Consider the following 72,089-nt stretch of genomic DNA (forward strand, 5'->3'; position numbering starts at 1 on the left):
AAGATTTTGAACAGCTGTGTTTTCATTTTCTTTTGTTTCCATGAATTTTTAAAATTCTCGTTTAATTTCCTGGTTGACCCATTCATTCTTTAGTAGGATGCTCTTTAGCCTCCATGTATTTGACTTCTCTCCGACTTTCCTCTTGTGATTGAGTTCTAGTTTCAAAGCCTTGTGGTCCGAAAATATGAAGGGAATGATGTCAAACTTTTGGTACTGTTTGAGACCTGATTTGTGACCTATGATGTGATCTACTCTGGAGAATGTTCCATAGGCACTGAAGAACAATGTTTATTCTGTTACTTTGGGATGGAATGTTCTGAATATATCTTTGAATTCCATTTGGTCGTGTGTCATTTAAAGTCTTTATTTCCTTGATCTTTTGCCTCATGATCTGTCCATTTCAGTGAAGGGGTTGTTAAAGTTCCCTACTATTATTTTATTGTTGTTGATGTGTTTCTTTGATTTTGTTATTAATTGGCTTATATAATTGGCTGCTCTTATGTTAGGGGCATAGATATTTACAGTTGTTAAATCTTCTTGTTAGATGGGCCCTTTAAGTACGATATAGTGTCCTTCCTCATCTCTTATATTCTTTGGTTTAAAATCCAACTTGTCTGGTATAAGGATTTTCACCCAAGATTCTTTTGATGTCCATTCGCATGGTAAATGGTTTTCCACCCCCTCACTTTCAATCTTGGGGTGTCTAAAATGAGTCTCTTGCAGACAGCATATCGATAGGTCTTGGTTTTTTTTTTTTATCCAATCTGATACCCTGTGTCTTTTGATTGGGGCCTTTAGCCCATTTACATTCAAAGTAACTATGGAAAGATATGAATTTTGTGCCATTGTATTGCCTATAAGGTGACTGCTATTGTAAATTGTCTCTGTTCCTTTCTGCTCTATATTACTTTTAGGCTCTCTCTTTGCTTAGAGGCCCCCTTTCAATATTTCTTGTAGGGCTGGTTTTATGTTTGCAAATTCTTTTAGTTTTTGTTTGTCCTGGAACATTTTTATTTCTCCTTCTATTTTCAATGACAGCCTGGCTGGATATAGTGTTCTTGGCTGAATGTTTTTCTCGTTTAGTTCTCTGAATATATCATGTCAATCCTTTCTGGCCTGCCAGGTATCTGTGGATAGGTCTGTTGCCAGTCTAATGTTTCTTCCATTGTAGGTTACAGACCTCTTATCCCAAACTGCTTTCAGGATTTTCTCTTTGTCTCTGAGACTCGTAAGTTTTATTATTAGATGTTGGGGTGTTGACCTATTTTTATTGATTTTGAGAGGGGTTCTCTGTGCTTCCTGGATTTTGATGCCTGTTTCCTTCCCCAAATCAGGAACCTTCTCTGCTATAATTTGTTCCAAGATACCTTCTGCCCCTCTCTCTTTCTTCTTCTTCTGGGATCCCAATTATTTTAATATTATTTCGTCTTATGGCATCACTTATCTCTCAAATTCTGCCCTCATGATCCAGTAGCTGCTTATCTCTCTTTTTCTCAGCTTCTTTTTTCTCCATCATCTGGTCTTCCATATCAATAATTCTCTCTTCTGCCTCATTTATCCTCGCAGTTAGAACCTCCATTTTTTATTGCACCTCATTAATAGCCTTTATATTTTGACCTGGTTAGATTTTAGTTCTTTTATTTCGGCAGAAAGCGTTTCTCTAGTATATTCCATGCTTTTTTCAAGCCCAGGTAGTGTCTTTATAATCTTCATTTTGAACTCTATTTCCAACATCTCACTAATGTCCATATTGATTAAGTCCTCAGTAGTCAGTACTGCCTCTTGTTCTTTTTTTTTGAAGTGAGCTTTTCCATCTTGTCATTTTGTCCAGAGGAGAACAGATGAATGAGAGAACAAAATGCTAACAGTGTTACAATGATCACAGAAAAATATACACTAAACAAATCAGAAGAGACCTGAAAGTGGGGGAAAAGAAAGGGAAAGAAAGGAAAAAAAATAGAAAAAAAAGAATATGATGAAATATAATCAGGCTGATGAATAGATCAGTGCCACACACTAGATTTTGGGTGTATTTTGGTCTGTTAGAAGAAACTGCCTCCCAAAAGTTTAAAGAAAGAAAAACTTATATATGTACAAAAATAAGCGTAAATATGATGAAGTGACGGAATATGACTCTAAAGATGAAAATTATAAAAGATATTTTAAAAGGAATTGATAAGAAGATGGTTGAAAAAAGAAAGAAGAGAAATTTAAAAAAAAAAAGGGGAGAAAATGTGATCAGGCAGGAGACTAGAAGAAAGCCATACACTAGAGATTTAAGTATATTTTGGTCTGCTAGAAGAAATTGTATCCCAAAATTTTAAAGTGGGAACAACTTATATATATACTAAAAATAAGGTTAACTACAATGAAGGGATAGAATATAACTCTAAAAATGAAAAATAAAAAAGGATTTTTTAAAAAAGCAACTGATAACATATTGTTTTAAAAAAGGAAAAAGAAAAATTTAAAAAAATAGCACAAAGAAAAAAAGAAAATTTCAAAAATTAACTTTGGAAAACTAATGAATCAGGGGGAAAAAAGCCATGAATTCTATGTGCTGTATTCCGCTAGTGCTGGAGTACTGCATTTCTCATTGATTGGTAAACTTGGTCTTGGCTGGCTGTTCTTGCTGATCTTCTGGGGGAGGGGCCTGTTGCTGTGGTTCTGAAATGTCTTGCCTGAGGTGAAATTGCCCCACTCTTGCTGGAGGCCATGCTAAGTAATCTGCTAGGGTTTGGTCTTGGTAGCTTTTGTTCCCTGCCAGCTTTCTGTACAGCTTTGGAGGAGGAGAGTGAAAATGGCAGCCTCCCAATCTCCGCTCCAGAGAAGGCAACAACTCAAGGCCCCAGCCCTCAGTGCACTCCCAGATAAAAGCAGTCAATCACTTCCATCTCCCCGGTATCTGGCTGCAGTCTGTACTCAGCCAGCCTGTGACTGAGCGTTTCTATCTCTGGCACTCAACCCTGTTTGGAGTCTCCAAACCCAGCTGATTCCTGTGGGGTGATCCCCCATCACTTCTCCTGGGGAAGGAAAGGGAGTCTTCCTGGGTCTTCCGCTTGTTGGGTTCCTGCTGGAAGCGCAGTGGCCCGACTGTGCCGAGGATCACAGTTTATGGAATCCCGAGCTGAAAGCCCACTCCTCGGCTCCGTCTTTGGTGCTGGCTTCCCTGCTCTGATACCTGGGAGCTCTGCCGCACTCAGGCACCCCTGGACTTTCTGTGACCCTGAGGGTCCTGAGACCACACTGTCCCAGCGAGTGTTCCACCCCCTGCTTAGCCACTGGAGTGACATCCCTCAGCAGAGCCGATTTCTTTTTTTTTTTTAAGATTTTTATTTATTTATTGAGAGAGAGAGAATGGTAGAGAGAGAGCATGAGAGGGAAGAAGGTCAGAGGGAGAAGCAGACTCCCCGCTGAGCAGGGAGCCCGATGCGGGACTCGATCCTGGGACTCCAGGATCGTGACCTGAGCCGAAGGCAGTCGCTTAACCAACTGAGCCACCCAGGCGCCCAGCAGAGCCGATTTCTAAAAGTTCCGATTTTGTGCTCCCCTGCTCTATCACTTTCCGGGAATGGCTGATGGAAGTTCCCTCCCCGCGTCGTCTATCTTCCCATATATCGCCTCAGATTCACCTCTCCGCATGTCATACCTTCCAGAAAGTGGTCACTTTTCTTTCATAGAGTTGCTGCTATTCTTTTCTTCGATCTCCTGTTGAGTTCGTAGGTGTTCCAAATGGTTTGATACCTATCTAGCTGAATTCCTGGGACCAGACGATATTTAGGTCTCCTACTCCTCCGCCATCTTGCTCTGAAGGCCCTTTACCAATTTTTTAATTGGATTATATTGGGGGGTGTTGAATTTTATTAATTCTTTATATATTTGTGATAGTAACCCTTTTTCAGTTATATCATTTACAAGTATCTTCTCCTATTTCATAGGCTTTGCCTTTTAGTTTTTTGACTGTTTCCTTTGCTTTCCAGAATTTTTTATCTTGATATAGCCCAAATAGTTTACTTTTTTTATGTTCAATTAGCCAGCATACAGTACATCATTAGTTTTTGATGTAGTGTTCAATGATTTATTGGTTGCGTATATTTGATTTTGTTTCTGTTGCCGGGGAAGACATAGGTAGAAAAAAATTGCTATGGCTTATGTCAAATAAGTTATTGCCTTTGTTCTCTTCTAGGATTTTTATGTTATCAGGTATCACATTTAGGTCTTTCATCCATTTGAATTTGTTTTGTGTATGTTGTAAAATGTGGCCCAGTTTCATTCTTTTATATGCTGCTGTCCAGTTTTTCCAGCACATTCTTTCAAGAGAATGTCTTTTTTCCTTTTCCATTTTCTTTCCTGCTTTGTTGTAGATTAATTGGACCTTATAACTGTGGGTTTATTTTTGGATTTTCTCTTCTCTTCTATTGATCTGTATGTCTATTTTTGTGCCAGTACATTTTTTTTGTATTAATATGTCTTTCTAATATCACTTGATGTAGTGAATTGTGATGCCTTCAGCTTTGCTTTTCTTTTTAAAGATTGCTCTGGCTATTTGGGGTCTTTTGTATTTCCATAAATATTTTAGGATTATCTGTTCTAGTTCTGTGAAAAAAGCTGTTGGTATTTTGATAAGGATTGCATTAAATGTGTATATTCTTTGGGTAGTATAAGCATTTTACCAATATTTGTTCTTCTAATACAAAAGCATGGTATGTCTTTTCATTGCTTTGTGTCTTCTTCAAGTTCTTTCATCAGTGTTTTAAAATGTTCTGGGTAAAATTGTTTTATTTCTTTTGTGAAGTTTATTCCTAGGTATCTTATTATTTTGGGTGCAATTTTAAATGGGATTGTTTTCTTTATTTCTCTTTCTGCTGCTTCATTATGGGTATATAATAATGGAACAAATTTGTGTACATTGTTTTTCTATCCGGTGACTTTTCTGAGTTTGTTTATCCCTTCTAGCAGTTTTTTGGTGGAGTCTTTCAAGTTTTCTATATATTTTACCATTCCATCTGCAACTAATGAGTTTTTCTTCTTACTTTCCAATTTGTGTGCCATTTATTTCTTTTTGTTGTCTGATTGCTGTGGCTTGGACTTCCAGTACTGTGCTCAATATAAGTGGTGAGAGTAGACATTCTTGTGTTTTTCCCGACCTTAGGTGAAAAGGTCTCAGTTTTTCCCTATTAAGGATGATATTAACTGTGTTTTTATATATATGGTTTTGCGATGTTGAGGTATGTTCTCTCTAAACTTACCTTGTTGAGGTTTTTTTTTTTTTATCAAGAATGGATGTTGTTCTGTGTCAAATGTTTTTTCTGAGTCTATTGAAATGATCATATAGTTCTTATCCTTTCTCCTATTGATGTGATGTATCATGTGGACTGATTTGCAAATATTGCACTACCGTTGCAACACAGGAACTAATCCCACATGATTTTGGTGAATGATTTGTTTAATATATTATTTGACTTTGTAAGCTAGTACTTTGTTGAGAATTTTTGCATCTATCTTCATCAGGGATATTAGCCTGTAGTTTTCTTTTTCAGTGTTGTCTTTATCTGATTTTGGTATCAGTTTAGTGGTATCCTCATTGAATGAATTTGGAAGTTTTCCTTCCTTTACTAGTTTTTAGAATACTTTGAGAAGAATAGGTAATAAATTTCTTTAAATGTTTCTTCACCAGTGAAGCCATCTTATTGTTGGCTTTTCTTTGTGGGGAGTTTTTTGATTAGTGACTCAATTCCATTGTTGGTTTATGGTCTGTTGAAGTTTCTTTTTCTTCCTGTTTCAGTTTTGGGATTTTATATATTTCTAGGAATTCATCCATTTCTTGTAGGTTGTCCAATTTTTTGGCGTATAATATTTGATAATATTCTCTTATTGTTTGCATATCTGTTGTGTTGATTGTTATTTCTCCTCTTTCATTTGCTTTTATTTATTTGAGTCCTTTCTCTGTTTTACTTGATAAGCCTGGTTAGAGATTTATCGATTTTATTGATTTTTTTCAAGGAATGAGCTCCTGGTTTCATTGATCTCTTCTATTGTGTTTTTAGTTTCTACACCATTTTTCCCTGCTTTAATCTTTATTATTCCTTTCCTTTTCCTGGTTTTAAGTTATGTTTGTTGTTCTTTGTCTAGCTTCTTTATGTGCATTGTTAGGTTTTTTTTATTTGAGAGACTTCTTTCTTTTTGAGATAGTCTTATATTTCTATAAACTTCCCTTTTAAAAGCACTTTTGCTACATCTTAAAGGTTTTAGACCATTGCGTTTTCATTTTCATTTGCTTTAATGTACTTTTTGTTTCCTCTTTTATTTACTGTTTGACTCATTCACTGTTTAGTAGCAGGCTATTTAATTTCCATGTGTTTATGGTCTTTCCCAATTTTTTCTTGTGGTTGATTTCTGGTTTCATATGGTTGTGGTCAGAAAATAGGCATGATATGATTTCAATCTTCTTGAATTTTATGAGGTTTGTTTTGTGAGTTAGTGTGTGATATAGTGTGGACAGTATTCTGTGTGCACTTAAACAGAATGTGTATTCTATATTAGGATGGAATGTTCTAAATATATCTGTTAAATCCATCTATTCCAGTGTGTCATTCATAGTCATTGTTTCCTTGCTTATTTCATGCCTAAATGATCTGTCCATTTAAGTAAGTGTGGTGTTAAAGTGTCCTACTATTAACTTATTATTATAGATCAGTTACTTTATGTTTGTTATTAATTGTTTTATGTATTTGTGTGCTTTTATATTCGGTTTGTAAATATTTACAATTATTCTATTGCTGGATTTTCCCCTTTATGAATATATAATTTCCTTTTTTTTGTATCTTGCTACAGTGTTTCTTTTATATTCTATTATTTTCTAGATAAGAATTGCTAGTCCATCTTTCTTTTCACATCCATTTGCATGATAGATATTTCTCCATTCTCTCACTTTTCATTTATAGGTGTATTTAGATCTAAAATGAGTCTCTTTTAGGCAGCATATAGATGGGTCTTGTTTTTGTTATATTTTCAGTCACTTATGCCTTTTGATTTTAGTGTTTAGTCTATTTACATTTAGGGTAATTATTGATAGATTTATTTATTGCCATTTTATTACTTGGGTTTTTGTTGTTGTTTGTGAACATTTTTTCTGATCCTTTCCTGTCTTTCTCTCTAACATGATTTGTTGATTTCCTTCAGTGATATTTGGATTCTTTTCTCTTTAATCTTTGTATATTTATTAGTGGAATTTGATATAAGTTTACCATTAGGTTTGTATATAATCTTTTCTGAATATACCACTCTGTATTAAGTTGATGGTCATTTAAGTGAACCCCTTATTTTCTCCTCTCCTCCTCACATTTTAGGTATATGCTTTTATATTTCATAAACTTGTTGTGAGTTTCTTGACTGATTTTTACAGAAATATTCATTTTTTTCTGCTTTTGAGTTTCCTAACTCTATACTGTCACTTTTGTTCTCTCTTTTCCACGCAAAGTGTCACTTTTAACATTTCTTGCAGAGCTGGTTTACTGGTCTTGAACACCTTCATTTTTTCTTTGTCTGAGAAACTCTTCATTTCTCCTTGTATTTTAACCATAACTTTGCTGGATAGAGTATTCTAGGCTGCAGGTTTTTCCAATTCAGCATTTTGAACATATAATGTTACTCCCTTCTGCTTGCAACATTTCTGTTCAAAAATATCCTGCTAACCTTATGGTTTTCCCTTGTAAGCTGCTGACATCTTTTATTTTGCTGCTTTTAAGATTTTTTTTCTTCATCACTCTAGTTTTCCAATTAAGTTAAAATATGTCTTGGTGTGGATCTGCCTGGTTGATTTTGATGGGACTTCTTTGTGCCTCCTGGGTCTGGATATCTGTGTCCTTTCCCATACTAGGGAAGTTTTTAGCTGTTATTTCTTCAAATAAATTTTCTACCCCCTTTCCTCTCTCCTTTTCTTCAGGGATTCCAATAATAAAATGTTATTACATTAGTTGGAGTTACTGAGTTCCCAATTTCTATTCACATATTGTGTTATTCCTTTTTTCTCTTGTTCAACTTGATTACTTTCCTTTAGTCTGTCTTTAAGTCACTAAGTCATTCCTTTGCTTCTTCCATCCCACTGTTCATTACATCAAGCATGTTTCTCATTTTGTTTATTGAGCCCTTTATCTTTGGTATGCTATTCATTATCTCTGTGTTAAGGATCTCACTCATGTCTTCCACTCTTCTCAAATCTACTGAGTATCCTTCTTATCATTGTTTTAAATTCTCTATCAGGCATGCTATTTATATTTGTTTCATTTAGATATCTTTCTGTGGTCTTTTTCTGTTCTTCATTTGGGATAAATTTCTGTGTCCCCTCCTTTCACCTGTCTCTCTCTTTCTGTTTCTCTGTCTTAAGAAAGTCAGCTGCGTGTCCTGCTCTTCAAATTAGTGACTTTATGAAGAGGATTTCTTGTCGTCCCCTGCAGTGCAGTGCCCCCTGTTCACCAGAACCTGGCATTTTGGGATAGTATCTTATGCACTTTGCTTATGCCCTGTTGTTGTGTCTGTGTCACTTTTACTGTCAGTGCTGTTGTGTGCTCTGACTCTCTGCCTTTTGTTAGCTGTGCTTACTCTCTGTGGTGTTAGTGGGATCCAGACAGAACTGCTTTGAGGGTGCATGTCTGCTGAGGAACTTGGGAGTGGGACAGTGGTGTTAACAAATTTTCTTTGAACCATTAGTTCTTTCCTGGATTCCCCAAAGTGTTGTGGCATATTAGGGCTGTGTGTTGGGGCAACTGGAGACATGAAGCTGGGTGTGGGTCAAAATGGTGGCTGGGGCCACATGGTTGGGCATGGGTGTGGCACTCAACAGGTGTTGTTCATCTCGTGGCTGGGCTTTAATAAAATCTGCTCTGAGCCCAGAGCCTAGGTTAGCAGGCTTAGAGTGGGTGAGTAGTTGAGAGAATTTGTGGACAGGGCCCACTACTGGCAGGTTAGGTAGCAAGTGTCTGTGGAGCTTTGCCTCCCTTAGGTGTTTCTGTGTTTATGCTAGGGAATGGGGGAGGAAAATGACACCTGACAACTCCCTCACTTTCAGAGAAGTCCACCAACACACTCTGAAATCAGTATGAACAGATCTGTCTCCCATTCACCCTTGTGTTCTGTAAACTGCCATTTTTATGTTGCCTCTCCATGCAGGATGCTGTCTCTTTAAGGGTGGTGACCCAGCTATCACTAACCCTCCTGACTTGCCCAGTGCTGAGTCAGCTAACTTTTAAAGCTCCAGGCTTTAAGTCCCACTGGTTTTACAAATTCATGGAAATTAGTCCTTCTGATGTTTAAAGCCAAACATTATGGGATTAGTCTTCCCTGTGTGACTTCACTAGTGTGAGGGCCCATTCTCTGCCCTCTCTGTGTGCTCATCTCCCTCCCTGCTGTAGGCAGCCTCCTTCTGCCTTTCTGACTTTCCTAAACTTTCAGATGCAACTTCTTCTCTATATTTAATCGTGAAGTTTGTACTGTCTTTGGATCACTCTCTAGCTTTTCCACTTGGATGTATATGATATCAAGTTGTAAATGTGGGACAGGGTGAGCTCAGGATCCTCCTCTGCCATCTTCCCAAGCTCCTTCTTGTTTTATTTCTGATTTTATTTGAGTTCTCTGTCCTGCTTTTCTTGGTGAGTCTAGGCAAAGGTTTGTTAATTTTATGTTTTCAAAAATTCAGCTCTTAATTTCATTATTTCAATCAATTGTGTTTATAGTTCTATTTCATTTATTTCTGTTCTTGTCTTTTTTTTTTTTTTACCAAATTTGGGTTTATTTATTCTTCTTTTTCAAGTTCCATAAGTGTGAAAATAGTTTATTTGAGATGTTTCTTGTTTATTTATGTAGGCATTTATTGCTCTGAACTTCCTTGTTTGAACTGATCTTGCTGCATCCCAGAAGTTTTCATATGTTGTATTTCCATTTTCATTTGCATCAAAATATTTAAAAATATTTTCTTTATTAAAATTTCTTCCTTGACCTACTGGTTATTCAGTGCCATGTTGTTTAATCTCCACTCATTTGTGAAGTTTTCAGTTTTCTTCTTGTAACTTACTTTTTGTTTCATACAATTGTGGTCATACATGATTCTTGATATAATATCAATATTCTTAACTTTAATAATACTTTCTTTATGGCCTAAAATAAGATACATTCTGAAGAATGTTTCATATGTACATTAGAAGAATGTATATATACTTGCTTTTGAATGACATGTTCTATATATTTTATTGAGTCCATCTGCTCTAATGTGATTTATGGTCAATGTTTCCCTAGTAATTTTCTGTCTGTTTGATATATCCATTGATGAAAGTGTAGTACTAAAGTTCTCTATTATTGTATTGCTATTTCTCCCTTTACTTCTGTTAATATTTGCTTTGTGTATAAAGTGCTTCTATGTTGATTGCATAATGTTTACAAAGGTTATATCACCTTGTTGTATCAACCCCTTTATCATTATGTTATGACCTTCTTTGTCTCATCACATTCTTTTTCTTAAAGTCCATTTTGTCTGATATAAGTATAGTTACCCTAGCTTTCTTTTGGCTTCCATTTGCATAGAATATCTTTTTCCATCCTTTCAACTTGACTCTGTGTGTGTCCTTACATCTGAAGTGAGTCATTTGCAGATAGTATATAGATGGGTCTTGTTTTTTAATCCATTCAGCACTCAATATCTTTTGATCAGATAATTTAGTCCATTTACATTTAAAGTAATTATTGATATGTATGTATGTATTGCATTTTTTTCATTGTTTTCTGGCTGTTTTGTAATTCCTTTGTTTCTTTCTTCTCTTGTTTTCTTTCTTTGTGATTTGATGATTTTCTGTACTTGTATGCTCAAATTAATTTCTCTTTTATGTATCTACTATATTTTTTGTTTTGTGTTTATCATTAGGCTTACATCAAACAAGAGATATATGTCAATCTAAGTTGATAACAATTTGAGTTTGATTGTATTACAAAGCTCTACAGTTTTACTCTCCACTATAATTTGTTTTTGGTCACCATTTACATCTTTTTATCTTTTGTATACCTTAAGGTATTACTGCATTTACTGTTATTTTTACTACTTTGTCCTTTACCTTCATCTAGCTCTAAAGTTATCCCACCACCTTTTTAACAATATATTTTCTGAATTTTACTATATATTTATTTTTGCCAGTGAGATTTATACTTTCATTTCTTTTCCTGTTACTAATAAGCTTCTTTCACAGAATGACCGGACACTTTAGTCTGTTGCCTCTCTGCTGTGCCTCTCTACTGTGGGTAGCAGTTGGTTAAGAACTTTTTCTCTGTTACAATCTTATGGAACCTGCAATCATAAGCCCAACTGGCCCCTAGAGCCATGTGATCTAGAGGTGTCCTCTGGTTTCCAGCCACAATAATTGGGGTTTATGACCATTATACAATCTACTCTCCAGAGGATACTGGTGACCTGGAACAAGGAACAGGAAGAGTGAAAATATGGTACCTGCTGGCTCTGTCTTTCTAGAATATTTTGGTAGACCCCTAGATATGTGTTAAATTATGTGTCTGCCTCATGGAAAATGATTTAAATAAGTAAATTAACCTCTTTCATAGAAAGTATTGGAGCTTTTCAGTCAGCTGCCTCTGCGTTGGGCCCCAGGGTGGGTGGACCCACAAGCATGGGCCCTTTAAAATCATTTATCAGCCTCAAGAGTCTTGCGGATGCAAGCCCCACTGGTTTTCAAAGATAGATGTTTTTTCGCAGACTCATCTCTCAGGTATAGGACTTAAAAGTTGGAGTGCCAGATGTGGAATTCAGGCCTTTTGCTCCTCAGGGAGAAGCTTGGAATTTTGAGTTTACTACCAATTGTTGGCCCCTGCTGTGTGGGTGGGATTAATGGTAAGATTGTGTCTCAACTTCTACTTGTTTTGGTGTTTTTATTTTTTTCCCTCATTCAACAACTGTGTAGGAGTTAGTCACTCAATTAATTTTATTTTTTTAAAGAAGAAATTGTACTGTATACAGCTATAGATGGAGTATGTGTGGAAAGAGATGAATTCAGGATTCTCCTTCATTGCCATCTTGAACTAGAATCTCCAAATCAATTTTTTTAACACATCAAAGAGCTGAGGTTACAAGTCAACAAACGAGCAAAGGCGGGGAAATAGAAAGAAGGGCAAACCAAGAAACAAACTCTTAACTATAGAGAACAAACTGATAGTTACCAGAACAAAGATGGGGGGGGGGATGGGTTAAATAGGTAATGGGGATTAAGGAGTGCACTTGTTATGAGCACCCAGTGAGTATGGAATTGTTGAATCACCATATTGTACCCAATGAAACTAATATTACATTGTATGTTAACTAATGGGAATTTAAATAAAAACTGAAAAAACTGAAAAAAAATTAAAAGGGACCTGAATGCCAAATGATTTCAAGCCCCTTCAAGGAGAGGTGAGAGACATGAAATTCTCCATCTTTGATAAAGCATAAAGAGGAAAAGGTAAGTATCATAGAAGTGGGAAATAATTGATCAGTTAAAAGTTTAATTCCTAAAGACCTAATATGGGTTTGTGTATCAGTTTAGAATAAATAAAGGGAGTCCCTTGATACAAAGCAAGTTTAAAATATTTCACAAACTTTTCCCCAGGGGTATTCATAAAATAATCATGAAAAAGTTTGGGGACTGGGAAAGAAGAGACAAAGAGAAAGAGGTAAAGAAAATGATTTTGACCCTTCTTTTATACAAAGTATAAACTTTAAGTTGCTTGAAGGGGTATAGAAGGAAAAGCCATTGAATTTTGAAAGACTGGAAATCTTTCTTCCCACCCCCAGGAATTAAGCAAAGATTCACTGTGCTAGGGGGAAGGGTAGAATCAAAAGCCATCCTGAGCCTGGAGGAAAGACAGGAAAACATCCCAAGCTCAGAATACTCTACCATTGCTGTCATGGGAAAATTAAGAAAATTCTTTTCTACCAAATACCTACCATAGATACAAGGCATTATAGACTATCATGAGAGGGGACGCCTGGATTAAGAGAAATCCTCATCCTGAAGTTCAAGAACACAAGCCCTGCCCAAGACTTAGACTAGGCCAGGAGAATAAGGAACCCCTATTGAGTCCACCAAGAACAGAGTTCCAAGTAACAAGCATCCAATGTCTTCTACTTGGAGAGGGTCAAGACCATGGAGAGAGACTTCCTTCATAAAATAAACATGCAGGTAGTAATGAAAGCTGGAAAGGGAACAGGAATAATGAAAAAAAACTTTCTGGAGCCACAGATACACACTAAGTAAAAAGTTAGGACAGCCCATTGCTTGGGTAATTTGAAACCTATGGTGCAGTGAAGATAATGGTAATAGTCACAAAACCCAAATACAGATTAACTACTGACTTGATTGTCTCAAACTCTAAAGGCAATGACCTAAGAGAAGTGGGCCCATTTCTTTGTGCAAATGGTATTTACTTCAATCTCTACTATTCTTATATACCTTTCAGCAAGCAGTCTATTAAAAACTACAATACAGAGGAAGAAGTAAAAACAAACCAATATTTAAGAGACAAATCCAGAGAACCAGATACACAGATGATCCAGATGTTGAAATTATAAGTAGAGCACTGTAAAATAAATTTTAATTTAGTGATATCAGGAGGAATGATGGTGTAAGAATCTCCAAAATTTCTCTCCTCCACAAAGCAATGAGGTGAAAGACAAAATATGTCAGAATTAACATTTTCAGATCTATGGAAATTAATTTTTTTCCAGAAATCCAGAGAGTACTTTGAAAAGAAAACAATAAATCTTGGTAATAACAGTGAATTCTGTGGCATTTTAACTTAAACTACTCCCGTCTTCTCTTCAAATTTCCTCAGTAGCCTTGAAACACTACTACCTGCAGCTGGGGTGAAAACAAGTACCTTGGCAGCTGCTTTAAGAAACAGATTAAGGGGATGCCTGGGTGGCTCAGTTGGTTAAGCGGCTGCCTTCAGCTCAGATCATGATCCCAGAGTCCCGGGATCGAGTCCCACATCGGGCTCCTTGCTCAGCAGGGAGCCTGCTTCTCCCTCTCTCCCTCCCTCTCTCTCTCTCTCTCTCTCTCTCTCTGCTTGTGCTCTCTCTGTCAAATAAATAAAATCTTAAAAAAAAAAGAAACAGATTAGGTTTGGAGAGCCTTCAGTGTCATTCCAAGTGAACCATCATTTGACTGGTGTTTCCTTGGAATTGCCACTCATACAGTTTGTCTTTATTTGGCCTGACTAGGAGTTTGCTTCCTGCAAAGAAATTTTTCCATGGGGTCATTTGGTAAAAAAACAAAAGATGGTCACAGTTTTTTACCACAGCAAGAAAGAACTTGTTATGTACATATAATTCTCAATATGATTACCAATAATTCTCAATATAATTAACATCAGAAATCATGGAGGCCCAAAAGTATTGGGATAACATATTAAAAGTGCTGAAAGAAAACAACAAAAACTATGAACTGAAAATTCTTTTATTTTAAAGATTTTGTTTATTTATTTGAGAAAGAATGAGTGGGGAAAGGAGCAGAGGGGGAGAGAGAGCGACAAGCAGACCCGACACTGAGATCATGACCTGAGCTGAAATCAAAAGTCAGACGCTTAATTTTCTGAGCCACCAAAACATCCCTGAACTGAAAATTCTGTGTCTGGCAAAACTATCATTCAAAAATGGAGAAATTAAGGCATCTCTAGATTAGCAAAAACAGAGAAAGTTTGTCACTAGTATAACTGCTCTACAAAAAACGCTAAAGGGAGTCCTTAGTCTGAAATGAAAGGACACCAAACAGTAACTCAAATACACACACACACACACACACACACACACACAAACAGTACTAGTAAAAGTACCTACATGGGTAAATATAAGTCAGTTTAAATTTATTTTTTTATTATTGTTTCCTAAATGATTTAAAAACAATTACATAAAATAATAATTTTTACTCTATGTTGATAGCACACAATATATAAAAATATAATTTGTGACAATGCTAACATAAAAGTTGGGGGAATGAAGTAAAGCAGAAACAACATTTTTTTAAAGATTTTTTTATTTGACAGAGAGAGACACAGTGAGAGAAGGAAGAGAAGCAGGGGGAATGGAAGAGGGAGAAGCAGGCTCCCTACTGAGCAGGGAGGCCGATGCGGGGCTCAATCCCAAGACCCTGGGACCATGACCTGAGCCGAGGGCAGATGCCTAATGACTGAGCCACCCAGGCGCCCCAGAAACAAATTTTTTGTATACTATTGAAACCAGGTTGGTATTGATTTAAACTAGATATAAATTCACAAGTTAATTGTAATTTCTAGGACAAATATATTATAAATGTAACAAGTATATAGTAGAGAAATAAAGCATTAAAATGGTAGCCTAGATAATATGTATGAAACAAAAAAAAGAGCAGTAATGGATGAATAGTTGAATAAAAAAATCCATCAAACATAAAAAACAGCAAATTGACAAATGAAAATTCTACATTATCATTAATTACATTAAAAATAAATATATTAGACTTCTGGGTAAAATAGTGGAATAGGAGGAGCCTAAGCACACCTTATTCCATAGATACACATAGACAACACTCACATCAGTGTAAATAATCCAGAAAATGACCCAGAGACTGGCAGAACAGACTCTCCACAGCTAAACTTGGAGAAGAGGCCACATCAAAAACAGTAGGAAGGACAGAGATAAGGTCAGGAACCAAAATGAGATTGTAGATGGGAGGGAGTGATACCACAAGAACAGAATAAAGAGAAGAGCAGACTCCAACATAGGCATCCTAGTTATGATGGATCTGCAAGCACTGGGAAGATGAATCGCTATAACATTTGACTTTGAAAATAAGAGAAATTTAACTTCCTGAGTTCTTTCAATCAGTGGGGCTTAATACCTGGAACTTCAAATGTCAACAGGCTCAGCTCTGGGAGAGCTGGGGGGCAATAGGAAACTGTGCCCCCACCCTTAAACAGTAAGCATAACAAAAAAAAAAAACCTTGGAGATACAGCATAGAAGCAGCAGTTTGAAAAATGCCTCAGGTATATGGGAAGAAAATTTATTTACTAATCTCAGAACATGTGCTGGAGAGGCAAGGATCTTTTTATTTTTAATTTTATTTTATTATGGTATGTTAGTCACCATACAATACATCATTAGTTTTTGATGTGGTGATCCACGATTCATTGTTTTTGTATAACAACCAGTGCTCCATGGAGTACGTGCCCTCCTTAATACCCATCACTGGGCTAACCCATCCCCCCACCCCCTCCCCTCTAAAACCCTCAGTTTGTTTCTCAGAGTCCATAGTCTCTCATGGTTCATCTCTCCCTCCGATTTCCCCCTCTTCATTTTTCCCTCCCTTCTCCTAATGTCTTCCATGCTATTCCTTATGTTCCACAAATAAGTGAAACCATATGATAATTGACTTTCTCTGTTTGACTTATTTCACTTAGCATAATCTCCTCCAGTCCCATCCATGTTGATGTAAAAGTTGGGTATTCATCCTTTCTGGTGGCTGAGTAATATTCCATTGTATATATGGACCCCATCTTCTTTATCCATTCATCTGTTGAAGGGCATCTCGGGTCTTTCCACAGTTTGGCTATTGTGGACATTGCTATTAGGAACATTGGGGTGCATATGGCCCTTCTTTTCACTACATCTGTGTCTTTGGGGTAAATACCCAGTAATGCAATTGTTGGGTCATAGGGCAGCTCTATTTAATTTTTTGAGGCACCTCCACACTGTTTTCCAAAGTGGCTGTACCAACTTGCATTCCCACCAACAGCGTAAGAGGGTTCCCCTTTCTCCACAGCTTCTCCAACAATTGTTGTTTCTTTCCCTGTCCATTTTTATCATTCTAACTGGTGTAAGGTGGTATCTCAATGTGTTTTGATTTGAATTTCCCTGATGGTTAATGATGATGAACATTTTTTCATGTGTCTGTTAGCCATTTGTATGTTTTCTTCAGAGAAATGTCTTTCCATGTTTTCTGCCCATTTTTTGACTTGATTATTTGTTGTTTGGGTGTTGAGTTTGAGAAGTTCTTTAGAGATCTGGATACCTGCCCTTTATCTGTAGTGTCATTTGCAAATATCTTCTCCCATTCCGTGGGTTGCCTCTTTGTTTTGTTGACTGTTTCCCTTGCTGTGCAGAAACTTTTTATCTTGATGAATTCCCAAAAGTTCATTTTTGCTTTTGTTTCACTAGCCTTTGGAGATGTATCTTGAAAGAAGTTGCTGTGGCCAATGTCAAAGAGTTTATTGCCTATGTTCTCCTCTAAGATTTTGATGGATAACTGTCTCACATTGAGGTCTTTCGTCCATTTTGAGTTTATCTTTGTGTATGGTGTTAGAGAATGGTTGAGTTTCATTCTTCTGCATGTGGCAGTCCAATTTTCCCAGCACCATTTATTGAAGAGATTGTCTTTTTTCCATTGCATGTTTTTTCCTGCTTTGTCAAAGATTATTTGACCATAGAGTTGAGGGTCCATATCTGGGTTCTCTATTCTGTTCCATTGGTCTCTATGTCTGTTTTTGTGCCAGTACCATGCTGTCTTGGTGATCACTGCTTTGTAATATAATGGCTTAAAATCGGGCAATGTGATGCCCCCAGCTTTGTTTTTCTTTTTCAACATTTCCTTGGCGATTTGGAGTCTTTTCTGATTCCATACATATTTTAGGATTGTTTGTTCCAGCACTTTGAAAAATGTCATTGGAATTTTGATCGGGATGGCATTGAAGGTATAGATTGTTTTGGGTAGCATAGACATTTTAACAACGTTTATTCTTCCAATCCATGAGCATGTAAAGTTTTTCCATCTTTTTGTGTCTTCTTCAATTTCTTTCATGACTGTTCTGTAGTTCCTAGAGTGTAAATCATTTGCCATTTTGGTTAGGTTTATTCCAAGGTATCTACTGGTTTTTGGTGCTATTGTAAATGGAATCAATTCTCTATATTTCTCTTTCTACAGTTACATCGTTAGTGTATAAAAAAGCAACTGATTTCTGTGCATTGATTTTGTATCCTGTCACATTACCGAATTGCTATATAAGTCCTAGTAATTTGGGTGTGGAGTCTTTTGGGTTCTCCATATAAAGTATCACATCATCTGTGAAAAGAGAGGGTTTGACTTCTTCTATGCCAATTTGAATACCTTTTATTTCTTTTTGTTGACTGATTGCTGTTGCTAGGACTTCTAGTACTATGTTTAACAATAGTGGTGAGAGTGGGCATCCTTGGCGTGTTCCTGATCTGAAGGGAAAGGCTCTCAGTTTTTCCCCATTGAGGATGATATTTGCTGTGGGTTTTTCATAGATGGATTATATGAACTTGAGGAATGCTCCCTCTATCCCTATACTCTGAAGAGTTTTAATCAGGAAAGGATGCTGTATTGTGTCAAATGCTTTTTCTGCATCAATTGAGAGGACCACATGGTTCTTCTCTCTCCTCTTATTAATGTGTTCTATCACACTGATTGATTTGCAAGTGATGAACCACCCTTGCATCCCAGGGATAAATCCCACTTGGTCGTGGTGGATGACCCTTTTAATGTATTGTTGGATCCTATTAGCTAGAATTTTGTTGAGGATTTTGGAATCCATATTCATCAGGGATATTGGTCTGAAATTCTCCTTTTTGATGGGGTATTTGCCTGGTTTGGGGTTTAAGGTAATGGTGGTCTCATAGAATGAGTCTGGAAGCTTTCCTTCTGTTTCTATTTTTTGAAACAGCTTCAGTAGAATAGGTATTATTTCTCCTTTGAATGTTTGGTAGAATTCCGCAGGGAATCCATCAGGCCCTGGACTCTTGTTTTTTGGGAGGTTTATAATCACTGTTTCAATCTCGTTACTGGTTATTGGCCTATTCAGGTTGTCAATTTCTTCCTGTTTCAGGCTTGGCAGCTTATAGGTTTCCAGGAAGGCATCCAGTTCATCCAGATTGCCCAGTTTATTGGCATATACTTGTTGCTAATAATTTCTAATAATTGTTTCTATTTCTCTGGTGTTATTCGTGACCTCTCCCCTTTCGTTCATAATTTTATTAATTTGGGTCCTTTCTCTTTTCTTTTGGATAAGTCTGGCCGGTGCTTTATCAATCTTATTAATTCTTTCAAGGAACCAGCTTCTAGTTTCGTTGATCTGCTCTACTATGTTTCTGGTTTCGAATTCATTGATCTCTGCTCTAATCTTAATTATTTCCTTCTAATGCTTGGCTTAGGCTTTGTTTGTTGCTTTTTCTCTAGTTCTTTAAGGTGTAGAGTTAGTTGGTGAATTCGGGATTTTTCTATTTTTTTGATTGAGGCTTGGGTGGCTATGTATCTCCCCCTTAGGACCGCCTTTGCAGTATCCCATAGGTTTTGGACCCATGTGTTTTCATTCTCATTCGTTTTCATGAATTGTTTAAGTTCTTCTTTGATTTCCTGGTTGACCCAAACATTCTTGAGCAGAGTGGTCTTTGGCTTCCAAGTGTTTGAATTTCTTCCAAATTTTTTCTTGTGGTTGAGTTCCAGTTTTAAAGAATTATGGTCTGAGAATAGGCAGGGAATAATCTCAATCTTTTGGTATTGGTTGAGATCTGATTTGTGACCCAGTATGTGATCTATTCTGAGAAAGTTCCATGTGCACTTGAGAAGAATGAGTATTCTGTTGTTGTTTTAGGGTGGAATGTTCTGTATATATCTATGAGGTCCATTTGGTCCAGTGTGTCCTTCAAAGCTCTTGTTTCTTTGTTGATTTTCTGCTTAGATGATCTGTCTACTGCTGCAAATAGAGCATTGAGGTTTCCTACAATTAACACATTGTTATCAATATGATTCTTCATTTTGGTTAACAGCTGACTTATGTAGATGGCTGCTCCCATGTTGGGGGCATAGATATTTACAACTGTTAGATCTTCTTGTTGGATAGATCCTTTAAGAATGATATAGTGTCCTCCTGTGTCTCTAACTACAGTCTTTAGTTTAAAAATCTAATTTGTCTGATATGGGAATTTCTGCCTCAGCTTTCTTTTGAGGTCCTTTGGCATGGAAGATCGATCTCCATCCCTTTGCTTTCAGTCTGGATGTATCTTTAGGTTTAAAATGAGTCTCTTGTAGACAGCATATGGATGGGTCCTGTCTTTTTTCCAATTCTAACCCTGTGCCGTTTTATTGGGGCATTTAGGCTGTTCAGGTTGAGAGTGATTATTGCAAGTTATGAATTTCTTGTCATCATGTTGCCTGTGAAGACGTTGTTTCTATAGATTGTCCTTGTAAATTTCTGTTGTATATCACTCTTGAGGTCTTTCTCCTTTTATAGACGCCCCCTTCATATTTCTTGCAGGGCCGGGTTAGTGGTCACATATTCTTTCAGTTTCTGCCAGTCTTAGAAGCTCTACCTCTCTCCATCCATTCTAAATGACAACCTTGCCAGATAAAGTATTCTTGATTGCATGTTCTTCTCGTTTAGTACCCTGAATATGTTTTGCCCGGCCTTTCTGGCTTTCTAGGTTTCTGTGGATACATCTGACGTTATCCTGATGTTCCTCCCTCTGTACATGCTGAATTTCTTCCCCCTAACTGTCCTTAAGATGGTTTCCTTGGTTCTAAGGTTTGTGAAATTTACTATAACATGCCGGGGTGTTGGCCTGTTTTCCTTGATCTTGGGAGGGGTCCTCTCTGCCTCTAGGACATGAATGTTTGTTTCATTCCCCCGTTTAAGAAAGTTCTCAGCTACAATTTGCTCAAATATGTCTTCTAGTCCTCTCTCTCCACCCCCTCCGGGATTCCAGTAATTCTGACATTGGAATGCTTCATGGTGTCACTTATTTCTCTTATTCTATTTTTATGGATTCTGAGTTGTTTTTCCTGGTCTCCTCTTTTCCCTTTTTTATCCGTTAAATGGTCTTCCAGGTCACTAATTCATTCTTCTGCCTCACTTACCCTAACTCTGATTATCTAGATTAGATTGGATCACATTGATAGCATTTTTAAGTTCTGCCATTTCAGCTTTCATTTCTGCCCTTAGAGACTCTATGTTGCCATTAATTGATTTCTCCATTCTAGCTATTGTCTTCACAATTGCTAAACTGAATTCCATCTCCGACATCTTGGTTATATCTGAATCCATTTGTAAATCTGCTGCATAAGTCATAATCTCTGAGTCTTTTCTGTTTTGGGGGTTCCTCCTCCTAGTCATTCTTTTGATGGGTGATTGAGGGAATGTATAGAGTTAAATTATTGATGAAAACCCAAACAAGATTCACCTGTTTTCTAGGGACCTTAGGGTTGCTGGCCTCTTGTTTTCCCAGGCTGTCTTCTGGGGAGGGGCCTGCCACAATGTTATTCAGGCAACCTTGTTTGGGCAGAGTTGCCCTGCCCCCCTGTGGCGGGGGATGGGCTCAGTTAAAACCGGTTTTTTGGGGGGTTTTGTTCTCTGGCGGCTTTCCCTGGCTGGTTTCCACTTCTCTTCCAAGAGTCAAAGCAGAAGAGACTGTTTCCAACCCTCCATTTCAGAGTACAGAGATTGAAATCTGTTTTTCAGTGAGCTGTCCAGGCCACACTATCTCTGTTTCTGTCTGTGCTGGTATAAACTGCAGTGTCCTGGGTTCTGCACCCCTCAGCAGCACTCCCAGTCCTTGCCTCCAGGTCACGGCACATCTCTGCCCTTTGTGCTTCTAAGACTGCCATACGTCCGCAGTTTGCATGCGTGGCCTTGCTGCTCACATTTTCCTTCCAGGAGGCTGCCCTAATGTCCTTTCCCTGCCACTGCCGGTCTGGGAGTCTGTGCCTTGTCCCCAGGGCGGGAGGCTATCACTCACTGGCGGTATAGGATTCCCACAGCCAGGCTCCCTCCTGCTGCAGTTTATTCTCCAATATCTGTTCACGGAATCACAGCTCCCCACTTTGTACCTTGAAACCAAACGCCTGCAATATTTTGTTTGTAGAGATCCAGATCTATCTTCTTACATCTCAGGCTGGTTTTGTGAGTGTTCAGAGCGGTCTGGTAGATATACAGCTCAATTCCAGACACAGGTTGGAATAGGGTCCCCTAGTCCACCACCATCTTCTCCTCCTCTCAAGGAGCAAGGATCTTTAGGAGAATTTTCTAAGAACCAAAGAGTTGGCAGGCTCCATTTGTGTCCCCCCAACAGAGATACCCAGACACCTGCAAGGACCAGCAGAAACACTTCCACATAGCTTGCTAACAGTGTGCTCCTTCCCCACATTCTCCTGCAGACCTGTCCCACAAAACCACCCTTGGGCGGCATCTTCCAAAGCATGCCACAAATATTTCATTGTGCAACCAGACCCAACAGTGACCATCGCCACTCCAAAGCAACTCCTGCCCCCTGCCCTGGGGAGAAGGGATGATAACCACACACATACTAGTTTGATATCTGCCCTAGCAGTGGGCTGGGAGTGGACATCTGGTTTGACTGCAAACCCCACTTACCAATGGAAGCCTTTCATGGAACAACACAGGGAAAGCACAGTGCAGGACAGTGGTATGCAGTTCTGGAAAACACCTGGTCTGACCCAATTCAAGTCCAAAGCAGTCCCAGACTGGCCCATTAACAACAAAGGGACTAAACCCTGTCCACAACAGGCAAAGAGAACTATTGAAGATGACCGGATACACAGTTCAACCATAACAGTATGGTGCATAAAATGCACATGGGAGACACCCCTAAAGTACCAGGTTCTGGTGAGCAGGGAACATTGCACTGAAGGACAATACAGGACTTGTCCTTCATAAGGCCACTACTTTCAAGAGCAAGAGACATAGCTGATTTTCCCAACACATAGAAACAGACACGGAGAGTTAGAGAAAATGAAGAGTCAGAGAGATATATTCCAAATGAAAGAACAAGACAAAATCACAGCAAGAGACCTAAATGAAATGAAGATAAGTAATATGCCTGATAGAGAATTTAAAGTAATGGTGATAAAGATACTGTACTTGAGAAAAGAGTGAAGGATCTCAGTGAAACCTTCAACAAAGAGATAGAAAGCATAACAAAAGAACCAATCAGAGATGAAGAACTCAATAACTGAAATTAAAAGTACACTAGAGGGAATAAAGAGCAGACTAGAGGAAACAGAAATAATCAGCCACCTGGCAGACAGAGTAATGGAAAGCAATCAAGTTGAACAGAAGAAAGAGGGGAAAAAACGATAAAAAAAATGAAAAGAGAGAACTCAACGGCACCATCAGGTATAAAAAATTCACATTATAGGGATCCCAGAAGGAGAAGAAAGATAAAGGAGAGCAGGAAATACATCTGAAGAAATAATAGTTGAAAAATTCCTAATTTAGGGAAAGAAAAAGAAATCCAGATCCAAGAGGCACAGAGAGCCTCCCACAAAAATAACCCAAGGAGGTGCAAACAAAGACACATAGTAATTAAAATGGCAAAAAGTAGTAATAAAAAGAAAATTTACAAAGTAGCAAATGAAAAATTAATAGATATACAAGGGATAGGCCAGAAGGCTATCAGCTGATTTTTTTTTTTAGCAGAAACTTTACAGGACAGAAGGGAGTGGCACAATATATTCAAAATGCTGAAAGGATAAACAATGCACAACACAGAATACTCTATCCAGCAAAGTGATCATTCAGAATAGAAAGATATATAGAATTTCCCAGACAATGAAAATTAAAAGAATTTATCACCAATAAATCAACCTTAAAAGAAAAGTTAAAAGGAATTTTTTGAGTAGAAAGGAAAGACCATAAGCAAGAGTAAGAAAAATAGGAAGCACAAAAGCTGTAAATTAAGTATATCTATAAAACTCAGTCAGCAATTCACAAAATAAAAGGTACAAATTATGATACCATCTAACCAAAGCATGGCAGTTCAGGGGAGGAGTAAATATTACTGCTTTCAGGATGGATTCAATCTTAACTGACCATCAGCTTAATATAGACTGCTATATACCTAAGATGTTAAATATAAACCTAATGGTAAACACAAATCACAAAGCAGCAATAGATATGCAAAATATTGACAGAAAAGAATACAAGTGTATCACTAAAGAAAGTCTGCAAACCATGAGAGCAGAGAGTAATAGAAGAATGAAACAGAGAACTACAAAAACAACCATAAAACAAATGACAAAATGACAATAAGTACATACCTAACAATAATGACTATGAATGTAAATGGACTAAATGCTCTAATCAAAAGACATGGGGTGATAGAATTGATAAAAAAAAAAAGCAAGACTATTAATACACTGCACACAGTGTCTCAGATCTAGAGACCCATGTAGATTGAAGGTGAAGGGCTGGAAAAACATGTATCATGCAAATGGAAATGACAAAAAAGCTGGGGTAGCAGAACTTATTTCAGACAAAAGAGACTTTAAAACAAGGGCTATAACAAGAGATAAAAAAGGACACTACATAATCATAAAGGGAAAAACTGAACATGAAAATATAACAATTTTAAATATTTATTCACCCAAATGGTAGTACCCAAAGACATAAAACAGCTATTAACAAACATAAAGGAAGTAATCAAAGGTAATACAATAATAGTAAGAAAATTCAATACCCCACTTTCATCAATGGATAGATCATTCCAACAGAAAACCAATAAGGAAACAGTGGTTTTGAATGACATATTAGACCAGAAGGATCAGATATATTCAGAACATTCCATCATAAAACAGCAGAATACACATACTTTCAAGTGCCCATAAAACATTCTTCAGAAGAGATCACATATTAGGGTACAAAACAAATCTCAACAAGTTCTAAAAGACTAAAAAATCATATCACACATCTTTTCTGACAATGCTATCAAACTAGAAGTCAACCACAAGAAAAAATCTGGAAAGAACACAAATACATTGAGGTTAAACAACATGCAACTACACAATGAATGGGCTAGTCAAGAAATCCAAAGGGAAATAAAAAACTACATGAAGACAAATACAGGAAGAAAATGAAAATACAAAATTCCAAAATCTTTGGGATGCCGCAAAAGCTGTTCTGAGAGGGAAGTTTATGACAATATGGGCCTACTTCAAGAAGCAAGAAAAACCTCAAATAAACAACCTAACCTTACACCTATAGAAGCTAGAAAAAGAACAAGAATACCCAAAACCAGTAAAAAGAAGGAAATAATAATGTTTAGAGCAGAAATAAACAAAATAAAAAAACCCTAAAAACAAAGCAAAACACAAAAGAACAACAACAAAAACAATAGAACACATCAATGAAACTAGAAGCTGGTTCTTTGAATAGATTAAAAAAAAAAAAAATTTTAGCCAGACTCATCATAAGAGAAAGAGAGGGAGGGAGAGATGGAGGGAGAGAGAGAGAGAGAGAGAGAGAAAGAGAGGACTCAAACAAAATCAGAAATGAAAGAGGGGAAGTAACAACCAACGCCACCAAATACAAAAGATTATAAGACAATATTATGAAAAATTATATGCCAACAAATTGAACTATCTAGAATAAAGAAATTCCTAGAAACATATAATCTCCTAAAACTGAGTCAGAAGGCAATCCAAAATTAAACAGATTGATTACCAGCAATTAAAGCAAATCAGTAATAAAGATCTCCCAACAAACAAAAGTGCAGGACTAGATTCTGGTTTTACAGGTGAATTCTACCAAACATTTAAAGAAGAGTTAATACCTATTCATAACAAACTATTCCAAAACATAAAAAGGAAGTAAAATTTCCAAATTCATTCTGTGAGACCAGCATTATCCTGATACCAAATCCAGATAAAGATACCATTGAAAAAGAGAACTGTAGGGGTGTCTGGGCAGCTCAGTCAGTTAAGCGTCTGCCTTTGGCTTAGGTCATGACCTTGGAGTCCATGGATCGAGCCCTGAATCAGGCTCCCTGCTCAGCAAGGAGTCTGCATCTCCTTCTGCCCCTCACCTTGCTCATGCTCTCTCTCTCTCTCTCAGATAAATAAATAAAATCTTTTAAAAAAATAAATAAATAAGAGAACTATAGGCCAATATCCCTGATGAACATAGATGCAAAAATCCTCAATAAATTACAAGCAGATAGAATCCAACAATACATTAAAAAAATCATTCACCATGATCAAGTGGGATTTATTTCTGGGTTGCAAGGTTGGTTCAATATTTGCAAATTAATCAACATGATACATCACGTCAATAAGAAAAAGGATAAGAACCATATGATCCTTTCATTAGACACAGAAAAAGCATTTGACAAAGTACAACATCCATTCATGTTAAAAGCCCTCAACAAAGTAGGCTTAGAGGGAACATCCCTCAACATAATAAGGGCCATATATGAAAAACCCACAGCAAATATACTTAAGGGGGAAAAACTAAGAGCTTTACTTCTAAGATCATGAACAAGATAAGGATGCCCACTCTCACTGCTTGTATTGAACATCGTACTGGAAGTCCTTGCCACAGCAATCAGACAACAAAAATGAATAAAAGGCATCCAAATTGCTAAGGAAGAAGTAAAATGTTCTTTTGCAGATGACATGATCCTATATATATAAAACTCTAAACACCCTATCAAAAAAGTACTAGAACTGATAAATGAATTCATTAAGTCAGGATACAAAATCAATGTACAGAAATCTATTGCATTTCTATACAACCATAATGAAGCAGCAGAAAGCGAAATTAAGAAAACACTCCAGGAAACTGAGGGTTACAGAGGGAGAGGGGTTAGGGGGTGGGGGGATGGGATAACTGGGTGATAGGTATTAAGGAGGGCACATGAGATGAGCACTGGTGTTATACACAGCTAATGAATCATTGAACACTACATCAAAAACTAATATGTTGGCTAATTGAACATAATTTAAAAAAAGATAACAATCTCATTTAAAATTGCACAAAATAATAAAATACCTAGGAATAAACTTCACCGAGGAGGTAAAAGACCTGTACTCTGAAAACTATAAAACATTGATGAAGGAAATTGAACATGACATAGACAAGTGGAAGGATATTTCCTGCTCATGGAATGCAAGAACAAATATTGCTAAAATACCCATATTACCCCAAGAAATCTACCAATATAATGCAACCCCTATCAAAATTCTAATAGCATTCTTCACAAAACCAGAACAAACAATCCTAAACTTCGTGTGGAACCACAAAAGACCTCAAATAGTCAAAGCAATCTTGAAATAGAACAGAATTGGAGGTATTTCAATTCCAGATTTCAAGATAAAGTACAAAGCTGTAGTAATCAAAACAGTGTGATACTGGCACAAATAATAGAAACATATATCAATGGAACAGAATAGAGGACCCAGAAATAAATCCATGAATATATGGTCAGTTAATCTATGACAAAGGAAGCAATAATATGCAATAGGAAAAAGACAATCTCTTCAATGCATGTGGGGAAAACTGGACAGCCACATGAAAAAGAATGTAACTGGTCTACTTTCTTATACCATATACAAAAATAAACTCAAAATTATTAAAGATCCAATTGTGAGATCTTAAACCATAGAAATCCTAGAAGAAAGCAAAGGTAGTAATTTGAATGACATTAGTGGTAGCAACTTTTTTCTAGATATGTGTCCTTACTAAAGTAAGGGAAACCAAAGCAAACATGAACTTTTGAGACTACATCAAAATGATAAAGCTCTGCACGGTAAAGAAACAACCAACAAGACTGAAAGACAACCTACTGAATGGGAGAAGATATTTCAAATAATATATCTGATAAGGGGTTACATCCAAATTATATAAAGAAATTATAAAACTCAACACCAAAACCACAAATAACCCAATTAAAAAATGTGCAGAAGATATAAACATACATTTTTCCAAAGAAGACATACAGATGGCCAACAGGCACACAGAAAGAGGCTCAACATCACTAATTATCAGGAAAATGCAAATCGAAACCATGAGATATCACTTCATACCTTTGTGAATGGCTAATATGAAAAAAAAGCTCGAGACACAACAAGTGGTGGTGAAGATATGGAGAAAAAGGAACCCTTGTGCACTCTTGGTGGGAATGCAAACTACTGCAGCCACTATGGAAAACAGTATGGAGATTCCTCAAAAATTAAATGTAGAATTACCATATGATCTAGTAATTCTACTACTGGTATTTACCCAAAGACTATAAAAACACTAAATTGAAAAGACATATGCACCCCTATGTTTATTGCAGCATTATTTACAATGGCCAAAATATGGAGGCAACCCGTGTGTCCCTTGATAGTTGAATTGATAAGAAACATGTGGTGTGTGTGTGTGTGTGTGTGTGTGTATAAAACGGAATATTACTCAGCCATAAAAAAGAATGAAATAGTTCCTTTTGCAACAACATGGATGGATCTAGAGAGTATAATGCTAAGTGAAATAAGTCAGAGAGAGATAAATATCACATGATTTCAATCATATGTGAAATGTAAGAAACAAAACAAATGACATGACAAAAGAAAAAATAGCGAAAAAAAGAGACTTTTAAATATAGAGAAAGAAAGAGTTTTACCATAGGGGAGGTGGGTGGGGGATGGGTGAAATAGGTGCAGGGTATTAAGGGTACACTTACCATGATGAGCACTGAGGAATATATAGAATTTTTGCATCATGTATTTCACACCTGAAAGTAATATAGCACTGTACATTAATTATAATGGAATTTAAAAATAAATGAATTCATTTAAATAATAAATGGATTAAAGATTCAAAAAAGGGCAGAGATTGGCAGAATGAATTTAAAAACATGATCCAAATATGTGCTGTCTACAAGGGACAAACTTTAGATTCAAAGAGTCAAAGATTTTGAAAAGAAAAAGGAAAAATCATGATTGTTATAGTTTCAAAGTTTATGTCCTCCCAAAATTCATATGTTGAAATCTTAAGCCCCAAGGTGATGATTTTAGGAGGTGGCCTTTTGAAGTTGATTAGATAATGATAGCAGCATTCTCATGAATGGAATTGGTGCCTTTATAAAAGATTAGTGCCCTTTCCACCATGTGAGGATACAGTGAGAAATGAAAGGTCTCCAACCTGGAAAAGGGACCTTACCAGATTCTGACTATGCTGGGACACTGATCTTGAACTTTCCGTCTTCAGATTGGTGAGCAATAAATTTTTGCTGTTTATATGTCACCCAATCTATGGTATTTTGTTATATCAGTGTTAAAAGACTAAGATAATGGCACAAACAATAACCAAAAGAGAGTAGTAGTGGTTATATTAGTATCAGACAAAATAGAATCTAAAAACAATTATTTCTATAGGGAAAAAAAAAGGACACTTTATATTGGTAAAAGAATCAATCCATAAAGATTATGTAACAATTATGAACATAATTGCACCTAACAAGAGACTCTGAAACACATGGAGCAAGAACTGACAAAATTAAAGGGAGAAATAGAAAATTCAATGATAGGGTGCCTGGGTGGCTCAGTTGGTTAAGTGACTGCCTTCAGCTCAGGTCATGATCCTGGAGTCTCGGGATCGAGTCCCACATTGGGCTCCCTGCTCAGCAGGGAGTCTGCTTCTCCCTCTGACCCTCTCCCTCTCTCTCTCTCAGTCTCTCTCTCAAATAAATAAATAAATAAAATCTTTAAAAAAAAGAAAATTCAATGATATTAGTTGAAGACTTCAATACCATACTTTCAACAAAGGGTAGAACAACTCGACAAAGGATAGACAAGGGAATAGAAGACTTGAACAATAGCATAAGTCAGCTAGACCTAACAGACACTCCACCCAACAAGAGAAGAACATATTTTTTTCCCAAGTGCACATAAAATATGTTTCAGAGAGATAATTTGTGTGTTTCTAGAAATTTTTACATTTTATCATGATTATCTAATTTAAGCCACATGGAATTTATCCCTGGAATACAAAGTTGGTTCAACATATAAAAATCAAGGGAATTCACCATATTAATAGAATAAAGGGCAAACCATATTATCATCTCAATAGATAAAGCAAAAGCAATTGACAAAATATAATTTCTTTTTAAGATTAAATCTTTAAACTCCAAAAATAGAATTCTGGAAAGGGCAATTTCTTAATGTGATAAAGAGCAGCTATAAAAAATCCATATATAACAGCATATAAAATGGTGAAAGACTGAAAGTTTTTCTTCTAAGATCAGGAAAAAGACAAAGATGTCCATTTTTATTGGTCCTACTCAACATTATAGTAGAAGTTTTAGCAAGAACAATTAGGCAAGAGAAGTAAATAAAAGTCATCCAAATTCGAAAATAAGGAATAAAACTATATTTTTTATGACAATATTATATAATTGAAAATTTCAAACAATCCTCACCCCCCCACACACACCCAAAACTGTTAGAGACAATAAAAAAGGTCAGAATGTTGCAGGATACAATATCAATATACATATCAATTTTATTTTTATACACTAAAAATGAACAGCTCAAATGTGAAATTAAAATACAATTTCACTTGCAATAGCATCAAAAAGAATAAAATACTTAAAAATAAATAGAGCAAAAAGTGCAGGATGTGTACATGGAAACCATAAAACATCATTGAAGGAAATTAAGGAAGACCTAAATGGAAAAAAACATTTCATTTTCATGGATCAGAAGAGTTAATATTTTTAAAATGGCAATACTCTCCAAAATGATCTATAGATTCTCTGCTAACTTTATAAAAATTCCATTTTTATAAGTTCTAGAAATTGACAAACCACTTCTAAAATTCATATAAAAATGCAAGGGGCCTAAAAAATATTTTTAAAAATTAATTAAAAAATAAAAAATAATTAAAAAATTAAAAATTAAAGTTAAAAATCAAAAAAATAAAAATAAATAGAAATTTTTAAAAAAATTAAAAATGCAAAGGGCCAAAATAGCCAAAACAAACACAAAAAAAGGACAAAGTTGGAAGACTATCATTTTTTTACTTCAAATCTTACTATAAAGCTGCAGTAATCAAGACCATGTTTTATTGGCATGAAGATATCCATGTAGATTAATGGATTGGAATTGAGAGTCCAGAATAAACCTATATTTCTGTTCCACTGATTTTTGACAATGATATTAAGACAATTAACAGATAGTTCTGGAAGAATGAGATTCACATGAAAAATGATAAATTTTGACCTCTATCTCACTCATTATACCAAAATAGATCAAAGACCTTCATGTAAGAGCTAAAGCTATGAAAATTTTAGAAGAAAACATAGGAATAAATCTTCATTACCTTGGATGAGGAAATAGTTTCTTAGATAAAACACCAAAAGCACAAGTGACCAAAGAAAAAGTAGATAAATTGGATGTTATCAAAATTAAAAATTTTTGTCCTGCATAGGACACGATCAAGAAAATGCAAGGACAATCTGCAGAATGGAAAAAAAAATAATTACAAATCATATATCTGATAAGTCACTGTTATTTAGAATATATAAAACTCTTCCAACTCAACAACCAAAAGACAAATAGCCAATTGAAAATAAGCAAAGGATTTGAATAGACATTTCTTCAAAGATTATATATACATTGTCAATAAGCACATTAAAGATGCATGCAGAACATCAGTAGTCATTAGGGAAAAGGAAATCAAAAGTACCATGAGATATCACTTTATTCTCCTTTAATGTACAATTAAAACAATAAAAAATAGCAAGTGTTAGAGAAGATGTGGTGAACTTGGAACCCATGTGCATTATTTGGCAGGAAATGTAAAATGATACAGCCACTTTGGAAAACCATTTGGTAGTTCTTCAAAAAGTTAAACATAGAGTAAGCATGACTTAGCAATTCAACTCCTAGGTATATACCTAAGGAATTCTCTCTATATGACTACACAAAACCTTAGACATACATATTCATAGCAGTATTATTTGTGATAGCCAAAACTGGAAATAACCCAAATGACCACAAACTGATGAACTAATAAATAAAATGCAGTATGTGCATATAACATAATTTTGTTCAGTCATAAAAAGGAATGAGGTTCTGATGCATGCTACAGCTAATTTATACAAAGTGAAAGAAGCCAAACACAGAAGGCCACATAACACATGTTCCAATTCATATGAAATCTCCAGAGTACTCTAATTAATAAACACAAAGCACATTTTATATAATATACAAAGTAATAAAAAGTAATTTTGTATAATGAGTGAGATAGAGGTTGTCAAGGGCTGAGAGTAGGGTGGGGAGTGACTATTAAATATTAGAGTTTCTTTTTGAGATGATGAAAATGTCTTGGAATTAGTGATAATAGTTGAAAACTTTGTGAATATACTAAAAACCCCTGAGTTGTACATCTTAAGAGAGTGAATTCTATGGAATATGAATTATACTTTAATTTTAAACTTGTATGAGAAAAGTGACTATGAATATATATTAAAGTATCTAGTGCAAAAAGCGGATGGCATACATTAACAGATGATAAATTTTACCAGAGAGAGGGAACTAAAAAAGTCAAATCAAAATACTAAAAACCAAACCAAATCAAACCAAACCTATGATGTCAGAAATTCATTCATTCAATGGACTTGTCATCATAATAGACACAGTTGAAAGAATATATAAAATTGAAGAAAGGTCAATGGAAATTATCTAAAATAAAACAGAAAAGAGAATACATTTATTAAATACTTAAAATCTGAGGTTATTCCACATATTTTTGTTGTCAACGTTTTTGTTTTTGTTTTTGTTTTATAAAATGATAGTTATAATAGATGGTAAGTTGTCCATCTGACAAAATATCAGTCTTAGAAGCCTATGTAAGGGGACGCCTGCGCGGCTCAGTTGCTGAGCGTCTGCCTTCGGCTCAGGTCATGGTCCCAGGGTCCTGGGATTGAGCCCCGCATCGGGCTCCCTGCTAAGCGGGAAGCCTGCTTCTCCCTCTCCCACTCTCCCTGCTTGTGTTCCCTCTCTCGCTGTCTCTCTCTCTCTGTCAAATAAATAAATAAAATCTTAAAAAAATTAAAAAAAAAGAAGCCTATGTAAGACTCCTTCTTTTTAAAGGCCAAGATTATTTTATTGAATTTTCACAACAACCCAGTCAGTTAGGTACTATTTCTTGTTTTATTAAAGGGAAATTTAAGGTTTAAGAGGTTATGTGATTATTCACAAATGTTACGCAGCTAATAAAAGGTATATGAGGGCCATGAATCCAGAAAAATACTAAAGTCCATGTGGTTGACCACAATATATACCATCTCTTGGCTTTATTTGGTCTACAACTACCATTTCAAAGAGAAGAGTGTTAGTTTCTGCTGTTGCATGGTATTTCTGACAACAAGGATGCAATTTGGGAGCTTTTTTTCTTTTAATCTATTTCTACTCTTTACTCCTTACTCTCTAAAATGTAAGTTCTGTGAGGGTAGATTTCTTTTCTGTTTTCTTTACTAGTAAATCATCAGCAACTTGAAGGCAGGTTGGATATTAAAGACACTCAATATATATTTATTATTGGAATGGATGAATGAACCCTCACCTGAGCCCAATATATAATTTCAATTATAATCAAAGAATATAGCTGCCCAGACAACCTCAACTTATAGCCAGTGGTGATTATTGTGACTCTTTGATTCTGTGGCCAAGACCTGGATCCTCCCCAAACCACCTACTTTTATTTTCGACTTTAGAACTCCAGGAATGACTGATCTTGACAAATGACTTTTATACTTTTGATGGAGAAAAATCAAATGACTGTGTGCCTTAGTATGTTTGTTGCTTTGGTCTTTTAATTTTTAAAGATTTATTTACTTATTCATTTGTTTCTTTATTTAGAGAGAAAGAGAGAGTGTGTGTGAGCAGAGGGACAGAGGGAGAGGGAGTGGAAAAGAATCTCAAGCACATTTCCTGCTGAGCACAGAGCCTGACATGGGGCTCAATCTCATGACCCTGAGATCATGACCTGAGCTGAAACCAAGAGTCAGACACTTAACTGACTGAGCCACCCAGGACCCCTGCTTTGGCCGTCTTTAATAGGGCTCCTGCACCTATTGAAAAAGAATGCTAGTCATTGTTATTGCTGAAGGAGTTGTCTTGGAAATCCTCACTCACATGGCAAGGTTGAAATTAAGGCATGTTTCTGACTTTGAAAGTTGGAATTTGACACAATTTTGAAACAATGTTGTATATTAATTGATTTTAATTACAAATTAATGCAAAAATATTTGCTGAGTATATACTCTGTCCCAGGATCTGTGTCCCAGGAACTGTCACCACAGTATGAATGGTAATCAAGAAACTCCTTTCTATCAAGGAAATCACAGGCTCATGGGAGATAAAAACTAGAAAGTGATGGTGAGTTCTTCCCTGTTCTATGTTAGTACTAATTAATGATCAACTCATTCTGCTTTGAAGGTCTATAGAGTCAAAGGTTTATAGAGGAGGTAATGTTAAAGCTGAGTCTGGAAGGAGTAGGTATTTGCCTGGCAAATGAGGGGAAAGGGCATTACAGAGAAGGAACTTGTGCAAGACATACTTATAGTTATGCAAAACATAAATGTATAGAATGGATGTATAAGACAATATGATAAGGGTGCCTGGGTGGCTCAGTCAATTAAGTGTCTGCCTTCAGCTTAGGTCATGATCCTAGGGTCCTGATGGAGCCCCAAGTTGAGGTCCCTGCTCAGAGGGGAATCTGCTTCTCCCTTTCCCTCTGCCCCTCTCCCCACTCATGCTTTATCTCTCCCAAATAAATAAATAAAATCTTAAAAAAATACAACATGATGTGCTCAGAAAACTAAAGGAACGTGAGATTGTGGAGGTAGGCAGAAGTCAGCTCATAAAATACCTGACATGCCATTTTAAGGAGAGGGAAATTTACATTTTTACCAATGGGGAGTTACTGAAGATACATGGGCAGGGGAGTGGCATGTTTAGATCATTCAAGGACCAGGATGAAAAGTTGAAGACCAAAATTAGATAAAGCAGAACATGAGGGGTGGGGGTGGATATGACACATGTTACAGAGATGGAAGCTACAGGATTTAGTGGTAACTTCTTAGACAGAAAAGGTGAGTGAGTGAGAGAGAGAGAGAGAGAGAGAGAGAGGAATTCAAGTTGCAATTTACTGCACTAGGAAATACAGAAGGAGCACTTTTTTGGAGTCTTGGGGAAAGAGTTGGAATGGAGAGAAAGTGGAAACCAGGTGAAAAGGAGTTCATTTTTGACATGTTAAAGTTGAATTGCCTGTAGGATATTCAGGTGGAGAACCCCAGTAGACAGTTATAAATACAGGGTTGAAACTCAAAGGAGAGGTCCGAGCTAGAGAGAAATATTTGGTAAGCATCAGCATATAGGTGATGGCTAAGGCTATATGTGCAATGAGATTACTTAGAGAGTATATGTATAGTGAGATGGCAGTGGATTGAGGGACTGGTTTAAGACCCTAATTGCCACTTAGAGCCTGGTTTCTATGGGACAATGTTGCCCACAGTCCAAATACCCAGCTTACATATTGTGTTTTAGTCCTGATTTTAGGAATAAAAACAAAAACAAAACAAACTCAAAACACTATGTTTGCAATAGAACGTCAGAGTTTGCTAAACACTTTTATACTCATTATTTCATTTGATCATTGTAACATCCCTGTGAGGATAGGGAGGACAGAGTTTCCCCCCCTACACATTAGTGATGGATTTGTATCTCTAAAACATAGTAACAAACTTCTGGAGTGCAACCAGTTGATAAGTTGAGAGCAACCTATAACAATACCTTATATTTATAATATATGCCTTTTGGGAAATCATCTCCTTTGGTTATCCCAACTATGTGGGAAGAAAATAGGATAGTGATTGTTACAGATTTTTATAGCTGAAGAAACTGAGATACAGAAGGTTATACAACTTGCTGAAGATACTAACAGAGCTAAGGCTAGAACCAAGGTCTTATAAAGTTCACGATTCACCATTCTATTCCCCACCAAACTATTTCCAGGTAGGAGGTATCTAATAGAGCCCTGGCATGAGAATGCTTTACTGATGTTTATTTAAGTACATTTTAAAAGTCCCTATAACAAAGGTATTAAGAAAGAAAATATCAGGTCTCAAAATATCTTTCATGTTAATAGCAAAAATATAACAAAAGCTGGGGCACTTGGCTGGCTCAGTTGATAGAGTGTGTGACTTTTGATCTCAGCATTGTGAGTTTGAGTCCCACATTGGGTATAGAGATTACTTAAAAATAAAATCTTTAGGGGCACCTAGGTGGCTCAGTTGGTTAGGCATTTGCCTTCATTTGGGGTTGTGATCCTGAGGTCCTGGGATTGAGACTTGCATCAGGCTCCCTGTTCTGCAGGGAGCCGGCCTCTCTCTCTCCCTCTGCCTGCTGTTCCCCCTGCTTGTTCCCTCTCTCTCCATCTCAAATACATAAATAAAAGATTCTTTTTTTAAGGTTTTATTTGTTTATTTGACAGAGAGAGAGACAGCGAGAGAGGGAACACAAGCAGGAGGAGTGGGAGAGGGAGAAGCAGGCCTCCTGCCAAGCAGGGAGCCTGATGCGGGGCTCAGTCCTATTATCCTGGGATCATGACCTGAGCTGAAGGCAGACGCTTAATGACTGAGCCACCCAGCCGCCCCTAAATAAAAAATTCTTTAAAAAATAAAATAAAATTGGGGGAAGAGCAAGATGGCAGAGGAGTAGGAGACCTAAATTTCATCTGGTCCCAGGAATTCAGCTAGATAGGGATCAAACCATTCTGAACACCTATGAACTCAACAGGAGATCAAAGAAAAGAGTAGTAGCAATTCTCTGAACAGAAAAGCGACCACTTTCTGGAAGGTAGGACGTGTGGAGAGGTGAATCTGAGGTGATATACGGGAAGATAGACCACATGGGGAGGGAACCTCCATCAGCCACTACCAGCAAGTGATAGAGCAGCAGAGCACAAAATCGGAACTTTTGGAAGTCGGCTCTGCTGAGGGACATCACTCCAGTGGCTAAGTGGGGGTGGAACCCTCACTGGGACAGGGTGGCCCAGGACCTTTGGGGTCACAGAAAGACCGGGAGTGCCTGAGTGTGGCAGAGCTCCCAGGAACCAGAGCAGGGAAGCCGGCTGCAAAGACGGAGTCAAAGAGTGTGCTCGCAGCTCGGGTTGCCATAAACTGTGATCCTCTGCACAGTCGGGCCACAGCTCTTCAAGCAGGGACCCAACAAGTGGCAGATCCAAGGAGATTCCCCTTCCTCCCCCTGGTGGAGCAGTGCAGGAGCACACTGCAGCTATCTACTGGGTTTGGAGACTCCAAACGGGGTTGTGTGCCAGAGATAGAAACACTCGGTCACAGACTGGGTGAACACGGAGTGTAGCAAGAGACCAGGGAGACGGGAGTGATTGCTTTCCTCTGGGGGTGCACTGAGGAGTGGGGCCCCAAGTTTTCAGCTCCTCAGGGCAGAGATTGGGAGGCCTCCATTTTCACTCTCGTTCTCCAAAGCTGTACGGAAAGCTTGCAGGGGACAAAATCTCCCAAGAGCAAAACCCAGCAGATTACTTAGCCTGGCCCCTGGGAAGGGCAGGGCAATTCCGCCTCAGGCAAAAACATTTGAGAACTGCTGCAACAGGCCCCTTCCCCAGAAGATCCAGAAGAACAGCCAGTCAAGACCAAGTTTACCCATCAATGAGAATGGCAGAATTCCAGCACTAGGGGAGTACAGCACATAGAATTCATGGCTGTTTTTCCCATGATTCTTTACTCTTTCAAAGTTAATTTTTAAAATTTTCTTTTTCTATTTTTTATTTTTTTCTTTTTCCCTCTTTCAGCCAATATCTTATCAATCCCTTTTTTAAAAAACTTTTTGATATTTCATTTTTAGAGTCATATTCTATCCCTTCATTGTAGTTAACCTTATTTTTGGTATATATATAAGTTGTTCTCTCTTTAAAATTTTGGGGTACAGTTTCTTCTAACAGATCAAAATATACCCTAAATCTCTAATGTATGGCTTTCTTCTAGTCTCCTGTCTGATCACATTCTCTTCTCTATTTTTTTCAATTTCTCTTCTTTCTTATTTCAACCAACTTCTTATCAATTCCTTTTATAAAATCTTTTATAATTTTCATCTTTACAGTCATATTCTATCCCTTCACCGTATTAACCCTTATTTTTGTACATATATGTTTTTTTCTTTAAAATTTTGGGAGGCAGTTTCTTCTAACAGACCAAAATATGCCCCAAATCTAGTGTGTTGCACTGATCTATTCATCAGCCTGATCATATTTGATCATATTCTTTTTTTTCTTTTCCTTTTTTTTCTTCCTTCTTTCCCCTTCTTTTCTCCCAGTTTCAGGTCTCTTCTGATTTGTTTAGTGTATATTTTTCTGCGGACATTGTTACCTTGTTAGCATTTTCTTCACTCATTCATCTATTCTCCTCTGGAAAAAATGACAAGACAGAAAAACTCACCTCAAAAAAAAAAAAAAGAACAAGAGGCAGTACCGACTACCAGGGACCTAATCAATATGGACATTAGTAACATGTTGGAACTAGAGTTCAGAATGACGTTATAAAGATACTAGCTGGGCTTGAAAAAAGCATGGAAGATATTAGAGAAACCTTTCTGGAGAAATAAAAGAACTAAAATCTAACCAAGTTGAAATCAAAAAGGCTATTAATGCAGTGGAATAAAAAATGGAAGCTCTAACTGCTAGGATAAATGAGGCAGAAGAGAGAATTAGTGATCGAAGAGACGAAATGATGGAGAATAAAGAAGCTGAGAAAAAGAGAGATAAACAACTACTGGATCACGAGGGGAGAATTAGAGAGATAAGTGATACCATGAGACAAAACAATATTAGAATAATTGGGATCCCAAAAGAAGAAGAAAGAGAGAGAGGGGAAGAAGGTATATTGGAACAAATTATACCAGAGAAATTCCCTAATTTGGGGAAGGAAACAGGCATCAAAATCCAGTAGGCATAGAGAATCCCCCTCACAATAAAAATAGGTCAATACCCCGACATCTAATAGTAAAACTTACAAGTCTCAGAGACAAAAGGAAAATCCCAAAAGCAGCTCAGGAAAAAGAGGTCTGTAACCTACAATGGTAGAAACATTAGATTGGCAACAGACCTATCCACAGAGACCTGGCAGGCCAGAAAGACTAGCATGATATCTTCACAGCACTAAATGAGAAAAATATGCAGCCAAAAAGACTATATCCAGCTAGGCTGCCATTGAAAATAGAAGGAGAGATAAAAAGCTTCCAGGACAAACAAAAACTAAGGGAATTTGCAAACACAAAACCAGCCCTACAAGAAATATTGAAAAGGGTCCTCTAAGCAAAGAGAGAGCCTAAAAGTAACATAGACCAGAAAACAACACAGACAATATACAGTAATAGTCACCTTACAGGCAATAAAATGGCACTAAATTCATATCGTTCAATAGTTACCCTGAATGTAAATGGGCTAAAGGCCCCAATCAAAAGACACAGGCTATCAGATTGGATAAAAAAAAGAAGACCTATCGATATGCTGTCTGCAAGAGACTCATTTTAGACCCAAAGACACCCCCAGATTGAAAGTGAGGGTGTGGAAAACCATTTACCATGCTAATGGACACCAAAAGAAAGCTGGGGTGGCAATCCTTATATCAGACACATTAGATTTTAAACCAAAGACTATAATAAGAGATGAGGAAGGGCACTATATCCTACTTAAAGAGTCTATCCAACAAGAAGATCTAACAATTGTAAATATTTATGCCCCTAACATGGGAGCAGCCAATTATATAAGACAATTAATAACAAAAGCAAAGAAACACATTAACGATAATACAATAATACTGTGGGACTTTAACACCCACCCCCCTCACTGAAATGGACAGATCATCTAAGCAAAAGATCAACAAGGAAATAAAGACTTTCAATGACACACTGGACCAAAAGGACTTCACAAATATATTCAGAACATTCCATCCCAAAGCAACAGAATACACATTGGTCTCCATTGCCCATGGAACATTCTCCAGAATAGATCACATCCTAGGTCACAAATCAGGTCTCAACCGGTACCAAAAGATTGGGATCATTCCTTGCATATTTTCGGACCACAAGGCTTTGAAACTAGAACTCAATCACAAGAGGAATGTCAGAAAGAACTCAAATACAAGGAGGTTAAAGAGCATCCTACTAAAGAATGAATGGATCAACCAGGAAATTAAGGAAGAATTTCAAAAATTCATGGAAACCAATGAAAATGAAAACGAAAACACAACTGTTCAAAATCTTTGGGATGCAGCAAAGGCAGTCCTAAGAGGAAAGTATATAGCAATACAAGCCTTTGTCAAGAAACAAGAAAGGTCTCAAATACACAACCTAACCCTACACCTAAAGTAGCTGGAGAAAGAACAGCAAATAAAGCCTAAACCCAGCAGGAGAAGAGAAATAATAAAGATCAGAACAGAAATCAATGAAATAGAAACCAAAAGATTGGAACAGATCAACAAAACTAGGAACTAGTTCTTTGAAAGAATTAACAAGATTGATAAACCCCTGGCCAGACTTATCAAAAAGAAAAGAGAAAGGACCCAAATCAATAAAATCATGAATGAAAGAGGAGAGATCACAACCAACACCAAAGAAATACAAACAATTATAAGAACATATTATGAGCAACTGTATGCCAGCAAATTAGATAACCTGGAAGAAATGGATGCATTCCTAGAGATGTATCAACTACCAAAACTGAACCAGGAAGAAATAGAAAACCTGAACACACCCACAACAAGTAAGGAAATTGAAGTAGTAATGAAAAATCTCCCAACAAACAAGATCCCAGGGCCAGATGGCTTCCCAGGGGAATTCTACCAAACATTTAAAGATGAATTAATACCTATTCTCCTGAAACTGTTCCAAAAAATAGAAATGGAAGGAAAACTTCCAAACTCATTTTATGAGGCCAGCATTACTTTGATCCCCAAGTCAGACAAAGACTCCAACAAAAAGGAGTATTACAGACCAATATCTCCAATGGATATGGATGCAAAAATTCTCACCAAAATACTAGCCAATAGGATCCAACATTAAAAGGATTTTTCACCACGACCAAGTGGGATTTATTCCTGGGCTGCAAGGTTGGTTCAACATTCACAAATCAATCAATGTGATTCAAAACATTAATAAAAGAAAGACCAAGAATCATATGATCCTCTCAATTGAGGCAAAAAAAGCCTTTGACAAAGTACAGCATCCTTTCTTGATCAAAACTCTTCAGAGTGTAGGAATAGATAGTACATACCTCAATATCATAAAAGCTATCTATGAAAAACACACAGCAAATATTATTCTCAATGGGGAAAAACTGAGAGCTTTCCCCCTAAGGTCAGGAACACGGCAGGAATGTCCACTATCACCACTGCTATTCAACATAGTACTAGAAGTCCTAGCCACAGCAATCAGACAACAAAAAGAAATAAAAGGCATCCACATCAGCAAAGAAGTCAAACTCTACTCTTTGCAGATGATATGATACTTTACGTGAAAAACCCAAAAGACTCCACCCCAAAACTGCTAGAACTCATACAGGAATTCAGTAAAGTGGCAGGATATAAAATCAATGCACAGAAACCAGTGGCATTTCTATACACCAACACCAAGACAGAAGAAAGAGAAATTGGGAGTTGATCCCATTTACAATTGCACCCCAAACCATAAGATACCTAGGAATAAATCTCACCAAAGAGGCAAAGAATCTGTACTCAGAAAACTATAAAATACTCCTGAAAGAAATTGAGGAAGACACAAAGAAATGGAAAAATGTTCCATGCTTATGGATTGGAAGAACAAATATTGTGAAGACGTCAATGCTACCTAGAGCAATCTACACATTCAATGCAATCCCCATCAAAATACCATCCACTTTTTTCAAAGAAATGGAACAAATAATTCTAAAATTTGTATGGAACCAGAAAAGACCCAAAATAGCCAGAGGAATCTTGAAAAAGCAAAGCAAAGCTGGTGGCATCACAATTCCGGATTTCATGCTCTTTTACAAAGCTGTAATCATCAAAACAGTGTGGTACTGGCACAAAAACAGACACATAGATAAATGGAACAGAATAGAGAGCTCAGAAATGGACCCTCAACATTATGGTCAACTAATCTTTGACAAAGTGGGAAAGAATGTCCAATGGAAAAAAAGGCAGTCTCTTCAACAAATGGTGTTGGGGAAATTGGAGGGCTACGTGCAGAAGAATGAAACTGGACCATTTCCTTACACCAAACACAGAAATAAACTCAAAATGGATGAATGACCTAAATGTGAAACAGGGGTCCATCAAAATCCTAGAGGAGAACACAGGCAGCAACCTCTTCGACCTCAGCTGCAGCAACTTCTTCCTGGAAAAATCGTCAAAGGCAAGGGAAGGAAGGGCAAAAATGAACTATTGGGACTTCATCAAGATAAAAAGCTTTGCACATCAAAGGAAACAGTCAACAAAACCAAAAGACAACCGACAGAATGGGAGAAGATATTTTCAAATGACATATCAGATAAAGGGCTAGTATCCAAGATCTATAAAGAACTTGTCAAACTCAACACCCAAAGAACAAATAATCCAGTCAATAAATGGGCAGAAGACATGAACAGACATTTTTCCAAAGAAGACATCCAAATGGCCAACAGACACATGAAAAAGTGCTCAACATCCCCCGGCATCAGGGATATCCAAATAAAACCCTCAATGAGATACCACCTCACACCAGTCAGAATGGCTAAAACTAACAAGTCAGGAAACACAGATGTTGGTGGGGATGTGGAGAAAGGGGAACCCTCCTGCACTGTTGGTGGGAATGGAAGATGGTGCAGACACTCTGGAAAACAGTATGGAGTTTCCTCAAAAAGTTGAAAATAGAGCTACTGTATGACCCAGCAATTGCACTACTGGGTATTTACCCCAAAGATACAAATGTAGGATCTAAAGGTTTACGTGCACCCCAGTGTTTATAGTAGCAATGTCCACAATAGCCAAACTATGGAAAGAGCCAAGATGTCCATCGACAGATGAATGGATAAAGGAGATGTAGTATATATACACAGTGGAATATTATGCAGCCATCACAAAACCCCCACGAAATCTTGACATTTTCAACAACGTGGATGGGACTAGAGGGTATTATGCTAAGCAAAATAAGTCAATCAGAGAAAGACATGTATCATATGATCTCACTGATATGAGGAATTCTTAATCTCAGGAAACAAACTGAGGGTTGCTGGAGTGGTGAGGGGTGGGAGGGATGGGGTGGCTGGGTGATAGACATTGGTGGGGTATGTGCTATGGTGAGCACTGTGAATTGTGTAAGACTGATGAATCACAGACCTGTACCTTTGAATCAAATAATATGTTAAAAAAAGAAGATATTAGGAAGGGAAAAATGAAGGGGAGATATCGGAGGGGGAGATGAACCATGGACTCTGAGAAACAAACTGAGGGTTCTAGATGGGAGGGGAGTGGGGGGATGGGTTAGTCTGGTGATGGGTATTAAAGAGGGCACATATTGAATGGAGCACTGGGTGTTATACACAAACAATGAACCATGGAACACCACATCAAAAACTAATGATGCAATGTATGGTGATTAACATAACATAATAAAATAAAATTTAAAAAATAAAATAAAATAAAATCTTTACATTTATATATATAGCAAAATATTTTTTAGGTAAGGAAAAGATAGAAAGAAGTGACATCTCAACAATAATTCCAAAACAAACACCAAATAATTATAATCTTAAAGAGTAGAGAATTATAGATCAAGTGATTGTATCTCAGTTTATACAGAGTTTCTGACTGTGTGACAAAATGAATTGAAAACAACAGCAATGGAGTAGTGTGACAGAAAATATTTTTGGGTCACGATATAATCATTGGCAATTCTTCCTGGGAATGACATGGGAAAGCCAAGTCCAGGGACCTAGAGGGGGTCTCACAGGATCAGCCAAGAGGGTCCATGGCTTTGCACAGTTTAGAAATCAGACAGGATCCAAGAGGAAGTGAGAGCAGAATTTATTGTAGATCAAAGGAGAGTGCAGATACAGACAGAGTACCTGGGAGACTTGGAAAAGAAAGGAGAGTGAGTCTCATCTTTGCTTGAGGTCTGGGGTTTTATTGGGGATTGTAGTCTGGTGTATATGTCCATTCTGGCATCCAGGAACTGGTCAAAACAAAGATGATTGCCCAGGTGTCCTCCATATGTCACTTATGCCCTGGAGCCAAGGGTCTTGGCATCTAGGTGTCTGGAGTCACTGGTCTGGAAAACACACATGATGACCTCACCCAGTCACTCTTTAGATGTTATTTATTGTTCTAGAAGCCTCCAAAGAAATCATTAACTCCTTGACTCTTAGAAGGAGGATACATTATTTGTGCTATAAGGCATGTGTAGGATGGGGTGCAGGTCCTAACAAGAACAGAAGCAGGAAAAGGAACAAAAAAGCATTTCTACATGGAGTCCCTTCAGTTTCCCTATCTTAGGAATGAGCCCCGGTAGACTCCCTTGAGGTTTCATAGCTTCTTTTCTTTCCTTTTCACCCTCCACCTAGAAACATAGATTCCTTCAAAGTAGTCAGATTTTGTGGAAAACAATGACAGAGATGGGCCCTCTAGTGGAGTAAGAAGAGTCTAGGTCAATCCACTCAGGGTTTTGAATATATCAGTATAAACCAGGATCTTTGTAAGCAGGCTGTAAAAATCAGGGACTGTGGGAAAGTCTTGAGGACAGTGGATTTCTGGGTAACTGGATTGGAAGGCTCAGACTGAGTTGAATGTGCCAGGTTATCGTAGGCATGGGGGTGAGGTGAATAGTGACCTTTCCTAGTTACTTTACATATCAACAGTAAAGCCATCTTTCTGCTCCAATTTGTGACAGAAGATTCCAGCCAGAGTCTTATATCCCCAAACCACAATGACAAAGGGGTTTCTGACCATGATTAATCTGAAAAATAAAAACAAAAAACAACATTACTTCAACTGTTGAAGATGGGAATCCTGCTGCTTGGGGAGGATGGATGCAGTTTGTTTGTTTGTTTGTTTGTTTGTTTATTTATTTATTTATTTATTTATTTATTATTAAATGTTTTATTTATTTATTCATGAGAGTCAGAGAGAGAGAGAGGCAAAGGCAGAGGGAGAAGCAGGTTCCCCGCCTAGCAGGGAGCCCGATGTGGGGCTCAATCCCAGGACCCTGGGATCATGACCTGAGCCGAAGGCAGACGCTTAACTGACTGAGCCACCCAGGCACCCTGGATGCAGTTTAAAAGAAAGGATCAAGTCACCTAAATGTATACACTATTTAGGAATGTAGATCATGGCATTTATACCTAATAACAGCAGCATTTAACCTCACCCCACCCTCTATGTCCCCCCAAATCTTGCCTATTTATAAGAGAAGAGCAACCAAGCAGAATAGTAAGGGGAGCACTGACATGGGTGTCAAAAGAACCTGCTTTTTTTTTTTTTTGCCAAGTTTTTATTTCAATTCCGGTTATTTAACATACAGTGTAATATTAGTTTCAGGTGTAGTACCTAATGATTCATCACTTACATACAACACCCAGCTCTCATCAAAAGTGTTCTACTTATTTTTTTAAAGATTTTATTTATTTATTTGACAGAGAGCTAGAGAGCACAAGCAGGAGGAGTGGCAGAGGGATAGGGAAAAGCAGGCTCCCCACTGAGCAGGGAGCCTGATGCGGGGCTTGAAACCAGCACCCTGGGATCATGACCTGAGCCGAGGCAGTCACTTAACGACTGAGACACCCAGGTGCCCCACAAGTGTTTTACTTAATACCCATCACCCATTTAACCCACCCCCCCACCCACCTCCCTCCAGCAACCCTCAGTTTATTCTCTATAGTTGAGTCTTTTTTATGATTTGCCTGCCTCTTTTTCCCCCTATGTTCATCTGTTTTGTTTCTTAAACTCCACATATGATCATCATATGGTATTTGTTTTTCCCAGACTGACTTATTTTGCTTAGCATAATACATTCTAGCTCCATCCATGTCATTCAAGTGGCAAGATTTCATTCTTTCTTATGGCCAAGTAATATTCCAATATGTATGTATATACATACCACATCTTTGTCCATCCAAAGTTGATGGACATTGGACTGTTTCTATAATTTGGCTATTGCTGATAATACTAATATAAACATTGGGGTGCATGTATCCCTTAGACTTAGTATTTTTGTATCCTTTGGGTAAGTACTTAGTAGTACAATTGCTGGATCATAAGGTAGTTCCATTTTTAATTTTTTGAGGAACCTCCTCACTCTTCATTCCAGAGTGGCTGCACCACTTGTGCAATCCCACCAACAGTGTAACAGGGTTCCTCTTTCTCTGCAATCTCATCAATACATGTTGTTTCTTGTCTTACTAATTTTACCCTTTCTGACTGTCATGAGGTGATAGCTCATTTTCATTTTGATGCTGTACTTTGTCAGATGCTTTATTTTTGCATCTATTGACAAGATCATATGATTCTTATTCTTTCTTTTATTAATGTGGTATATCACATTGACTGATTTGTGAATATTGAAGCACTCTTGCACCACAGGAATAAATCCCACTTGGTCATGGTGAATGATTCTTTTAATGTACTGTTGGATTCCATTTTATTGAGAATTTTTTCATACATGATCATCAGGGATATTGGCCTGTAGTTCTCTCTTTCTTTTTTTTTTTTTTGGAGACTTTAACTGTTTTTGGTACCGTGGTGATGTTTTCTTCATAGACTGAGTTTGGAAGTTTTCCTTCCTCTTCTATTTTTTGGAATAGATTGAGAAAAATAGGTATTAACTCTGCTTAAATGTTTGGTAGAATTCATCTGTGAAGCATCTGGCCCTGGACATTCATTTGTTGGCAGATTTTTCATTAATGATTTAATTACTTTGCTGGCTAATGGTCTGTTCAAGTTTTCTATTTCTTCCTGTTTCCTATTTGGTAGTTTATATGTTTATATGTTTCTAGGAATTTATCCATTTCTTCCAGTTTGTCCAGTTTGTTGGCATATAGTTTTTCATAATATTGTCTTGTAATTGTATTTCTGGGTGTTGGTTATTATTTCTCCTCTCTCGTTTGTGAATTTATTTATTTGGGTCCTTCCTCTTTACTTTTTGATAGGTCTGGCTAGAGATTTATCAATTTTATTAATTTTTTCAAAGAAGCAACACTTGGCTTCATTGATCTGTTCTTTTATTTTACTTCCTCTATCATTAATATCTGCTCTCCTCTTTATTATTTCCCACCTTCTGCTGGCCTTAGGTTTCATTTGTTGTTCCTTTCTAGCTCCTTTAGGTGTAAGGTTAGGTTGTTTATTTGAGACTTTTCTTTCTTCTTGAGGTAGGCCTGTATTGCTCTATACTTCTCTCTTTGAACTGCTTTTGCTGCATTCCAAAGGGTTTTTACTGCTGTGTTTTCATTTTCATTTGTTTCCATGTATTTTTAAAATTTCTTCTTTGATTTCCTGATTGACCCCTTCATTGTTTAGTAGCGCATGCTGTTCAACCTCCATGTATTTGTGGTCTTTCCAAATTTTTTCTTGTGGTTGAATTGAAGTTTCATAGTGTTGTGGTCAGAAAGGATGCATGGTATGATCTCAGTCTTTCTGTACTTGCTGAGGCCTGATTTGCTATGTAGTATGTAATCTCTTCTGGAGAATGTCCCATGTGCACTTGAAAAGAATGTGTATTCTGCTGCTTCAGGATGGATTGTTCTGAATATAGCTGTTAAGTGCATCTGGTCTAGTGTGCCATTCCAAGCCATTGTTTCCTTGTTGATTTTCTGCTTAGATGATCTCCCCACTGATATAAGTGGGGTGTTAAAGTCCCGTACCATTATTTTATTATCAATGAGTTCCTTTATGTTTCTTATTAATCGTTTTACATATTTGGGTGCTCCAGTGTTGGGGACATAAATATTTACAATTGTTAGATATTCTTGTTGGATAGTTCCCTTTATTATGATATAGTGCCCTTCTTCATCTCTTATTACAGTGTTTGGTTTAAAATCTAGTTCATCTGGTATAAGTATTGCTACTCTGGCTTTCTTTTGACATCCATTTGGATGATAAATCTTTCTTGACCCCCTCACTTTCAATCTGCAGGTGTCTTTTGCTTTAAAATGAGTCTCTTGTAGACAGCATATAGATGGGTCTTATTTTTCTATCCATTCTGACACCTTGTGTCTTTTGATTGGGGGCGTTTAGTGCATTTACTTTCAGAGTAATTACTGATATATATGTATGTAGTGCCATTTTATTACTTGTTTTTTCATTGTTTCTAGAGACTTTCTCTTTTCCTTTTGTGATTTTCTCACTTTTGGTCTTTGCTTGCCACCTGAAGAGTCCCCTTTAATATTTCTTGCAGGGCTGGTTTAATGGTCACAAACTCATTTGGTTTTTGTTTGTCTGTGAAACTCTTCATCTTTCCTTCTATTCTGAATGACAGCCTTGCTGGATAGAATATTTTTGGCTGCATATGTTTCTCATTCAGCAAGTTGAATATATCATGCCGCTCCCTTCTGGATTGTCAAGTTTCTGTTCAGAAATCTCCAGCTAGCCTTATGGGTGTTCCCTTGTAACTCAGGGAGGTCTTTTGTCTTGCTCCTTTTCAGATTTCTTTTCTTTATCACTATATTTTGCAAATCTAATTACAATATATCTTGGTGTTGGCCTGCTTTTAGATTCTGATGGGAGTGCTCTGTGCCTCCTGGATCAGGATTTCTGTTTTCTTCCCCAGATTAAGGAAGTTTTCCGCTGTGATTTCTTCATATAAATTGTCTTCCCCCTTTTCTCTCTCTTCTTCTTATGGAATTCCTGTAAGATGAGTGTTATTTCATTTGATGGAATCACTGAGTTCCTTACCTCTATTTTCCTATTGCATATATCTTGTTTCTCTCTTTTATTCAGCTTCATTGCTTTTTATTACTTTGTCTTCCAGGTCCTTTATTCATGCCTCTGCTCCTTCCAGCCTGCTGTTCATTGCATTGAGCATGTTTCTCATCTTGTTTTTTGTATTCTTCATCTCTGATTCTTTTATAACTTATTTATCTTTGCAGTAATGGTCTCACTGATGTCTTCTATTCTTTCTAAAGCCCAGTGAGTATCTTTAAAATAGTTGCTTTTAATTACCCATTAAGCATGTTATTTATATCTGTTTTGCTTATATCTCTGTCCATGGCCTTATCTTATTCTTTCATTTGGGACAAATTCCTGTCTTCTCATTTTGTGTAAGTCTCTGTCTTCTTCCATGTGTTAGAAAAGCCTGTTATTTCTCTTTCTTCTTAAAAGTAATGGCATATAGATTAGAGGTCACGTAGTGCCCAGGGCCTGATACTTTAGGAAAACTCTCTGCTGTGTGCTGTTCATGCTCTGCTGTTCTGTTTTGGCTGCTCTATGCTTCAGGACAATCATCTGCAGAGGTTCTCTTTGTCTGCTGTGGGCAGTGTTTTGTTCCTGGACTGAATGTGGTGAGTTTTTACTAGGAGTGCTCTGGTCTGCTTATGAAATGAGACCTGTCACCATGTCCACTGGAACTGAGGCCCAGCTAAAATCTCTGGTAAGGAGACTTGGTGTGGGAACAGGTTTGTGCTTATCTTGAGGCTGGAGCCTACTACACTGTGACTGAAGCAAGTGTGACTGAGAAAAGAAGTTCCAATGGAGTGCAGGGGGGTGAGGCTTGGTGTATACAAAGTAGTCAGGCAGTGTGGGTCCTGCACTGCTTCCTGAAAGTGGCTCTGTGTTTATACTGAGGTATGGGGTAGGGAAATTGACCAGGCCAGCTGTAGAGGTATCTCCATGAATGCTTCCTCTAAGGAACATGCTCTGAGAAGAATGTATAATCTCCCCACTTTGTGCCCCAGGTGCTCTTCAGATTGCTGTTTCCATGCTGTATGTTTTTATTATTATTATTATTTATTATTATTATTTTCAGTTAGCCAACATATAGAACATCATTAGTTTTTGATGTAGTGTTCAATGATTCATTAGCTGTGTATAACACCTGGTGCTCATCGCAACACATGCCCTCCTCAATACCCATCACCCAGTTACCACATCCCCCCCACCCCCTCTCTTCTGTAAACCTCAGTTTGTTTCCCAGAGTCCGGAATCTCTCCATGCTATCTATTTATGGACCGTTCACCTTGCTTTCTTTCCAAGAGCAGCCCCAGTGTTCTCCATGATCTCCCAGAGCCAAACCCACTGACTTTTATACCTCCAGGCTTTGAGCCCAGTTCGTTCCCAGAAGTCATGAATTTATCCCCTCTGCTTTCCAAGCCAATTGCTACGGGGATTCATTTTCCCCATGTGCTTTCCTAAGTATTAGTCTGTCTCTCATCCTCTTCCATGACCACAGCTTCCTCCCCTCTACAACAGCCATAATCCATTTCTTTTCTAAACTGTCTTCATAATCTCTACCTTCTTCAAAGTATCCTCTATTCTACCTTCTCTACCTTTAGTTATGGAGTTTGTTCTGCCTGACTTCAGGTCAATTTCTGGGGTATTTATGATGATTTGATGGCTATCTAGTAGTATTTGTTGGACAAGGGGAGCCTAGGGTCCTCCTACTCCACCACCATCTTACATCCTCTAGATTTTTGTTTGTTTTTTTTTTTTCTCTCTGCCCATTTATTAAATGTCAGCACTCTTTACTGTCCTATTGTCTGTGTTCTCTGGTGTTCTGGAATCAAGAAGTCCTGAATTTAAAGTTTCATCATCAACCAACTCCATTACCCTGAGCAAATTGCTTCCTCTCATAGAGATATTGTGAGAAATAAGTTACATAATGTATGTAGAGTACTTATCATAGTGCCTGACACATAGGAGATACTCAAAGAGTATTAGTTTTTGTTGTTGCTATCACCACCACCACCACCACCATGGCCATTGTCATCAATCGTCATCACTATCCTTATCTCATTTATAGTTACTGGCTCTGCTAAATCTTTGCTCATCTTTTCCCATGTATAGCTTTTTTCCTTGAGTTCCAGGCCCAAATATTCCTGACTGTCCCATAGGCATTTACAAACTCAACAAGTCCAAAACAGCATACATAATCCTGGCTACCCACTGAGAATCCTGGTCCTCCTTCTGTATTACAAATATTCATAAACAGCAGCTAGTGACACAAGCCAAAAACTTCAGTTATGCTCAATCTATCCTGTTCCTTTACATCTTTACTAAATGATGTTGGTGACCAAGTCTTGCCAACTCTTTACATCTCTTGTATTTCATATCCATGCTAACTTGTTTTAATAAATTCTACCAAATTAGTACCCTATGGTTTTACTCAAATGTAGTCTATTTTGTTCTTAAACAACTCCTTTCAATGTTAGAGAACTATTAGATTAGTAGCTACCTCAGCTAAAATGTGTTTCTTGCTTTATAATTTGCAAACTGAGCTTCAGAGATCAATATTTTATACAAGTAGCAAACAGGATTTAGGCTTAATTATTTGACTACTAATCAAAACATATCCCTTGTAGAGAAATCCACCAGAAATAAGACAAGACCATTTGTAATTTTTTTCTTGAAATCGCCTCAACTGCGGTGCCTGGGTGGCTCAGCCAGTTAAGCATCTGCCTTTGGTTCAGGTCATGATCCAAGGGTCCTGAGATTGAGCCCCACGTTGGGTCCCCTGCTCAGCAGAGATCCTGCTTCTCCCTCTCCCTCTCCCTCTGCTGTTCCCCCTGCTTCTGTGCACTCTTTCTCTCTCTCTCAAATAAATAAATAAATAAAATATTTTTTAAAAAAGAAAAAGCAAAGAAATCTCCTCAACCTTAGAATTTTGGGAGATAAGCTGGGTGGCTGTTGTTGTTGTTGTTGCTATTGTTGTTGTTGTTACAAATTAAACTTTCCCTTTACTACTATATATTACAGCCATACAAAATTGCTTAGAGTTGTCCATTTGTACCAGGGCATTTCATACTTCTGCACACAGAAATAAGAATTCATTTGTCAAGGTGAGGAAAATTTAGAAGAATTATTTTTCTATAGAAAAGTGTTTTTCCTCTAGAAGAGATCCAAATGGTGAGTTTAATTCAAATATGTTCATGCATCACTCAGACAGAGTACTATGCTAGTTTAGGTTACAGAAAGGTGATACCAGGTAGTGCAAAGATAATTTTGATAAAGGATCTACCTTTGAGACACTCACCATCAAGTAAGGGACTTAAGAAATGTCTGCATGTTATAAATAATGAGAATTGAGTACACAATACAGTGCATCATTGCTAAACTCTATAAAACAAAATGCTATTTTTTTTTAGGTGCTGGAAAGAAATGGATATCAATAAACACAGCATGACTTTGGGATACCTTTCTGGGTGAATAAAATACTTTAGAGAGCATATCTTTGTTGTCCTGGTAATTTTTCTTTCTTTAAGATAACAATTTATAAAATACATCATCTCAGAATGTCTGTAAAACCCCTAAAATCATTTTGGAATGTTGTGCATGTGTATTTTTGTAAGAAGAGTCCACTGCTTCCAGTATATCCTTGTACAAGTGCATGACTCAGAAAAGGTGGATAATCACAACTTAAAATCTCAAAATAAGGATTCTCAAAACAATTTTTGTGAGCTTTATTTCCCTTTACTAAATGTTTACACTAACATCTGCCAGACCATGTACCTTGGGAATATACTTCTGTGCACTATGCTTGGATATTTGATAACATTGCCAATATGCTGGGAAGGAGAACCCATTAGTGTGAGGGAGATGAGCAATAGGAGGAAGCACTCAAAATTCTATTTTTAGTTTTGAAACTCACTGTAGTATGTCACTAAATTTCTCTAAGTTTCATTTTTTCTCCTCCAAAAATGGAGGCATTAAAAGAAAAAAATAGTCTCCATCTGCTTACTTCACAAAGTTGTTTTCAGGATCCAATAAATTTGTATTCAAGGAGCAAGAAAGAGCTCAGGTTAGGACACCACCTATTCCTAGGTTTGAATCCCAGTTTATTCTTCAGCTGCAATTGTCTGAACTTTCACTTTCTAATCTGGAAAAAAGACATATAATTCCTTATTAGTAAAGCTTGAGGGAGGTGGATGAACTAATATATATAAAGAAACTAGCACAGTGTTTCTGTGTAATAACTGCTCCATAAATATATGATGAGCCCTCACTTCTGCTTCCCATTGAAACCTACTCTTTAGGGAGGAGGAATGTCTCTCATTTACACTTGATTACAAGCACTGGGTGTTATATGCAACTAACGAATCACTAAACTCAACCTTTGAAACTGATAATACACTATATGTTAATTAATTGAATTCAAATTTAAAAAATCAGCAGAGAGCAGCCAGAAAAGGCTTTAAAAACCTAAAAATAAAATAAAATAAATAAAAGAAAATAATAAAACTCAATCCATGTGACCACTGTCCTAAATGTTGATGTATGGTATGTGTGGAGTATGATCTCCATTATAAGCTTGGGGATGGAAGGAATAGGTTTGGATCAATAACTGCATAGAGTCCTAAATGATTAGAGTTGAAATGACAAGAGAACTAACATGTATGCAAATAATTCCTATTATTATCCCCATTTCACAGGTAAGAACACAGAACCTCAGTGTGATTAATTGACTTGTCCAAGGCCACACAACCATTCACTGAAAAGGGTAGGATCCAAATCCCTATCTGCTCAACTTCTAAATTTTATTTCCTGAATTTATGGGCCATTTATCTTAATGTTTTACCTTCAGCAGGTACTTCCTCTATGATATGTCCACCCTTGCCTTGAATACTACCTGGAAGTAATTACTCTTTTTATGGTACCCTTATTCTACTTTGTTTGCATCCCCTTACTCTTCTTTTTCTCTGCCCATGCTTTGGATGAGTTCCTGTTGGAAGCTCAACTGCTTGAGCTGCCACTATGTATACTTAAGTTTTAGCTATCCAAAGTAGTCCAGCCAAGGCATTGTTTTTTCAAGGCTAAGAAATAAATAATGGCCACAGTAAGGCTCTTTGATTACCTCAACCAGCCACGCTGGTCACATATGAGAAGCACTTTGTACTGTACTGTCATTGGTGACAGTGCAACAACAATGTGCTAGGTTTTCTCCTCTTAGTCAACCAAAAGTGTCACAGCACAGAGTAACAAATATCTCATTCCTTACCACAGTTCACTATTTTATATAAAAATCTAAAAGAGTCCCATACATCTGGCAGACCCATCCCAAGTGCTTGGGAATGTTATGTTTTGAGTGAAAACAGAGAAACAAAACCCAGATGGCTTTTGCTATGAACAGTTCTCTTATCTAAAAGTTTCCAGGCCATAATTTGGCTCACATTTGTCAGACATACTACCTCTGACTGACAAAGCAGAAGCATTGGGATAACCTCCTGACTGGTTTTCAGCTGACTGTTCTTGTCATGTGCTTGAACTGGATGATATAAGACAGCCACCTCCACAAATAATGGTGACCTCTACTGATTATTCTACCCTCATCTGGGTATCTTTACCCATATGTTACTTGAGCTCTTTTCTAAGAAGGTTCATTATCCTGAAGATAGCTGTGTTAGGCTTTATAAATTTATGCTGAGTCTCTTATATTGGAAACTGATATTGGTGAGAGGGGCAGAGGTAACATGGCAGTATGGTAGGAGGACCCTAGCTTTGTCTCATCCTTCGAACACATCTAGATAACTATCAAATCATACTGAATAACCCAGAAATCCACATGAGGACTGATAGAACAAACTCCACAACTAGAGGGACAGAAGAGACCACATCAAGGAAGGTAGGAAGTGCAGAGATGTGATTTGTGGGGAGAAATGGACGGTGGGTGCTTTGGAGGGGAGGGAGCCCTGGTCTTGGAGAAAGGTGAGAGAGAGAGAGAGAAACACACAAGAGAATACACAAGGGGAACACTTCCCCAAAGCCACTGTCAAGGAAAACAAGAAAGGCTGATTTTTGTGATTTCTTGCAACCAGTGGGGCCTGAAGACTAGAGTTTTAAAGGTCGATATGCTTGGCTGGGATAGAACCCTAAGTGTACTGCCCTATTCCTGGAGAGAAAGCAGGGAAACAACCTGGGGGCATGGGTTTGAAACAGTGATCCGAAGAACACCTGGGGCACAGAGTGGAGAGATTGTTTGCTCTTCTTGGAGACTATCCATGAGAGCTAGTGTGCATGGAGACACCTCTCCAAGAAAAGGAGCTGGCTGGCTCCATTAACCTTCCCCACCCCTCAGAATGAACCCAGAGCCACCTACAGAGGGCAGCTTGACCCCACACTGACTGCCTAGCCTGCTTGCTCCATGTTCCAGAGATAGTCAAACCTGCCTCAGTTCCAGCATGGTGAGATCCTCCTCAGAAGACCAGTGCAGGCCCCTGCCTACACCATGTCCCCAAAACCTGGAGATTTAAAACTCAGCACACTTGGCTGGCCTGCCCCTGCAGAGATGACAGGTAAACAACCTGGAGGCTGAAAACGTGGAAATAACTAACTGAAAAATACCTGGGACACATAAGTAAGAGATTATTTGCTTTTCCCAGGGTGCTTCCTGAGAACAGTGGGCACAGAGACCCCTCTGTGGGGACAAAGAAACTGCCTGGTGTCATTTCCCTCCCTTGCCCCTCAACATAAACACAGAGCTATCTGTGGTAAACAGCACGGCACCAACCCTGGATACCTAACCGGCTTACACCAGATCCCACAATCCTATGATCTATTGGTACTGCTCTTTTTGGTCATGTTTGTTTCAGTTCCAACATGGCAGAATTCAGCAAAAATGCCTGCCCATACTATGTCTCCCAACCAGAGAGTTCTGCAAGGCTTAAGTTCTAGTGGAAGTAACATCAGGTCTCATTGAACAAACAGATCAGAACACACTTAGTTGAAACTTGCCACATTTTGGCCAAGGACCAAATACTGCCTACTGCAGGCAAGAAGTCCCTTTGCACATGAGTAGCCTGAAGGCTAGAGCAGTCAAAACATACAAGGAGAGTGCACACAGCAGACACCAGAGACAGTGCCTGAAGTGCCAGGTCCTAGACACTGTATGACTTCTACTTCATAAGGCCATTATTCTTAGGAACAGAAAACATAGCAGGTTTTCCCAACAGAGATGAAGACAGAGACTTAGACAAAATACAAAGATGGAGGATGTTTCATCCCAAATGAAACAAGGTAAAGTCATGGCCAGAGATCTAAGCGAGATAGATATAAGTAACATGTCTGAAGGAAAATTTAAAGCAACAATCAAAAGGATACTGGCTGGGCTTGAGAAAAGAATGGAAGACTTCGGGTGGGCCCTTACTACAGAGATAAAAGAATTAAAAAACAACCATCCAGAAATGAATAATGCAATAACTACAATTCAAAACAGATTTGATGCAATTAACACAAGACAGAGGAAGCAAATGTATGAATGTGTGATATAGAAGGAAAAATAATGGAAAATAATAAAACTGAGAAAAAGAGACAACTCCCATCAAAATCAACAAAAGCAGGCTAATAAGATATATTGTAGTTAAATTTACAAAATATAGTGATAAAGAAAAGAAATCTGAAAAGGAGCAAGACAAAAGACCTCCCTGAGTTACAAGGGAACACCCATAAGGCTAGCTGGAGATTTCTGAACAGAAACTTGACAATCCAGAAGGGAGCGGCATGATATATTCAACTTGCTGAATGAGAAACATATGCAGCCAAAAATATTCTATCCAGCAAGGCTGTCATTCAGAATAGAAGGAAAGATGAAGAGTTTCACAGACAAACAAAAACCAAATGAGTTTGTGACCATTAAACCAGCCCTGCAAGAAATATTAAAGGGGACTCTTCAGGTGGCAAGCAAAGACCAAAAGTGAGAAAATCACAAAAGGAAAAGAGAAAGTCTCTAGAAACAATGAAAAAACAAGTAATAAAATGGCACTACATACATATATATCAGTAATTACTCTGAAAGTAAATGCACTAAACGCCCCCAATCAAAAGACACAAGGTGTCAGAATGGATAGAAAAATAAGACCCATCTATATGCTGTCTACAAGAGACTCATTTTAAAGCAAAAGACACCTGCAGATTGAAAGTGAGGGGGTCAAGAAAGATTTATCATCCAAATGGATGTCAAAAGAAAGCCAGAGTAGCAATACTTATACCAGATGAACTAGATTTTAAACCAAACACTGTAATAAGAGATGAAGAAGGGCACTATATCATAATAAAGGGAACTATCCAACAAGAATATCTAACAATTGTAAATATTTATGTCCCCAACACTGGAGCACCCAAATATGTAAAACGATTAATAAGAAACATAAAGGAACTCATTGATAATAAAATAATGGTACGGGACTTTAACACCCCACTTATATCAGTGGGGAGATCATCTAAGCAGAAAATCAACAAGGAAACAATGGCTTGGAATGGCACACTAGACCAGATGCACTTAACAGCTATATTCAGAACAATCCATCCTGAAGCAGCAGAATACACATTCTTTTCAAGTGCACATGGGACATTCTCCAGAAGAGATTACATACTACATAGCAAATCAGGCCTCAGCAAGTACAGAAAGACTGAGATCATACCATGCATCCTTTCTGACCACAACACTATGAAACTTCAATTCAACCACAAGAAAAAATTTGGAAAGACCACAAATACATGGAGGTTGAACAGCATGCGCTACTAAACAATGAAGGGGTCAATCAGGAAATCAAAGAAGAAATTTTAAAAATACATGGAAACAAATGAAAATGAAAACACAGCAGTAAAAACCCTTTGGAATGCAGCAAAAGCAGTTCAAAGAGAGAAGTATAGAGCAATACAGGCCTACCTCAAGAAGAAAGAAAAGTCTCAAATAAACAACCTAACCTTACACCTAAAGGAGCTAGAAAGGAACAACAAATGAAACCTAAGGCCAGCAGAAGGTGGGAAATAATAAAGAGGAGAGCAGATATTAATGATAGAGGAAGTAAAATAAAAGAACAGATCAATGAAGCCAAGTGTTGCTTCTTTGAAAAAATTAATAAAATTGATAAATCTCTAGCCAGACCTATCAAAAAGTAAAGAGGAAGGACCCAAATAAATAAATTCACAAACGAGAGAGGAGAAATAATAACCAACACCCAGAAATACAATTACAAGACAATATTATGAAAAACTATATGCCAACAAACTGGACAAACTGGAAGAAATGGATAAATTCCTAGAAACATATAAACATATAAACTACCAAATAGGAAACAGGAAGAAATAGAAAACTTTAGCATACTGATAATGAGAGAAGAAATAGAATCAGCAATCAAAAATCTCCCAACAAACAAAATTCTAGGGCCAAATGACTTCACAGGCAGATTTTACCCAACATTTAAAGAAGAGTTAATACTCATTCTTCTGAAACTATTCCAAAAATTAGAAAATAGAGAAAACCTTCCAAATTTATACTATCAGGCCAGCATTATTCTGATTCTAAAACCAGATAAAGACTCCAGAAATAAAGAAAAGTACAGGTCAATATCCCTGATGAACATGGATGCAAAAATTCTCAATGAAGTACTAGCAAACAAAGTCATACGGTACATTTAAAGAATCATTCATGACAATTGTGGGATTTATTACTGGACTGCAAAGGTGGCTTAGTATTCACCAATCAGTGTGATACACCACTTTAATAAAAGAAAGGATAAGAACTATATGATTCTCTCAATAGATGCAGAAAAAGTATTTGACATAGTACAACCTCTATTCGTGATAAAAATCCTTAACAAAGTAGCATTAGGGGGAAACTCACTCAACATAATAAAGGCCATATATGAAAAACCCACAGCTAATATCATCCTCACTAGGGAAAGCCTGAAAGTTTTCCTCTGTGGTCAGGAGTAAGACAGGGATGTCCACTCTCACCACTATTAGTTAACATAGTACTAGAAGTCCTAGCCACAGCAATCAGACAACATAAAGAAATAAAAGGCATCCAAAATGGAAAGAAAGAAGTAAAATTTTCATTATTTGCAGATGTGATACTCTATATAGAAAACCCAAAAGTCTCCACAAAAAAAAATTGCTAAAACTGATACTTGAATTCAGTAGTGTCTTGGGATATAAAATCAGCATGCAGAAATTGTTGCATTTCTATACACCAATAATGAAGCAGCAGAAACAGCAATCAAAGAATCAATCCCATTTATAATTGCACCAAAAACAAAAGATACCTAAGAATAAACCTATACAAAGAGGTAAAAGATCTCTACTCTGAAAACTATAAAACACTGATGAAAGAAATTAATGATGACACAAAGAAATTGAAGAATATCATGGTTATGTATTGGAAAAATAAATATTGTTAAAATGTCTATATTATCTAAAGTAATCTACACATTTAATGCAAACCCTATCAAAATACCAATAGCATTTTTCACAGATCTAGAACAAACAATCCTAAAATTTGTATGGAACCACAAAAGACCCTGAATTCCTAAAACAATTCAAAAAAGAAAACCAATGGTTGATTTATCACAGTCCCAGATTTGAAGTTACACTCCAAATCTGTAGTGATCAAAACAGTATGGGACTAGCACAAGTATAAACACATTGATCAATGGAACAGTACAGAAAACCCAAAAATGAACCCACGACTATTCAGTCACACAAAGCAGGAAAGAATATCCAGTGAGAAAAAGTCTCTTCATCAATTGATGTTGGGGAATCTAGTAAGCAACATGCAAAAGAACGAAACTGGAGCACTTTCTAACACCATACAGAAAAAATAACTCTGGACCCTGATAGTCTATATTTGAAACCCATCTTTCTATTTACTGGTAATGCAATCTTGAACAAGTTTTCTGACGTCTCTGTACCTTTATTTTCCCATCTGGGAACTAATGGTAATAGTAGTGAATTACATTATAAATTAGTTATGAGATTTAAATGAGTTTAGGTTATGTTAATTACTTTAAAAGGTGTGTGGCATATTTTAAGTACTCTGTTTTTTATGATTTATTAACATTATATTGAGGTAGAAAAAATGTTAATGGCTACAGAAAGTTGAATGTGTTTATAGGCCACATGGTAGGAGACAGGGAAAGACAAAAGACTGAGAGGAGAGGGTAATGAGAAATACTGATAAAGTAAGGTCCAATTTCTGGTGGAGGATTTAAGGGGAGTGAGTTAATAGCACAACTGGAAGACTAACTGTGAATAGAAAGAGAGCTGTTTATTTTGGATTGGGGAAAAGGAGGTGAGGTAGTTGTCGTCATAGATAAGCAAATGTACATATAGTTTTTCATGGTATTTTTAATTTTCTCTGTGAAATGTGAGGTCAGATTGTCTGCTGAAAGCAGGGACTTTGGGGATTTGGGAAGTATTTGTTGGTTCCCATTGTGAAGAAGTAAAGTGGGAACTGACATTAGGCAATGAAGGAAACCCTATTTAGTAATGAGTATCCAGGTTAAATTGAGGACTGCACATTTTTTTTTAACAGCAAACATTTGTACTCTAGGTGATTTTCTCCAGGTTTAGATGTTTTAGGTAGTCCCAATGTAAGTGTTGAAAAGAGATGGTGGAGCAGAAGTTAAGGGGATGAGATATTAGAGGGTGTTGGCAACAAAGGGGATTGGGCAAAGTAGAGAAGGAAGTGAAACCCTGAAGATAGATTTGGAGAGAGGGAAGGGCTAAAAGACTAGAGAGAATGGGGTGGTTGAAGAACATGGATGAATGACTGACTAGGCTCTGACAATAAACAGCTTGTGGACAGGTCACCTCCTTAATGGGACTCCAGTTTCTTTTATTAAAATGAAAATGCTCAAATATGGGATCTTTATTACAGTCCTTTTCACATTCTGGAGTCTACTTTTTCTCTTTTCCTGTCATTGCACTGCCACCTAGTATAAAGGATATAGAAGGGAGGCTATAAAAAAGAAACAGAAAGCAATCAGTTTAAGAAAATAAAAATTACAAGCCTGTGTATTCATGAATAGTAACAACAGAACTGGATAGTTTATATCTCAGATTTTCCAATCTTTGCTTTTCTTTCTCCCCCAGGGATATGTCCCTTCTCATGAATCTTGTGTCCCATTATTTCCCAGGCACCAGTACTACTCAAAGAGAGCCCCATTTAATTTCCAGGTATAAGAAGAAAATAATTTCAGATAATTCCTATTTCAGAGTTTCCAGGAAAATAAAAACTTTTTGAGGTCCCAAAACAATGAATGTCTAATGTTGAGAGTTTGGATGACATTAAAGTTGGTGACAAAAGTATTTTTGACCCAAAGAGCCCCTTCAAATCATCTTCTTCCCTAATGGGTAGCATTTATTCTACCTTTGTTGGAAATTGGAGGGGGTGTAAGGGTGTCAGAGAAAGTGGGAAAAGTAGGTGAAATGAGAACATGACATAAAAAGGCATTTTAAATAAATAAATAATAAATTTAAAATATTTATTAATTTATTAACACCATGTTAACAATATGGTACAGTAAAAAATTCACAGACAGGATTTTCTCATATTTGGGTTCAGTGTTATAAGGGAGAAGTGACTTAGCTTAACTGGTGTTTTGGAAGATTGGTGAGGGAACTTCAGTTCAGGGATGGTTTCTTTCAGGGTAAACCAGGATTTTGAAGTAAATCATACCTGTTCAAAATGGGAAGCCAAATCTGCTTTGGTTTTGTTTTTAGCTTTATGTTGAATTTTATTTGAAAGTGAGATTATCTCACCATTCTAAAGGCCTTTATTACTCTATTTTACTTCTTCCAGTGCACACAAATCTTTTATTTACAAGAATAAAACAGTTGCATGAATCTGTTGCTTATTCCTTTTAACCTGCTTTTTCTCCATCACTGTTCAGATAACAAAGTCTATGGCTATTGCTTTCATTTCTTCACCACAAATACTATTCTTAAACCCCATGTATTTTTGCCTAATCACTTCCTTGAAGTTTTCCTTAATGTCTGGCTTTTATGCTAAGTCTAATTATTTTTGTTCTTCACACTCTTTGACCTTTGTGTTTTATTTTACAAACTGATTACCCTTGGCTTTATGAAATCTCCTTCTACCTTATATTTCTTACAAATCATACATTCTTATTTCTCCTCTTTTTCTATGACCATAACTTTTTACTTTTCTTTCTTAACTTCTTATCCACCCCTCACTGTATCTATATATTATCCTGATGCTGCTTTTTCAGCACTCTTCCTCAGATGCCTTTATTCTCTTGAATTCTCAACAATCCAATAAATGAAATAATCCTATAAATAAATGTATAATTCAATAAATAAAATGGCTTCAAATAATCCAACTTATAATTTCAAAATTTCCATATCTAGTCCTAATCATTGGTCTGTTTACAACAGCTTATATTTACTTTACCATTTCTACTTAAATAAATCATAATCAGGTTCACAACTGAAGTTATTAGCTTTTTTTCTTAAATTAGTTTCTCTTCTTGAATTTATCATAATTTTCTAGACCTTAGGTTAAGATTCTTGAGATTATCTGTTTTTTTTTTTAAGATTATCCTTGACTCTTTACTGTCTCATATGTTCATGAAATCTATAATACCACATTTACTATATGTAGTTCCTCGGAGACACTTTGTTTTCCTTTTGCTATTGCTGGTGACATTTCCTTTTTAAAGTTCCTGTTATCTTCTGTGGTTGAGTCTGTCTCAAGTTGCATCTGTTTTGGAAAGCCTTTCCCAATGACTCTAACTAGAAGTGTTCCCTCTACAACAGATGATGGCTATAATGCCCGTATGGCATATATATGCATCAGATCATTACTACTGCTTGAGCAGGTGCCTTATTTTTCAAACCAATTATGGATACCCGGGGAGCAGGGAGACTGTCTTATCTCCCATTTAGCATAGAATTTAAAAAAATATATAAATGTTTGGTTAATAAATGTATTAAGGCACCACCATATAATATTGGAGGGAAGCTATCTTCTGATTCAGAGTATCATGGAGGCGAAGAAGAATGTGAAGTTTTGTGAGAATAAAAATTGCCATATTTATAGCCAGGCATCACAATTTAAAACCTTTCACATTTTGTTTTTGAAGACTGCACATCAGAGAATCATCTTGACATTTTTCCTTCTGAAAAGCAGTGACCCACTTTAGAAGATGAATATAAATTAAGCCATCATAGCCACGTTTCTTTATTCAAATATAAGAAGGATATATTTAGCCTTAAAATATTTTTGTAATTGTAAAATAGTTCATGTTTGCTATATAAATCAAAATAATACAGAAAGGTGATCAGAAAAAAGTTGCAAAAATCACTCAAAATGCTACCACATTTTGGCAATTCTCCTGAAATCTCTTTAAGTATGCACATACATACATACATAGAGATCTATCTATTCTATAAATGGTATTATATAATTCATGTATGTTTCTAAGTATTTTTTAATCCATAGTCTCTTTTGATTAACAGAAAAACTTATGCCCTCGTGGGGCATTTACTGTGAAATTTCACAGTAAATTAACTAACATGACCTAAATCAATTTTATTTTATTTTATTTTTTTAGAGAGAGATAGAGCATGAGCGGGGTGGGGGGGAGGAAAGGAGCAGAGGGAGAGGAATCATAAGCAGGCTTCATGCTTAGCATGGAGCCTGATGCGGGGCTCCATCTCATGACCCTGAGTTTATGACCTGAGCCAAAATCAGACACTTGACTGACTGAGCTTTATTCATTTGAGAGAGAAAGAATGAGAGACAGAGAGCATGAGAGGGAGGAGGATCAGAGGGAGAAGCAGACTCCCTGCTGAGCAGGGAGCCTGATTCAGGACTTGATCCTGGGACTCCAGCATCATGACCTGAGCTGAAGGCAGTCGCTTAACCAACTGAGCCACCCAGGCCCCCCAGGTGAAGCATTTTGATTTAATCTTAAAAGTTACAATTATTTCTTTAATCTTCGGGTTGACACTGGTTTGCTTTCCATGAATTTATTTATTCTGGGTAATATGGAGCATAGAGTATAGCATAGGTATTTAAAATAATTTGATAAACATTTTGTTCGAGGAGAAGCTGAGAGCTGCTTATAAAGAAAAGACTTGTTATGGCAGCTTTCCTTTCCACTGTGGCCTCAAATGGTTCAGCTCTTGGTATCAAATCTGCATATTCCTCTCAACAAAATAAAAATATTATAATTAACTGGCCTCATTACCCCTTCTTGAGGAAAATGATGGAATATCCATTTTAATTTGGGTATGCTGTTTTCTTTTGAGAGTATTATTGTCCCAATTCCACACTAAATAAATGATCTTTCCAACAACACAAAACACTACCTCTAAAGGGAGTTTGGTAAATACATTTTTCTTCTATTTTTTCATAGGTGTTTAATGGTACTTATAGATTAAGTAGCTCACCTGTTAATTTGGTTCTGTTTCCATATAAGATATGAATGACATCTCAAGTACCACACTCTTCATTTTCCTTCTCCCTTTCCTTCCTATTTTCTCTCCTACCTCAGACTTCCCAATTTCATCAATCTATTTGTCTCCATCACCCATGCTGCTACTTTATCTCAAGTGTCCACTGTATTTCCTGTCCAAAGTGGCTTCCTACTGGTCTCTCTGTTTCCATCTTACCTCCTTACAGTATATCCTTACAATGGAGTAAGGATAAAACACAAAATTAAATAATATCACACTCATGTCTGAAACTATTCATTACATTTGGAATAAAAACTGAATTAATTGTTACTTCCTAAAATGCCTTTCATGATCTGTTCCCTGCTTCCTGCTCCTTCTGAAATACAGGCACGTGCTGTGATGAGCACTGGATATTATACTTAAATCTAAATGTAAAATGTTCTAATTTCTCCACATCCTCACCAACCATTGTTATGGTTTCTATTTTTTTTCTAATAATTCAAGCCAAAAAGACACTGGTGCTTATATTTATTTGGATGTTTGTTTTGTTTTGTTTTAAAGATTTTATTTATTTATTTGCCAGAGAGAGAGAGAGAGAGAGAGAACACGAGCACAAGCAGGGGGAGTTGACATATGGACTAATGTCCGAATTTTAAGGCTTAAAATTTTTTAAGAAATACAGGCATGTGCTGTATTTCTTAAAATGAACACTGGGTGTTATACTTAACTAATGAATCATTGACACTATATCAAAAACTAATTATGTACTGAACAGTGGCTAACTGAACATAATAAAAAAAACAAATACAGTTGACATACCATAAAATTCTTGCTTTTAAATTATACAATTCAGTGTTTTTTAAAAAAATATTGTTCATGAAGTTGTGCAACTATCACCACTATCCAATTTTAGAACATTTTCATAACTGCAAAAAATAAACAAAGAAACAAAACAACAACCTTGTATCCATTTGTGGTCACTTCCCATTCCTCCTTCTTCCTAGACACTAACAACCACAAATATACTTTCTCTTTCTGGATCTGCCTATTCTAGACATCCCATAAAAATTAAATCACATAATATGTGGTCTTCTGGGTCTGGCTTCTTTTACTGGGCATAATTCTTAAGGTTCATCCATATTGTAGTGTGCATTAGAACTTCATTCCTTTTATATGAATGAATAAAATTTTACTTTATGTATGTGTCATGTTTTGTTTATCCCCTTTTCCATTGGTGGATATCTAGATTGTTTCCACCTTTTGGTTATTATGAATAATGCTGCTATACGAATTATATACAAGTCTTTGTGTAGAAATATGTTCTCAGTTCCTCTGAGTCTAGCAGTAGAATATCTAGCAGTAGAATTTCTAGGCCATATGGTAACTTCATATTTACTTTTTGGAGGAAATGTCAAACTGTTTTTCACAGTGGATGCACCATTTTTCATTCCTTGTGGCAGTGTAAAAATGTTCTAATTTCTCCACATCCTCACCAACCATTGTTATGGTTTCTATTTTTTTTCCTAATAATTCAAGCCAAAAAGGCACTGGTGCTTATATTTATTTGGATGTTTGTTTTGTTTTCTTTTAAAGATTTTATTCATCTATTTGTCAGAGAGAGAATGAGCAGGAGCACAAGCAGGGGGAGTTGGCAGAGGCAGAGGCAGAGGGAGAAGCAGGCTCCCCGCTGAACAAAGAGCCTGATTGGGGACTTGATCCCAGGACCCCGGGATCATGATCTGAGCCAAAGGCAGACGCTTAACCACCTGAGCCACCCAGGCATCCTTATTTGGATGTTTTAAGACACAGAAACTTTGAGCTGAAAAGGGAAAGGAATATACACTCATCCTTCTAAGTCAAAAGGCAAATAGTAAAATATGGTGGATTGCATTAATAACCTTGATTCTTTTTTTATTATAGCAATTCTAGTGTGTGAAGTGCTATTTCACTGTGGATCTGATTTACATTTATCTAGTGACTAATATTGTGGAGGATATTTCTATATTTGTTGCTCATGTGTATATCTTTTGACAAACTTCTATTCAGCCCTTTTGTACATCTTTATATCAGATTATTTTTAAATTTTTATTATTCATGTGAGTTCCTTTTTAGTTTGCTGCATTTCTACTTGTCTGCATTTGCTTTTGTTGTCTGTGCTTTTGGTGTCATACCCCAAAAAGTCATTGCTTAAACCAATGCCAAGAAGATTTTCCATTATGTTTTCTTCTAGTATTTTTACAATGTCAGGTCTTAAATCCATTTTGGGTTAATTTTTGTATATGATATGAGATAAAGGGGCAATTTCCTTCTTATGCAGTTGAATACCCTGTTTTCTCACCACCATTTATCCAAGACAACACCCTTTCCCCATTGTGTGTTTTTGGCACTCTTAACAAAGATAAGTTGATCATAAATATGTGGACTTATTAATGGGCTTATTCTGTTTGGATGGTTTATATGCCAATGCCATACTGTTTTGATTGTAGATTTTATAATGTATTTTGGAATCAAGAAGTGTGTTGCTTTCAACTTTGTTCTTGCTTAAGATTCTTTTGGCTATTCATGATCGTTTGTTTCTATATGAATTTTAAGATACATTTAAAAAATTATTTCTGTAAGAATACCATTAGGATTTTGATAGGGATTGCTTTAAATGTGAAGACCACTTTTGGTATTAGGGACATTTTAACAATATTAATTCATCCAAGCCACAAATTTGAACATCTTTCCATTTCTCTGTGTTTTTTTTTAATTCCCTTCATTAATGTTTTATAATTTTCAGTGTAAAAGTTTTTTTAACCTCTGTAGTTAATTCCTAAATTCTTCTTATTACTATTGTAAGTGGGATTGTATTCTCTTTTTCTTTTCTTTTTTAAAATTTGACTATAGTTGACACACACTGTTCCATTCATTTCAGGTATACAACACAGTGATTCAACTTCTCTATACATTAGGCTATGTTCACCACAAGTGTAGCCATTACCTGACACCATAAAATGCTATTAAAATTTCATTGAATATATTCTCTATGCTGTGACTTTCATTTCCATGACTTATTTATTCCATAACTAAAAACCTGTATCTCCCACTTACTTTCATCCATTTTGCTCATTTCTCCTTCTTTCCTCCCCACTCCCAGCAACCATCAGTTTGTTCTCTGTGTTTATAGATCTGATTTTGCTTGTTTGTTTGTTTATTCGTTTTGTTTTTTTTCAGATTCCACATATGAGTGAAATTACATGGTATCTCTTTCTCAGTCTGATTTGTTTCACTTAGCATAATACATAATAGGTTCACCCATGTTGTTGCAAATGGCACAATTTCATGCTTTTATAGGGCTGCATAATATTCCACTGCACGTGCATGCACGTGTGTGTGCACACACACACACACACATTCACACACACCAAGTATTCCTTATCCATTTGTCTAACAATGGACACCACTTAGGTTGCCTCAGTGTCTTGGCTATTGTACATAATGCTGCAATAAAATAGACAAAAGACCCAAATAGACTTTTTTTTTTCCAAAGAAGACATACTGATGGCAAATAGACACATGAAAAGATGCTCAACATCATGAATCATCAAATGCAAGTCAAAACTACAATGAGATATTGCCTTATACTCATCAGAATGGCTAAAATCAAAATGACAAGAAATAGAAAGTGTTGGTGAGGATGTGGAGAAAAAGGAACACTTGTACAATTTCGGTGGAAATGTAAAGTGGTACAGCTACTGTAGAAACAGTATATAGGTTTCTCAAAAATTAAAAATAGAAATACTATATGACCCAATAATTTTACTCCTATTTACTCCTATAGAATGAAAGCAGTAATTCAAAAAGATATATGTACCTTATGTTTATTATTGCAGCATTACTTACAATAGCCAAGATATGGAATTTTTGTCTTAAATTACTTTTCAGATTGTTTTTTGTGTATAGAAATGTCACTGTATGTGTATGTTGACTCAGTATCCTGACACTTGGCTGAATTCAGTTTTTAGTTCTAGTACTTTCCTCGTGTTTTGTATTTTCTACAACACATTATTTATTATATGATCATATCATAAACAAATAAAAATATTTTAACTTATTTTCCAAATTGGATGCCTTCATTTCATTTTCTATTTGCTTGGCTATGACTTCCAGTACTATATTGAATAGAAATGGTGAGAATGGGCATTCCTGAATGTACAGATGTTAGAGGAAAACCTTCCAAGTTTTTCCATTGATTATGTTAGCTCTGGGCTATTAATATATGGTTCTTATCATAATGAGGTAAGTTCATTCCATACTTATTTTGTCAAGAATGTTTTCATGAATGAATGTTAAATCTTGTGAAATGTCTTTTCTAGATATATTGAGGTGATCATAAATGTTTCATTTTCCATTCTGTTAATGTGGCATATCACATTGATTGATTTGCATATATTGAATCATCTTTGCATTCTAGGTATATAGCTCACTTGGTCATGGTGTGCAATCCTTTCAATGTAGTATTAAATTGAGTTTGATGGTAGTTTATTGAGGAATTTTGCATTTAAGTTCATCAGGGATAGTGACCTGTGGTTTTGTGTGTGTGTGTGTGTGTGTGTGTGTGTGTGTGTGTGTGTGCGTGCTGTCTTTTCTGGCTTTGATGTCAGCATGATCCTGGCCTTATGAAATAAGTTCAGAAGTATTCCCTCTTAAGGGTGCCTGGGTGGCTTAATTGGTTAAGCAGCCAACTCTTGGTTTTGACTCAGGTCAAGATCTCAGTGTCATAAAATTGAGCCCTAAGATGGGCTCCATGCTCAGTGTGGAGTCTGCTTGAGATTCTCCTTCTCCGTCTCCCTCAGCCCCTCCCCTTGCTCATGCTGGAACATGCACGTGTGCTCTCTCCCTCTTTCTCTCTCTTAAATAATAAATAAATAAATAAATAAAATCTTGAAAAATAAGTGTTTTTTCTATTTGGGGGAATAATTTAAGAAGGGTTGGTATTAATTTGAGTGTTTTTTAGAGTTTACTTGTGACACTATCTAGTCTTATGTTTTTCTTATTGAGGTGTATGTGTTTGTTTGTTTGTTTTTAAATTTCAGTATAATTGACACACAGTGTTACTTTAGTTTTAGGTGTACAACATAATGATTTGACAATTTATATATTATGCTATGTTTACCACAAGGGTACCTATCATCTGTCACCACACATCACTATTTTATTCTCATTGACTATATTTGTTAGCAAGTTTTTGATTACTGTTTAAATCTCCTGAAATATTATTGGTCTATTCAGGCTTTCTATTTATTCTTGATTCAATTTTGGTGCATTGTATGTTTCTAAAATTAACTCATTTCTTCTAGGTTGCTCAAATTGTTGGTGTATAATTATTCATAGTAGTCCCTTATGATTATTTTTATTTCTGAGGTATATGCAATGTCTCTTCATTTGTTTCATATTATTTATTTGAGTGTTCTTTATTTCTTAGTGTAAAAATTGATTAATTTGTATATAATTTTAAGAACTCAACACTTAGTTTTATTTTTTCTATTGTTTCTGTATTTAATTTATTTCTACTCTTCCCTTCTAATTCCTTTCTTATGTTAATTTTGGTTTTAGTTTGTTCTTTTTTCCAGTTCCATGAGGCAAAAATTCAAGTTGTTTATATGAGATCTTTCTATTAATGCGGGTGATTATCACTATAAACTTCTATACTAATAATGTTTTTCTTATATTACACAAGGTTTGGTATGTTGTGCTTTTAATTTCATTTGTTTCGAGATGATTTGTTAAATTCTGTTTTGATTTCCTCTTCAACCAGTTTTTGAGAGTGTAATGTTACTATAATAGATACACAAAAAATAAAGAGGAAGAAATCCAAACATAACACTAAGGAAATCCGTCAAAGCACAAAACAAGAGAAATAGAGAAAAAGAAAGGAACAGGGAACAACTACAGAAGTAACGAGAAAACAAATTAACAAAATGGCAATAAGTGGGTACCTATCAGTAATTAATTTAAATGTATGTGAGTAAATGCTCCAGTCAAGACATAGAGTGACTGAATAGACAAAAAAACAAGACCCATCTATATGCTGTCTACAAGAGTCTCAATTCAGATTTAAAGACACATACATATTGGAAGTGAAGGAATGGAAAAAGATATTTCATGCAAATGGAAGTGAAAAAAATAGCTGGGGTAGTAATACTTATATCAGATAAAGTAGACTTTAAAAAATGCTTTAGCAGGAGACAAAGAAGGGCATTATATAATGACAAAGGGATCAACCTAATAAAAGGATATAACAATTGTAAATTTCTATGTGCCCAACATTGGAGTCCCTAAATGATAAAGGAAATACTAACAGATAAAGGGAGAAATTGACAGTAATACGATAATAGTAGGGGGATTTAACAGCCCACTTGTATCAAAGGGTAGACCATCCAGGCAAAAAATCAATAAGAAAACAGTGGCTTTGATTTACACAATTAAACCAAATGGACCTAACATATATACAGAACATTTCATCCAAAAACAACAGAATACACACTCTTTTCAAGTGCACATGGAATATTCTCCAGAATAGACCATATATATTTTTTAAATTTTTTATTAACATGCAATGTATTATTTGTTTCAGGGGTACAGGTCTGTGATTCACCAGTCATACACAATTCACAGTGCTTACCATAGTACATACCCTCCCCAATGTCCACCGCCCAGTCACCACATCCCTCCCACTCCCCTCCACTCCAACAACCCAGTTTGTTTCCTGAAATTAAGACTCTATTATGGTTTGTTTCCCTCTCTGGTTTCATCTTGTTTCATTTTTCCCTCCCTTCCCCTATGATCCTCTGTCTTGTTTCTCAAATTCCTCATATCAGGGAGATCATATGATACTTGTCTTTCTCTGATTGACTTATTTCACTTAGCATAATACCCTCTCACATCATTGCAAATGGCAAAATTTCATTTTTTGATGGCTGCATAATATTCCATTGTATACACATACCACATCTTCTTTATCCATTCATCTGTTGATGGACATCTAGGCACCTTCTATAATTTGGCTATTGTGGACATTGCTGCTATAAACATAGAGGTGCACGTGCCCCTTTGGATCACTACATTTGTATCTTTCTGGTAAATACCCAGTAGAGCAATTGCTGGGTCATATGGTAGCTCTATTTTCAACTCTTTGAGGAACCTCCATACTGTTTTCCAGAGTGGCTGTATCAGCTTGCATTCCCACCAACAGAGAAAGAGGGTTCCCCTTTCTCCACATCCTCACCAACATCTGTGTTTCCTGACTTGTTAATTTTAGCCATTCTGACTGGTATGAGGTGGTATCTCATTGAGGTTTTGATTTGGATTTCCCTGATGCCAAGTGATTTTGAGCACTTTTTCACGTGTCTGTTGGCCTTTTGGATGTCTTCTTTGGAAAAATATCTGTTCATGTCTTCTGCCCATTTCTTGATTGGATTATTTGTTCTTTGGGTGTTAAGTTTGATAAGTTCTTTATAGATTTTGTGTATCAGCCCTTTATCTGATATGTCATTTGCAAATACCTTCTCCCATTCTGTCGGTTGTCTTTTGGTTTTGGTGACTGTTTCTTTTGTTGTGCAAAAGCTTTTTATCTTGATGAAGTCCCAATAGTTCATTTTTGCCCTTGCTTCCCTTGTCTTTGGCGATGTTTCTAGGAAGAAGTTGCTGCAGTTGAGGTGGAAGAGGTTGTTGCCTGTGGACCATATGTTAACCATAAAACAAGTTTTGATACATTTAAGAAGATTAAAATCATACCAAGCATCTTTTATGACAATAGTATGAAACCAGAAATTGATTATAAGAAAAAAAAAAACTTGGAAG

This window comes from Callorhinus ursinus, unplaced genomic scaffold (assembly GCF_003265705.2).
Source record: "Callorhinus ursinus isolate GAN/ISIS: 27379988/994484 unplaced genomic scaffold, GSC_fseal_2.0 scaffold40, whole genome shotgun sequence".
NCBI lineage: Eukaryota > Metazoa > Chordata > Mammalia > Carnivora > Otariidae > Callorhinus > Callorhinus ursinus.